A 71,430-nucleotide genomic window follows, 5' to 3' on the forward strand; every position below is an offset into this window, starting at 1 on the left:
GCTTGTTCATGAATTTCTTGAAATGTTTAATTGCTTTAACTTCCATGGATTGTGAGTAGTCTAATTTTCTAGGGTTTGGGTATAACCTCAATGTAGTCACTAATTACTTGTTGCATGTAATAATTGGGTAATTATTGGGTGTTAATTAGTTGAGCTTAAGTGGTTTAATTGCGTAGTTCTTGTATATGGCCATTGCTAGAACTATTTATCCAAGCTTTCTCAACGAAGGATCGAGAGATGAACTTGAGTTAGCTCCTTTATGCTTAATTGCCTTGAAATGCCATGAGAATAGGAATTTCCGGTCAAGGGAATGTTTATGTCATCGTGATTATGCTTTAACACTTGTTTAAAGCTTTGTAACAACGAGAGTAGGTTGTATTCATGATTCAAGAAATCCCTCTAGCTTAAGAGAGTAGTTGGGTGCCTTAGATGACTTCCCCTAATTTATCCCCTTAATTTACCTTGATTGTTGCATGCTAATCGTGATTTGTGATGAAGTTGAGTGGTATAACCTGAGCCTTAGATTCCTCTAAATATTGTTAATCTCCTCTTAGCTTTAGTTGAATTGAATTAGTAGAAGTTACTCAAAACCAAACTGATTTCGACTTCATTTAGCTTTTTTAAACGGTAGTACCTCGGTGGTTGATTCAACGCCTCTCTTGGGTTCGACCCTTTCTTACCCTTGCTATTAGTTAGTGAGACCAAGATAGGAATTTATATTTTGGTAGGCTCGACGACGGCCTATCATATTTCACTCCCCCTCATACCGGGCTGCTTCATTCCTCTTGAGGGTGATCGGGTTATATGGGTTTATCTAAGGTATGAAGGGGTCTTCAAATTTTGTAAGCTGTGTGGGTGTGCTGGCCACCCTACGGCTAGATGCTCGTTGTACCCTACGACAGCTAGAAGAAGGGTCAGGAGCAGACTCGATGAAGTTGAGGTAGACGGTATAAGGGTATTGTATGGCCCGTCTGAATATCCTTTTTACACTAACTATATTTATGGTTTACCGGACATTTACAGATTTCGCAATACTAACGCAGATCTGAGGCGACTAGAGGAACCGAAAGATAATACAATCTATCAAAGAGTTCTGAATGATTATATGGAATTTGTTGATGGTAGATTTCACGAGAATCCACCTTACTCCCCGGACAGCGACAATAGTGAACACTTTCACACCGGGGAGGAGGACTTTTCTAAGGATTCGGAATTAGCAGAGATGGAGAGTGCACCGGCTCAAATGGATCTCACACTTTCACCTGGCAAAAGACTTAGGCTGGGAAACGATCCATATGCAGAATTTAATTCAAATAGGGTGTCAAACCCTAATCATAGTCGGCTACAATCTCAAGGGGGAGGGGATTTTCTTCCACCCCTACTCGACCTATTTTTAAGGAATCCACTTATGAGGTGGGGGAATCCTCTGCTGCTCAACAGAGGCCCATGCTCGAAGGATCCACCTTTGAAATAGGCAAAGCATTAGCAGGCCATCAAGGACAACAACAAGGCAGAGGCCCAGGAGCACTATTTCATACCCTGGGCATCTCTAAATGGGCTGCTTCACCTATTGCTTTTGGCACCAACAACTCTAGCTTTATGGGTAATAGAATTCAAGCCCAACCGCTGACCTCTTTGCCGCAACCTGGGATGTTTAATACTTCACTAATGGCGACAACCAGGGTGGAATCTGAGCATCTAAATGACGAAGAATATGCGTGTGTGATTGAAGCAAGTACTATCCTCACTCTGGGAATCAGGAATGCAAGAAACAATGATTTACGAAGGATTGCACATGGGAGGAGGGCCTCCACTCCACCATTCCTAAGGCTCACTGATTCTGATCTTGGGGGGATGCCGAACCTCCCTTTCACTGAGTTCGACCCTCCTAATACCCCGGTATCTCCTTTTAGTTCTTTTTACTTTACCGAGTTATTTAATTATGATGATAGTGCTAATGCAAGGCAGAGAATAAAGGATGCAACAAAGCACAACCCGCATTCTTGTGACGGTGACTCGGTCAGGCAAAGTGAAACGGACTATAGTTGGGTGGAAAGGAGGAGACTTAAGAGGCTGCATAGATGGTCGGAGAAGGGAGGGTTCAACATTTGGTTAAAAGATAAAAATGGCGACAATAGGTTTGCTTCGAAGGCCATTTCTGACCCTAATATGGCAAGGGAATTTGGAATTGAGATTGATGAGGATCTAGCAAGAAGGGCTTAGCTAAAGAGGCCGCAAGAACTGTCATCTTCCTCCTCCGAATCTTGCAAGAGACAAAAGAGTGAAGAGGTTACTTCAACGCTAAGGGTAATTCAAGATGACATGGATATTGACTTACAAGTGACTATCTTAGAGTCGGTGGAACCTGCGATTAAGGGTGAGGTGGCTGCCTTAGAACAGCCCCCAAGGGGTTTATGAATATCGTTGCTTGGAATTGCAGGGGCTTGAATGATCCACACTCCCTTGCAATCCCATATCTAGTGTGGATCTACCGACCGAAACTTCGTATGTTTATGTTTGTATCGGAAACTAAAATGGCTTATAGTAATGCCGCTCATAAATTAGATTTTCTAAGACCAACTTCAGTTTTTGGGTATGATTCGGATGGTAGTAGGGGCGGTCTTTTAGTTCTAAGTTGGTGTAATGATGTAGTGGAATGCTTGTACTCGTCAAAGAATTTCATCCTTTGTAAATTCTCTAAGATTAATGGAAATTCTAAGCATGTGCTTTTCCTTTACGATGAGCCTCAGGTGGAAAATAGGAGAGCAGTATGGGAAGTTCTACAACTTCTTTTGGACGAATACAAAAATGTCCTTATTATTGGTGATTTCAACCAAATTGAAGTGGGAATGATAAACTTGGAGGTGCAAGTATTATTAAAGGAAGTGATGCTTTTCTTGATTGGAGACTAAGTAGTGATGTCATTGAGGCCGCGATTTTCTTGGAGCAACAAGAGAAAACAATAGGAACTCATTCTAGAAAGACTTGACCGAGCCTATATTACCGGGGAATGGTTCAATCACACCCCGGAAGGAAGAGTTGTTCATGAGCCCATCATATGCTCCGATCATGCTGCAATCATTTTCTATTCAACTCCTACTTCTAAAAGGTCAAACAGGCCTTACCAAATTGAAAATTGGTGCCTCTAGTTTCCGGCGGTAATAGCAATGGTTCATGATACCTGGAAGCTCAAAGTGCAAGGTTCATGTATGTTTCAGCTTACTAAAAAGTTAAGTGTGTTGAGAATTACTCTTCAAAGTTGCTATTTAAAAAACAAGAAGGTTTAGGGAATTAATTGGAGGAGTGTTTGTAAGGATCTGAGTATGGTGGGGTATAACATTGACTCAATACATAAAGGGGAGTACTATATCAATCAAATTCATTCTCTTATTCCGGAGTGCAAGCTCAACTTTGAGTATTGGAAACAAAGAATGAAATCCAATTGGATCAAGTTCGATGATTGCCCCACTCATTTGATGTATAGGAGGGCGAAACAAAAACAAATGCACAAGGAAATTCTGAGTTGAAGAACAAATGAAGAGGTATGGGTCAAAGGGCAAGATGAAGTGGAGGATGTAGTAAATTCGATCAAAGAAATTTTCAATCCAACCGTTGGGATCAATCATGAGGAGAACATTGATTACTGCTTTGACAATTGCATATTCAAGAAATAAGTAGGGAGGATCGTGAATGGTTTGACAGACCCTTCACTACTCAAGAAATTAGGAAAGCTATGTTTAATATGCAGAGTTCGAAATCGTCGGGATCAGATGGATTCACTGCTGATTTTTTTCCATATTTATTGGAAGGAAGTGAGCCAACTGGTTGTCGATAGTGTCCAACAGTTCCTCGTTTATGGTAATATGCTGAAAGAGTGGAACCAAACGCTTCTTGTTCTCATCTCGAAAGTTAAGGTACCAGAAATTGCTAGTCACTTCAGACCTATAAGCCTCTGCAACACAGTCTACAAATGTATTTCTAAGTGCCTGGTCAACCGTTTGAAAATGGTGCTCCCTGGAATCATTTATGATTACCAACATGCCTTTATCCCGGGTAGATATATGGAGGACAATATTCTTTTGAGCCATGAGCTCATGCATCTCATAAATTTTAAAAAGAGTTCGAACTTCACAGCGGTCAAAATAGACATGTCTAAAGCCTATGACAGGGTAAACTGGGTCTTTCTTACAAAGGTTCTTCAGATGTACGGGTTCTCAAACCATTGGATAAGGTTGATCTCTCAATGTGTTTCAACAGTGAGTTACAAAACAGTCATCAACAGGCACACTTCGAATCCGTTCTCCCCCAAGTGTGGGCTAAGACAAGGGGACCCCCTTTCCCCTTATCTTTTTCTCTTTTGTATGGATATTTTATCTAGAATGCTAACCCTTACTGAAGATATAAACCAATTAAAGGGCTTGAAGGTTTCTAGGAGATCCCCGGCCATCTCCCACCTTTTCTTTGTTGATGATGCTATGCTTTTCTTCAAGGTTACCAAGGAATCTTGTTTGTGTGTGAGTGACATTCTTCAAAGGTTTGGTAACGCCTCGGGGCAAAGGTTAAACCTTCAAAAATCCTTTATTAAGTTCTCTCTGGGTGTGCAAGAGGGGGTTAGATGCTCTCTAAAAGGATCTTGTTTATGTCTGAGAAGTCAAACTTGGGTATGCACTTGGGTGCTCCGATAGATATCCAGGGTAAAAAAGAGTTATATTTCTAATACCTTACTGATAAAGTGACAAGGAAAATGATCTCCTGGGCCTCGTTGCATTTATCCCAAGCAGCGAAACTGGTTCTCATCAACACAGTCTTGGTTAGTATATCGGCTCATGTCATGAAATGTCTTAAGCTTCCCAAAGTATAGCAAACAAAATTGATTGTCTTAATCTAAGTTTTGGTGGGCGAATAATGGTAAGAAGGGTATGCATTGGGTTAAAAAGGAAGTAATCCAACTCCCGAAAAGCATGGGGGGGGGGGCTAGGCATTCGTTGCACTTCAAAACTTAACGAAGCTTTTCTCTTTAAACAAGCATCAAGGATGCATCTTAACCCCCAGATCCTCATCTCAAGAGTGCATACTAGCTTCCAACCATGTGGAATTTGCAACATCTCAAGGCCTGTTAAGAGGGTGGGAAACCCCTCTATGGGAAAGTCAGGATTACAAAAAGTGGTTGCTTCTTTCAAGGAGGGGTTTGCTTGGAAGGTTGGCAATGGGGAAAACATAAAGGTCATTAGCATGCCTTGGGTTAGGGGGATAATCCCAGTTGCAAACTCAAACCAGACACTTGGGGCATCCATGAGATGGATAGTGAGCGACTTCATAAATAGGGATAATGTCTCTTGGGATCCTGGTAAGGTTAGACAATGTTTCGATTAGAATAGTTCCAAAAATATCCTCTCTATGGAACTACCGTCAGAACCGAAGGAAGATTATTTATATTGGATTTACCACCCGTCCGGGAGATACAGTATAAAAACTAGCTATTACTTTCTCTCTAAAGACCAAATGATAAACAATTATTCCTTTTCCACAAAGGATGAAGGCTTTGCAAAACTCATTTTGAGATTGAACATCCAGCCAAAATGGAAGATCTTCCTATGAAAACTCCTTCATGATGGCATAGCGGTAAAGGTAAACCTGGATAATAGAGGCATATCAATCAATGCAATCTGTGATTTTTGTTGTTTCGATTTGGAAGACAGTCAACATCTGTTCCATTTCTATTCTCTAGCAAAGGCAGTCTGGGATAGCAGTCCCATGACCATTTGCTGTGATATTACTGGACTCCCTTCTCTTCGAAGTTGGATCCAGCACTTTATCCTGCTCTTCTATAGTGAGGATGGTAGACATAGTACACGTATCACCAAGTTTATTGCAACTCTGTGGGGTTTGTGGACGGCAAGGAATGCAAGGGTTTTTAAGGGAGTTGTTGTAACCACGGCAACAACTACAGCACTAGTTAACATAGCACTTAAGGAACATGAGGTGTTCACTGAAGGGGTAGGGGGTCTGGGCCCAAGTATGATAAAAGAAAGTACTAAGCCCACCCTGCCGCCTAGCTTCAACCATGTACACTTAGGGGTACGGAAAACCAGCTTTGCTAACTTCATTTTTCATGTTAATGGCTCTTGGGATAAGGCGTCCACGAGGGCGTGTATCGGCTGGGCTATCACTAGGCCCGACCAATCTTACATCTTCGATGAGGGAGGCAAATATGGGACGGCATCCTCGGCTTTACAATGTGAGGCTTGGGCATGCCTAGAAGCGTTAAAATGGGTTGAAACACAAGGAAAGGAGGAAGTACTCATCCTTTCCGACTCTGCGTAAGGGAATGAAATTTCGATTGCTTGGATGCTTGAGGAGATTAAGACATTGGGCATTAGATTCAAGAAATGTTCTATTATTAAGGTCAAGAGGGAACGGGTGCAACGGGCCAACGATATAGCAAAGAAGTGTCGTTGCACTCTCTCTAATTTAGTGCTTTAGTTGTGCTGTTGTTAATTTGCTATTGTCAAAAAAAAAAAAAAAAATCAACTTCTGATCTCCGTTCTTAACTTTTTTTTAATCACGTTTAGATTCTAACTCGTCTGATTTTTACAATAAAATAGTGTTTTTCGTGTGTAAAAGACGTTTTAATCTAAACACACTACCTTTGGTAGTGAACACCACCCTCACGTGGCCAAATTCAGCTTCTAAATATGGTTTTCGAGCAGTTTTTGATTTTTAACGAAGGTTTAATGTTTAAAATAAATTTTCAGATTATTAAAGTTTTAATCTTGGGTTTAAATTGTATTTATTTCATGTGTTTCAAGTCTCTAGTTCATTAAACAAAGGTTGTGGTTATTTTATGATTATAAAGTTTGGAACTTTAAAATTTTATTGCAAGAATAAATTTTCAGATTTTTGGTTATTGTTTTAGGAGTCTTTAATTACATTGAATTGAGGAATTTTTGGGTTTAAAGTCTACTAACTTTCTATATAATGTATGCAGTGATAAAGATTTCTATAATTTCAAGATTTCATGTGTAAAATAAATTTTCAGATTTTTATAAAGCTCTAAACTAGCTGTAATTTCATGAATAAGTTTGTATTTTAAGGTTTTTATGTAGGAAACTTAAAGAACTATACATAAGATTTTAATTCTAGTAAAAGGGAAGGTTTAAAAGTGTTGTTTAATTGAATTTTAAAGGTTTTAAAGTAAGTTAGTATTGCTGTAAATTATATTGCTTGGGTATTGATTGAATTATTATTGTTTGGTTTAGGAGAGGACTTTGTAGAAGGCGATTTCTAGTTCCTAAAGTGGCCAACCAACTCGTTTACTCAAGGTACGTAAAAGGATACGAAAACCTTGACTTTAAAAGCATGTTTAAGGACTTGGAAAAAATTAGAATCATGTTAGGAAAACGTGTAGATTGGTTGAAATTGTTTGGTAGTGAGTTTGATTGATGATTAATGTGATGATTGGTTTGATTTATGTATGAGAAATGCGTATCGATTTTCTTGTAAGTGTTATTTATGCAATAACTTGCAAGACGAGTTTAGAGGCAAAGGTACATGAATATATGAAATAAATAATTTTAATACTCGTTCATGTTTATTGAAATGGAATGAGTTAAGGGAGAATTAAAGTCTTATAAGACGAGGTTGATGATTTCACGTGCCTTATGCACCTAAGGTGTTTATACACCGAGGTAGTTAAGGGATTTAATTGTTTGTCACTAATAAATCAAGAATTGAATTGGAAATTTGAATTGCTTGAATGATTGATGCATGATTGGTTGTATCATTTTGCATTAGAGTCATCACCAAGCTTAAACTGGTAAATCACGTAACATGCAAGAAGGATGAGCAATAAAACTCTGGATTTGTGCACATCTAGAGTAATGACAAACAAGGGTTGGGGTACACAGGGTATTAGCTGTGCACTTTTCTAGAGATCGTCTGATCTACGAGTCTCTTGTTTTCAAATACTCTTTAAAATTATAAGGAGTTAGATGAGATCTCATATTAGCTATGGCCACGGAGTCGTGCCCGTCTGCCATTGGATGTTTATTGATGTTTCCGAAAGGAGGCATGGGGTTTTTCTTTTATTGATGTTCCAAAACGGAGCATGGGGAGACCTTAACATTATGAGAGAAATAATCACGACTTTTAATATTCAACTCTTGACAAACCGCATTAATATTATGAGAGAAATAATCACGACTTTTATCCTCACTGACTTTAACACCTTTTCATAATTGCCGCTTGTTCCGTAATTACTTCGCAAATTAGTATCAAATCATTTGCGAAGGCCAAATTAGAAATAGCAGGCCCACCAACACTAGCCCTAAACAATTTCCATGCTCCAAGACGACACTCACGATCTATAAGATGAGCTTGTCGTTCCATACATCTCACAAATATATATGGTGATAACGGGTTTTCTTGTCTAAGTCCTCGGGAGGGAGTGAAAGATTCTATCGGTTCTCCATTCCATAAGATGCTCAACTTCGCAGATTCAATAGACATCATAACCAAATCTACGATGTTTTGTGTTAATCAAAGCTCCAATAAAGACTCTCTAATTAAGGTCCATTTAAGCCTATCATAGCCTTTTTCGAAATCAATTTTAACTACCATGAACACTACTTTCCCTTGCTTTCGCCTCATAGTATAGAGTATCTCTTGGACAATGATAATATATCGGTGAGTTGCCTTCGAGGAACAAAGCTGCATTGAGTTGAAGATATGAGGTGTGGAAGCACGGGCTTAAGTCTATTCACCAAGACCTTAGTCACGATCTTATAAGAAATGTTACAAAGGCTGATGGGCCTAAACTGGCTGGCCTCTTGAGGAACTTCTGATTTGTAACACTTGGGTTAATAAGAGACCAGAACTTTTGGTAGAAAATGGGCTGGAATCCATCTGGGCCCGAGGCCTTGTACGGATCCATTCCCTTGATTGCAGCTAGGACTTCACAAGGCGTAAAAGGCCGGGTTAGAGTATCTCTTTCCTCTTGGCCCATATGAGGGAAATAATCTTTGAGCATTTGAGATTGAGCCGGCCCAATACTATCTTTAGAGAATAATTGATGCCAATTGTAAGGAGGGTAGCCCGTTGTTGGGGATCCCACTTCCTCTATGTCCATGACCCTCTAAAAGCCTAGGACTTTACACTTTTTTAAGGTGTGTTAGGATTTGAATTCCTGACTGTTTGGGAAACCTTGAATTAGAATTGATTTCATCATTACTTTTTTTTATAAGTAACCAATATAGAGTCGTCAATGAGTTTTAGGAAAACTCATAAACCTCGTTCATACCTTTCTCCCAAGTAGTGTTCAAGAGATAATTAGCATGAATCATAAGTTCACCCATGCCCAAATTGGTCTACTAAACCAGAAATGAGTTTGGGACGAGGGTACTAGAAAAACGTTCTATTTGAGAATCGCAATCCTAGCCCTAGTGCGACCTTTACTAGCTCTTCCTTTTTCACAATTTCATTACCAAATAATATATGCAACGCGATTCCTAAAAACTAAGTTAGTTGATTTTATTTACAAGCATTAATCACAAAAAGTCTACATTACAACGAATGTCGTTATTCTTTTTTAATTCAAATTCGTGAAAGAACAATGATAAACAAGATTCGCCTTGACTTAAGTGATAAAAAATCAATTAATTTATTCAATTCTAGTCTTGTTTAATGAAAGAATACTCTGTCAAATTAATTAATTAAATGTTTATTTAATGTGATCAAACAACACTAATTAATTAACTTAATTGATTTTAGACAAGAAAAGTAAAGTGATTTATCTAAGCGCTCAGGAACTACCACTTTTCCTTGCTAGATCTTCGTTTAGATTGCAAATGGACACTATCTTTTTGGGGAACCTCCACCGTAAGAACAAAAGAATTAAAAGGGTGAGTGTTTAGGACAAGAGGGTTGATTATTGCATAAGTTCACAAAGATGTTACTGCTGACTTTTAGGTTATTTTTCTATGTGTTTAAAGCTAATCTTGAATCTCTATTTATAGGGAACGGTTGATATTAGGGTTTAAGATATTTTGCCGCAGCAGGTGGCGCGCGCAACGGCTTCCGCACGCAAGTGAATGGGCAGTGCTTGTAATACCCCGTATTTTGAGCTAATATCTTTCACGAGTAATTTTCCCCTAGTAACTTATTTTCCGATAAATTATTATCTTTGATTACGAAAATAAATATACGTATATATATGTATTTTATCATATCTTGTTAGTATATTAGTATTAATTAAGAATAATTTGTATAGTATGTATGTGGTTAATTAGTGTATGATTAGTATGTTATTAGAGGTACAATGTTGTCTTATTATTTTCATTTTTGGACCAACTCTCATTTCTTGAAACCCAAGTGGTGCGTGAACTTGATGGATGGGAATTTGATAATGTGAAGATTTTAGGAGATAATTATTGGTTTGTGTCTAACCCTTGGATGTCTTAACCCCCACTTTATTGCACTAATTACCCTATTAATTTTCATTCACTTCCTATTCTTGTAAGCTGTCCAAGTTCCCTCCATTCAACTTCTTACTTCATCTATATTAGGAGTAGTATGTTTGTCAGTTTTGGCTTCCCAACTCCTCTTATTTTTCCTCACAAAACTCCATTCAAAATTCACCTATTATACTCAAGGGAAGGAGATTAAAGGGGGGAGCATTGTTCTTTGGTCTTACTTGTATAACTTCTACTTTACAATAAGGTAACTAGCATAATCCCTTGAGCAAAGAATTTCATAATTATAGGTGTAAGATTACGAGTTAGAGTGTGCTAAGTTTTACTTTGCTAATTATAATCATACACTTTACTAGTCCTATCATATATGATGTATATATGTGGTGGTTTAGGTGGTTTCGTATAATGGATTTTGCGTGGGTATGGTTTTACAGATTGGCATTATATTATAAATCTAGCAATTGTAATTATTCATGGGATTGGTGATTAATTTAGGAACTTGTTGGTCTATATACTTTAACTCATCTCACCTATTATCATGCCAAGTTGTGAGTGTATTATGTAACGTAGTCCCGATTGCTAGCCACGTATAACTAATTATTAAGCAAACTATTTAGTTGAATGCATGAAACATACTCTCTTGAATTTTGTCATTCTCCTAGAAACTAGGTAAGTAATGAACTGAAATGTTACTACCATTAGTATGATTTGTTTTCTAGTGGAACTATTTTATAATTATGGATGTTAGGAAGAGAATCTTTCTAGTATGATTAATAGTGTGATAATAACTAGTTAAATTTTAGTATTGGAGATTATTATGCCTGCATAATAGTTGATTGGACTACATTGATATGATCTTGTTAGTGATTTTATGTCAGATGGCCAAAGGAATTGAATTAATTTAGCTCTTCGTGTTAAATTAGTGGATATATTTCTCATGTACTGTGAAGTATTGATGTAGGATGATTAGCTAAACTAAACGCATGATTTTGTGATTTTATAAACTTGTATGTTGTTGAGTGAAATATAATGATCTATTATGTAACCACCTTGTTTACATCGTTAGCATGTTAAGATGTGTGGATGGGTTGACTTGGTGTGGTTTTAGATTAGTATCACTTATAAATGATTGTTATTATTTTGGTTGATGAGTATGAGTGTAAGGTGGTTTTGGGCTTCTCTATTACTTTTGGATGATTCTTTAATGAAGTATTTTATTATTAATGTTCTTAAATAATTGAGTGTAAGAAGCCATTGGGCTGCAAGATTCAATGGTTAGAACATGGCAACTACTTGGGTTGCGGGATTCAAGTAGTATCACCTAGGTTGATTGTTGTCGTCCGAAACTACTCAGGCTGCGGAATTCGAGTAGGAAAACCGAGAGTTTGGCCATTCTTAGACATAGACGGCTGCGGGATCATCTGGAGGTTCACCCTGACAAACCTTAGGATGTGGGCTGCGGGATCCACTAGCGTTCATTTCTACCTCAATTTATTTTATTTGAATAATCACTTTAAATTTTATTTCTATGATTTGAGCTATTTTAAATTATGAAGTAAAAGAGTGAAGTCTTAAATATTTATTCATGTTATTTCTCTTAGAAGGTTAAATTTGTTCTGTTGTGAATTGCCTTGTTTCTTGGTTGCATTCTAACGACGTAGTCTTTCATGTATACTATGTGATTCTATGTTTTTGGGAGGATTGCTAGTTACTCCCCACTGATTGTGGAATTTTTGTTGTTGTTACAGATGCCGAGTGACTGTAGAATTATCACCATCTGGGCTTGGTCAGTGAGGATTGGCTTTAGGACCTACCCCTTATGTTGGCTATCATAGACTCCTATGAGGACAGTGTTAGACAGACCTTCTATGTTATAGTGTATCTCTAAACTACTTTTGTTACTTTGGTTTGATTTGATGGAGGTGGTTTACTACCAATACCCCCACCCTAACCGAACCCAGTACCCCACCTTAACCCACCCAAATCCACATCTACCACCCAAACACACCCAAACCAAACCCAAATCTACAACCTTAACCAAACAACCACCCAAAAATTAACAAAAAAAAAAAACAATCAAAACCACCACTACTGCCGAAAACCTTACAACCCAAAAATTAACAAACAAAAAACAAAAAAAAAATAAATAAAAATCAAGAAAACATACCTTAACACCGAAATTGGATGTTAATTTCTCATCGAATTTGGTTTAATACGGCCAAATTCGATCATGAAACCTCTAGATCTAGAGGTTTCATAGTCGAATTTGACCTGAATAACCAAGGAGCGTAGGTTGCGTAGTGGTGGTGGTGTTGGTTGCGCAGTGGCGTGGGTTTTGTTGTAAGTGTGAGAAGGAGAAGGAGAAGGAGAAGAGAAGTGAGAAGGAGAATAGAAATGACGAGAATGGCGGAGGAGAGAGAAGGAGGGAGGAGAGATAAGGAAGGAGGGGGGAGTTCAGAGAGAAGAGGAAAAAGGAGAGGAGAGAGAAAGAGAAGAGAGGTGGTTTTCATAGAGAAGAGGAAAGAGGCGAGAGAAAAATATAATAAGGAAACTGCTACTTGAAGTAGCGGTTTTTAATCAGTACACCGCTACTTAGCGGTTTAATAATAAATCGATTTTAAAAATAATTTCCACCAAATCGGTGACGTGGACGATAGATTGGGAATAAAAAAAAAAAAAAAAAATTGGCTGTATTTTGGAAATTAGAGAATTTTCCAACATTATTTAGGAAAAGCACTCTTTTTTTTTTTGATAAATAGGAAAAGCACTCTTATGTCTCTTTTAGTTTCTTTTTTTTTAAAAAAAAAAAACATCTCTATTAGTTTTCTTAAAATACATGTCATTACATTAGATAATGTTGCAAAGGAAAAATATAGGGAGTGTAGTGAATAACTAATTATTTTGAAATTTGAACCCTCTCGCCCAAATTTGGCCATTTATCGATCAACGGCCAAAAACTCTCCTGCAAATTAAACAAAGACCCGAGTATATAATTCAGAGGCAATTTCTATAAACCCTAATTTCCAATTTGGGCTGCGAACTTGATTTCCTGGGTACTGTTATGCGATTTCAATCCGAGGAACCCGTTAACTCGTAGCGGCAATTAGCAATTCTGCTCTTAGATTGTGGTATGTAAATTTTTGCTTTTAATTTGTTCAGCATTTCCCAGATTTCTGATTTTGCAAATGAAATAAGAATTATATTGTATTCTATGATTAATAGTCAATATGATTGTGATTCTATTTGATTTCCATAAGAAATCAAGCTTGTAGGGGAGTTCATATCTGATTTAACCCGAATTGTAATTTGATTTTTGAATTTGGATTGCGACTGAGAATTGTAGTTACCTTATATATTAGTAACCAATTCTTATTGATGTTTACGAAGTATATCATGATCAAAGAATTGGAACTTATTAAATGCTTGAACAGCAATTGGAAAATTCATATGATTATTTGTTGTGTTTGGGAATTTTACTTTATTGTTCCATTAATTTTCGGTTTCTTTGTCCAACCAAACTATTTAGAGGTATATGGTTTGTATATCTTAGCTTGGGATATTGAAGTTCCTCATTAGATTGGCAACTTCTCGATTTATACATGTGAATGTGAGTGTTTCCGTGGTAAATGCAAAGCTTATCGAATTTCACCAAGCTGTGGCTTTGCGGTTGGATGCAGCAATTGAATAAATCATGTTAAGAATAGCTGTATCAGAAAGAAATGAATTACTGGACAGAAGTGAAAGGGAAAAGAAATTGTGTTATCTCAATTGAATGTATGTTTTTGTAACTAAGGCTTACAGGCTTAGATGGTTTAAATACATGAAGAAGTCCCTTTTGAGAGGAAGTGTGAAAATAATCGTACTGCATTATTCCGAAAAATAGGCAAACCTATGAAGTTAGCACACCTACCACCCTACTGGTTATTAAGGTAATCGCCCCTGATTGTTGTTCTTAGTACTGTATTTTCCATGTTGCAGATCTGTAAACAAGACTTTCTTTCAAATGTGTCTAGGCATTTAGTGGTATTACTAAGAATACTAACCCATTCAGATGACATATACTCCGTAGAAACATTTCTTTGATTGCCCAACTCTGCCTTACCAGCTATGTTACAAACGATAACATTGATCCTTGAGGAGTTTAGATTTATAATATTGACAGCTTTAGCTCTAAACATAGAGATTGTTTCTGAGGGATAAGTGCTTTGAAACATTTAGATTAAAATTAGTATAGCATACGCAAGCACTATATATTGTGGCTAAACAAATTTAGTATATAGTATTAGTGTGACAGTGGTAAAAATTGTGCTATATCAATCTTGATATCATGGTGGATTGGGTATGGGATTGCAACTCTCTACCTAGTTTTAAATTTATGACAAAAACGTACCACTTTCATTTATAATTTACTTTTTTCTGGTTTGCGGAAGATTGGTGAATTAAATAAATCTAATGGAAAGTTGCAAACATATGCAACTCTTTATTCTATTTGGTTTGTTAGAAACATTATTCAACAGGGACAGCAGGATTGTTCCAAAATTCATTTTACTTTTGTGAATGTTACTTCGTAGTACTCCGTATTATAGATGAGAGTAGAACCATTTATCACCTCATGTTATCACAAGATTCTTTGATATAGTTCCTTTTTTTGGAAGCTGGTAAAGGGCCTAATTGAGTGGATTGTTCCAAAATTCATTTAACTTTTGTGAATGTTACGTCGTAGTACTCCGTATTATAGATGAGAGTAGAACCATTTATTACCTCATGTTATCACAAGATTCTTTGATATAGTTCCTTTTTTCGGAAGCTGGTAAAGGGCCCTAATTGAGTACTGTATGTCCTACTATTCCCACTTTTACCTGTACTTCTAAATACACAGCATGCTTTAAAGTTTACACAAAGTTGATATGATATTGTGGAAGGATTTCAAGCTAGAAGAAGTATTGAGTATGAGATACATCTCTCTAAGTTCATGAAATTTCACTTTGCTATAAAATGATTTACAAAGTATTAATTTATATATGATTCTAAAGGTCGTCCGGTGTTTCTTGCCTTTGATTCTTTTGTTTGAAATTCATCAAGCATTTGTTGGATTAATAACCATGTTGTTTTAGTGCCAGCTAATATATCTCCCTGGTTATATCTTGGATTTGGTCATTAAATTTTCTGCTATGCAGTCGCTGGCTGGTTTATGATGCTGAAAATGTTGACTAACCGCTATATACCAAAATCTGGTGTTTTGCATTGTTCAGCTTGGAGCTGACTTCTGCTACAACCCTCCAGTGCCTTCTAATCATTGATCACTTGACAAGATGACATGCGTTATTTTAAAGGCAGTCTTTCCTCTACTTGATGGTGTAGACCTTGCTTCTTGTATGTTAGTTTGCAAGCAGTGGAGAGACATTGCGCAAGATGATTATCTTTGGAAATGTTTATGTGCTAATAGATGGCCTTCTCTATGTAAAAGACCTTCACCATCAACAGTTACGTACTATAAACTCTATGGGACCTTTTACAAGCGCCGGCGCCACCAGGCTCTTCCTCCTTCAAGATTGTCATTCAATGACTTGGACTTCTACATTGACATTTGGGCCGAAGGCCAGTCAATATTTTCAGAAGCCGTCTCAGGCCTAGTTTTGCATGGAGGCATAAAAACTCTGCCTACTGGAATTTCTAGCATCCTTAGGTGCCGTCTAGAAGGCCCCGATTACAAGATGATGTTGCCTGTGGAACCCAGGTTTTCTGTGCCTTTGGGGCGGAAAGTGAGTGTCTCCGTGTTGGTTGGACGTAGGGATTCCAGCAAATTTGCTTGTATAATTAATAAAGCAATGTTTGATGATATTAATTGGACATCTTTTCGGGCCCTTGCATTTGATTATCTTGACTTTTCCCCTATACACCCCTTCATATCTGGTATTCGAGCATGGATTTCGTTGTTATTTGCTGATGCTGAGAATGATACGGTGGCAAATGTTTTTGGCATTGAAATGGACTTTTGTGATGCTGCAAATAATGAGACTGAAGTTCTTTGGTTACTCGACATGCTAGATTGGAAGTGATTGATGTCAGTTCCTACTTTACCTGTGTAATGGTATAAAATAAATACATCAATCTCTGTAGAGTGTTTGTTTCTAGCTGTTTCACTTTTAGCTTAAATGTCTTCATCCGTAGTTGTGCAGTTATCATCGAGCTTTCAGGCTAGCTGTCTTGTCTGTGCCTTTTTTCATTGTAAAGTTTCTTGAACTCGATACGAAGATTCTTTTGGATTGAATAAATATTTCATCTTATTCTTTGTTCAGTTAATGTTGATTTGATTTGAACTTAAATCGCGACAGGTAGCTAACTAGCATTGTATTGTAGCTCTTGCAAAATGGAGATGGGCATATTTTGCTTCTCGGGAGCATGGTGCACGCTGTAGTGCTGGGTGAGACTCATCTGATTTTAAATGTCATTTCTCAGCAAGAGTTAAATACTAATGCATTTAAATTCAGATGAGTCCATTATGTTTTATGCAATATGATTTTTAAATTATTAATGTTGCAAATAATAGTCCAGGTAAGACTACAGATTATGTTCAACAGTTCAAGGCTTGGTGGGAAAGACTTAATGTGCTTTCCAAGCACCAAGGACGCCTGCAAAGTTAAGGTCGCCTCTGGTGTAGTTCCCGTTCACTCAGCAACTACATGTTCACTACAGCTTTCACTGGCAGAGTGATGCGTGCTCTGCTGGATACTGCTGATCGACTGAACACTATTGATGTTGATGATTCAGAAAAACTTAATATGATCAATTAACAACATAAGGATGAGATTCTTTCTATTTACAAGATGAATTTGTATTGGGTGCCTATATATAATATTGTGAGGTCCCAACGGCAATCAGGATTCAGGAAGTAACCAGCAACAAATTTGTATTTTGACTTTTTCATATTTTTGACTTACAGAAAACACAGAAACCAAAAAAAAGAACATAAACAAAAAGATCAAAATCTTATCTGCTTGCTTTACAATTTTTAGTAACAATTCTTCGGTAATTTCCTGTTTCGCATGTCAAATTACCATCCAGATCTAAACCTAAGATGGCTCTTCATCATCAATTCATCATAGATTGCACGCATGCACTTGTTGGCTTGTTGCTGGTCGAAGATCACTGATCGTTTCCTACAGAGAATGATTCTAGTCGAGGCTCTGTCAGATCCACAATCTCATCATCATCGACATTGGTACTATGACTCCCACTTGATGTCAAATATAGCAGACTATTGACATACTGAACTGAAGATAGATTTACTGATTTCGCAACACTATCAGCCAAGAGGTTGCGGTCAATGTCAGATGATAATGAACATCGAGATGACCATCGACTTGGACACATTTGTTTGAGCTCCTCAGAGTCTACAAGAACCTCAACTTGACTGGTAGACTTTTCCATGCATGGTTGTTCACTTTTCATGCTGTTAGAGGACAAGTTCTACAAAAGAAGAGATAAGCAACTTTAAGCAACTGAGAATGTGTATTACCAAAGCAATGAAATAAAAACTTGAAATATGTATTAAAATAAAATTTGATCTTTAAACTACCAACTTTGAAGAATAAAGTTGTGAATTAAGCAAGTCATTACAAGTGGAAAAGTGGATATAGATCTGCTATTTCTCCAAAGATTTGTAAATGCGACAGAGTTAGCTTAATTTTCAGTGAAAAAACACAAAGGAATTTGGTTGATCAACCTGTAGCAATCTGCATCTTTTTTTGGGGGGAACTGTAAAGAGAATCATACAGGTCAATTGGTGTAAACGAGATTTGATGTCACCAACTAAGCTAGTTGGCATCCATTACAATCTACAACATAATTAGGACTAAAGCCTGAAAGGATCTAAAGAACTGGTTGTAGCCCTTCATTGGTAATTGGGTATCTTGTGGGTAGGAAAGGGAAACTGGAAAGATAGTTAAGAAATGACTTATATGAATCTGGACCATCAACTTGCTAACACATTTCATTTGGATCTCTTGAAACACAAAGGATGTTCAAGAGTCTCTACCTGGAACAGGTTTGTGGGAAACCTTCTTCGCCGTGACACATTTGGAACAAGTGTTGAGAGGACCTGAACAACTTCACTCATGCCCGGTCGGCATTCAGGATCCAAAAGCAAGCACTCCTTTGCTAAATAGGCCATTATTTGCATCTCTTCTTCAGGAAAATTACCCTTTAGATTTGGGTCAGGCAATTCTGATATTACACGCCTGCTATCTTGTAGTCGAGGAGCAGCCTAAAGCAAGAGCAACCGCAGAGGCATTACTCACAAATTAGATTTCAGACATTGCATTTTTCAGCTTTTGAACTTTTCAATTTGGTACAAGTGCCAACTAGCAAGAAAGGGGAAATTAGACCTTAATCTTATAACATTAATTCTTTGCAAGAACAAAATAAGATTTCAACTGAATCACTAAATTAAAACTTAAGAAGGCAAATCAAAGGTCAATTCACATTCACCATTATCTAGCCATAAATGCAGGAATGAAGAGAAGATTACATACCCATATGACTAGGCTTTCATCTCCTTTATCAGATACGTTGAATATTGGAGTTCGGCCAGTTATCAACTCAAGAAGAACAACTCCAAAACTGAATACATCTGATTTCAATGTACCTTTTCCAACAATTGCATATTCTGGTGCAAAGTAGCCAAAGGTTCCTTGTATTCTTTCAGGAGAAGAAGAACAACTGAGGAAACCATCCGTGCTTAAGCATTTTGCCATACCAAGATCAGTCACCTGCATATATAAAATTAGCATGTTTGTCACATACTAGCATCACAAGGTTCTGAAAACTTGGACTTTTGTTCATTGCTTCATCAATAACTACAAAAGTCATCCGAAGATTAAAAATCCAAAAACTACTCTAATGTCTAATCAATTGGTTGTCTGGTATAAAATCATCCTCTTTGTTTTCTTTTTTTTAGCCAAGTCATCTAAGACTAAAGATATTTTTTGACAAAACCCTTATGAAGAAAGAACTGCCACGAAATCGCTAATAGTTGAATTCTCTACACAATTTTACATTACTGGTGCATGTAAAAATGAAATAACACTGGTATGATTCTTACTTTTGCTTTCCAATTTTCATCCAGAAGAATATTAGTGGACTTGACATCTCTATGCAAAATTCTTGGAGCAGCTGCATCATGAAGATACTCCAGTCCTCTGGCAGCTCCTAGGGCAATTGCAACACGGGTATCCCAATCCAAATGCTTTTGTCCATCCAGACAATCTCTGAGGTTACCATTTGGCAAATTCTCAAAAATGAGTAGCCTCTCAACCTGTTTGCCCAAGGATATAGAGCAATAACCTAGTAAAGGCACAATATGGCAATGGTGCAGTCTTGATATAATCTCAACCTGCAAAAGTATATTCTAATTAGACGATTCCAAGACCAGCACAAGCAGTCCAATATGTGTCCAAAATTGCTTTTTTTTTTGTGTTAGCCTTCCCCCATTGGACCAGGCATTCAGAAGACTGCAAAATCAGGTATGCTTATACCTCCTTAAAGAATTCAAAATCAGAATCTAGTCCCTTAGAAGCTTTAAATCGTTTCACAGCTATAGTTCTACCATCTTTAAGATGACCACGATATACATAGCTGCATCCCCCAACTCCAATCAAATTATCATGAGAAAATTTGTTTGTTGCATGTTCCAACTCTGAATATGTAAAATGGGTGACTGTGCCATGAATTATTTTCATTTTTCTTCTGAATAAAAGGGAACCAATGCAACCTGTGAAAAAGAGCACAAAACAAAGTGATCACGATTTATATAAAGTTTAAGGGCAATTGCTAAAACTAATTTCCCACAAATTTGAAATTGCTTGAGAATATTTTGTTCCAAACCAGTTTACCTGTAAATGGACTTTCCATAAGACCCACATTGCTTCTGGCTGGAGACTGGGAAGGAAACTTCTGTTTTATCAGGTCAGTAGTGCTTTCGAGGCTAGATCCTCTGTCAGACAAGGTATTTTGTTGTTCACACTTGTCTCTTGGGTAAAAAAACCAGGTGAGGGATACAATTAATGCAAGTGTAATGAGCACCAAGCATACAAAGAGAATAATTACTACTCGGTTAGACACGTGTTTGCTCGGAGCCTGAGAAGCTGTAAAAGATCCTGTTAAAATAAGGAAAAAGAATAAATTTAGAACAAGAAAGAATTAACCTTTTTCTAGCGACCTGGGCATTAGCCATCACATTAAGCATAAAAGTAAACATGATACAGGCTAGCTTAGAAACACATGTGTCAAGTTGAAAATTCAATCATTCAAAAAAAAGAAACAAAAAAAAAAATCTCATTCTTGCTTTTTAAACATGCATAAAGCATCTCTAATTCATATACGCGCTCATCTTAATGCTAGGTCAACCACTTCTTGATATATGTACTTTGATATTTAGAATTGGCACTGTCATTATATCACCAGACAAAAAATAAACACATGCACACTGCTTTCCAACAAACTCCAAAAGATGCTACACCCAATACCATCAAAGTAAATAAAATCATGAAAAAGGTAGAATAGTCTGAAAATTATCACCAACTGAGCTCATAGACGTGAGGCAAGGTCAGTTATACAACAAGGGTAATCAGAAGTTTAGAAATTAAACTCAATTTTGTAGCTTCCAGTCATCTAGAAATTCACCCATCTTTTTAAAGGTGAGAGGATATAGTATTACATAAAGCCAAATTAGTTATGCTTGCAGGGATTACCTTCATGTAAGATCTTTCTCCCTGTAATTATGAATACATGTGTAGGTTGTTGCAGATGATGGAAACAATCAATCAATCAATCAAAGCTTAATCCCATAAGTGGGGTCGGCAGATGATGGAAACAACGAGGGGGAAAAAAATAGTGACCTCAAAACAAAGCTAAAAAGACTCAGTGGTGTACCATATATGATTTTGTATTATAATGACCTTGATTATATACTCTATAAAGTGGCTTTTGCTTCTTTCACCAACTAGAGAGTGGAATCTTAATGCAGTGGGTTATATCTTTTGTTGGTTCAGTGATTGGGCAGATTCTTGATCATTTTTTTAGTATCCAAGCCATGCTACAAGAGCTTGAAATTTCGATGTATTATTGTTACATTTGATAAGCTTACAACATATACAGTCCAAATAACAAGCTGATGTAGCTTCTTAAAATAAATTCAAAAGGTTAGAGAATTACCAGAGGTGCAATCACATCCTGTAAAGCAGTTACTGTTCTGACCATCTGCTGCCAAAGTAGGCAATCCACCACTATTACAGACACAAGTCCAAGTGTTTTCAGTTGATCCAAAATTCACTACACCAAGAAGAAATACAAAAATAAAAAATACAAGGATGAGCAATTGATCTAATAATTCATGAGTACTAACAGAAATTCAAGAACCTAGTGGCTAAGGAAACAAAAGTTTATAGACAACAAAAATATAAACTTTGTATACAATAATATATTCTTTTAAAAATATCTTTTGTGGAATGTTGGTTTATCTTCTCTCCATCTAACATATACAACCAGCAATAGCATAAGGTGGTAACTTACCAGGAAGGCAATCACACGATGTGGAGCAATTAGCTGCATTAATGGACTTTTGGGTTTCTTGATAAGCAGAACATGTGCAGGTCCACCTAGTTCCAGATGAATTTGACACCTGTTCTGCACCCAGATAGAAAAGATAAATCAGGTTCGCTTCATATGCTCATATTCTGAACCTGGTTCACCCTTACCGGCAAGTTTGATCGAAACCAGCCAGAACAACAGCTGGACCAGATGGGACTCATGGAAGACTCTAAACAGTACAAAAAAGAGATCAATTCAGTAAATTTTAAGAAATTGCCTCAGGCATATGGGCATAAACAACACTATGAAGCCCCTTATCTATGTGCTTAAAAATGACTAGGCCATGCAACACCCACAAGGCCACAATCCTATTGCATATGCCAATTGGTAAAATAACCAGATATTTTACTCATCAAAAAGGATGGATTATTTTGACATATCAAACAAATAGGCGGCACATTTCAATTATGACCCACCACCCTCAAAAAAAGGGCCAATAATGCGATCAGAATAATTAATCATTACGTAACATATAAGTACATATACTCGTAGGTCTTAGATGTACAAGTATATTTGGGTTCAGTGAGGTAAGAAGATTGAGTCAGGGACTGCTCATATATTACCATTAAAAAGCACAGCAGAAATATTTCAGAACATCAAGTTCAAATATAATATCAAATGCCCCGAAGTTGCATACCATAGTTAAATGACATTGTAAGAAAAGAAAAATCTCATTGATAACAGATAAACTCAAGACTGTTTAGTTTCAAGGTACTCACCACATGTTGTCTGCTGAATGCAGATTAAGAACAAAACAGATGTAATAGCGACTTGCAGCTGGATCTTCATTGATTCCTATAATATAGTTGAACATCAGAAGAAGAAAAAAGAAATCATCAAACAGACATGTTAAATGTACATTACAATGTAACTTTAATAGTAACAGTAGCAATGTCCCTATCAGACAGCAAACAAGCAAAGCATCAAACATAACAGAAGATGTGCTTTGCTTTTTATCAAGTTTCTGAGACAATAAAAACAAAATAGTAGATTAGCAAATGAAGAATGTAAGAGTGAGACCATCCTCTATACAGTTTCAAATTAAAAAAAACATGGTTACTAACGAAAGAAAGGCATCTTTAATATGCAATAACTTACATGTAGAAAATACAAATTGAACATGAACAGAACATAAAAAGGTTCAGTATGATTCGCTCTAAACAATGAGAACCCATAAACACCCATTTATATGCTTAAATCGAAGAGGGAGGCCTTGTGCATACCTTCACATACAGTATGGCTGGAATTTCATGTCCATAATTTGAATATCAAATCCTCCAACTACCGAATCTGTCACTGAAATGTTATAGGAATCAGCTATATGATTGAGTACAAAATAATCAGCCAAAAGGATGGCCCAATGGAGGAGCTTGATTCACAACTACAATGCTTTCATCTTAGCCAATAAGATTGATCAAATTCATTATACTCAGCCAAATTAATTCCTTCTAACCTTTGTTTCATATTCCTATCAGATTCATAGGTGCAAGTAAAAAAATAAAAAATAAAAAATCTGAAGTCCTCCTAAGTGTATAAACATATGGTCAAACAAAATTCAGGTTTGGCCAACAATCCCTCTAGAAACTCATTTTTTTTCAAGGAATTGCCATCCACAAAAAGAAACTTTTCACTATTTAGAAGATTCTCAAAAATACGCTATACACTTATACACTTAAATCTCCAATACCGATAAATTTCTTCCAAAAAAATGCAGTACAAATTTAAGTACTTCTATTAATCTATAGCATATGGCCAACTATCTGACCTATCTCAATTGGTTTAATACCAAGATATCTGGAACAGATAAAGAATCAAAGCAAGATTGAATAATTCTCTGCACATTCTAATACTCGTCCATTCAGGAACAAGCATATGAAAGAAACTGGCCGACATTGTCCACAGTACCTGAATATATAACCTTCAGAGACTTCTTTATACTTTTGTGCAAGCTATTTTTGAATACAGAATTGTAACTAGTCGTCTAGCAGCAATGTATCACTATCTTCAGACAACAAAATTCCCATATAACACTAAATGAAACCCATTTGTAGTTGACTCCTACTGAGATTTAGTATGAAGGAGCTCGGGACAGAACAAGCCAATTTGGTCTTCCACAACAAAGCAATAGAGATGGAACTTCCACGAAACGACTGTTAGCAGATTACAAGGTGCATGTTAAAACTCAAAACCCGAATCAACAATGGGGTTACCAGAAAACAGAAGCAGAAGACATAGCCAAACTAAGGCAAAGCATATATGTAGAAGAAAAATAAACAACGTGGATTAACAATAATAAAACCAAACCAATCATTCCAGATATTGCCAAAGCTAATCTTTTACACAGTAGAAAGCGACCACTCAACCATTCCAAGAAAATCAATTATAAATAATTAATTAATATTAAATTTATGTTATTATTGTGCTCCCCATGATTTGAGCTAACTCTCCAAAACTCCTGTAAAGCATATACAGTAATATATGCTTAAATTGTGTACCCACATCAAACAGATCGTCAACTTTCATTAATTAATTTTTCATGCAGTATTTAAATTCAGAAAATGTTATGCATTGATTAAGAAACTAATATTATAAAAACCATTAAGTATTGAATTAATATCTTTTTTTAGGGAAATTGAATTAATATTGTTAACAATGGATGCGTAATTTTGTCTTAAAAATCTCTAAATTAAAATTATATGGACTCTTTAAGATGTCAAGATCATACACGGGCCCTCGATCTTAACCACTAGGCTAGCATTACACATACTCTGAGAGTCAAAACAGATGCGTGATTTCACGATTTGTTATAGATTCCAAACTTAATAAGGGTTATGTTTAGCAAAACCCTTACGATTTTGCGAATCGAAAGAGAGAGAAAAATGGTGCACGGTTGTTGATCATTTGCTTTGAAGAATAAAAGTAGTACTGCTTGGCTTTGAAGTTCAAAGACAAAATCTACAGGCGCTAAAGTCATGAAACATAGACGTGTGTATGATAATGATTCCTCAACATCTTATACAATAAAATTAATAGTTAATGATCTTATTTAATCAAATCACCATTTTGAACTGTTCCACCAGCTCAGTGTCTGAATTACCGACACTAAATATACAAATTTTAAATTTTAAGTAACATAAAAATATTATTTAAAAAAAAAAAAAAGTACTGCATTTTCAAGGCGTACTCCAAATCTTTACAATTAAGTCAACGAAATCTGGAATTCATATAGTACTTCGAACGAGATACAATAATATAAGTACCATATGAGCTACTTAAAATTACAGTACTACTTTTCCACTATTCTATTCAAAATTTTGTTATGTTTTTATTACGATCACAATCTCATTATACACTAATATACGGAGTATACTACTTCACTATTCTATTGAATATGTATCATATTATAGGAGTTATCTATATAGATATAAATTTGTAACTGTATAATGTAAATAAATTACATTCAATAGTTCGAATTTTGTAAATAACCAAAAAAAAAAAAAAAAAAAAAAAAAAAGAAAGAAAAGAAAAAAGAAAAGTTGAAATCGAAAAGTTAAAGAATACCTGAGCAACTGAGCTAGTAGTTCTTCAATTCTGATATTAAAGCACACTTAGCGGATCAAAGTAATAATGAAAGTTGAGCTTAGTATGAACGCCATTAAAATGAGCTGAAAGCTTGAGTAGGAGGAGAGAGAAACAGCGAATTTTTACTCTATACTAGAATTGTTGTTTGTGTGTTAATAGAATTGCAGAAAATGGTACGAGCCTCCAAGTGTGTGAGTGAGGGTGAGGTGGGAAGAGTGCAAAAGTGGTGAAAAATGATACGGCGTTAAAGATAGGACACACACTACGTTGCTAGCCAACGGTTCACTCGAGGGGTCCTACTCGTCATCGTTCCTGGATTTGCATTGAAAACTGAATTAAATGCAATTGTTTTCGCGATTTTCAGGGTATCAGTCCACGCTTTTATTTGCTACCAGAATTTATGACACATGTGACATTCTTGTGATTCTTAGATGGATACCCCGATGCGCTCGTGTTAAAGATGGCACCGACTCAGGCTAGACCATGGTTGCTAGCTACTGACATGAGATGTGCGCGTGTTTGAGGTCCGAGTTTGAAAATTTGAAACTCGGCTTGAACTTGAAAACTTGAATACCAACTCGAGCTCAGCTCAGTTTGTACTCAACTTAATACACATATTTAACTATTCAAGTATAAACAAATAAATAGGGGAAAGAACTTCCCGTCGGATTAGAACTTCCAGTCCCTCATATGTTGTGTAGAGGACTTACATAACTGCACATTATTGCATACTGGATCCTAAAACTCCATGAAGCTTTGAGTTCGATACAATTTTGTATTTTTATTTATTCTATTTATTAAAATGAAATATATTGTATTAAATTAAGTGATCAACCAAATTGAATTACCCTGTACAATTATACATATCCTTCAAGACTAATACAACTTACAAACACTATCTAGCATGTAGCTTTGCACCAAAAACAATTTTGGTATAGCTGTAAAGCCTGTAATATTATGCAAATCAAAAATTAAGATAAAAGTTGAACGGCTGCAATGGAAGGGATCTTTTCGCGTAATTTCTGTGTCACAGCCACTCGAACAGTCATCACTCCGGCAGCTGGACCTGTGATTTTGACTTTCACTATTGGCTCTTCAATCCCAACAAGCTCCAAAGTTCCGCCAGCAGCTCCTATAAGGTACGGCCTTATTTCTTCAAGGACCTGCAATAAAAATAATAACTTATGTGGATTTCACCAATGCATATATCAAGTGTAGCCAGCACTGTCAAACATATTACAGTAATTAGAATTATAACTCAGATGATTTTCTTCAAGAACTCAACACAGTACCCCACCACCTCACAATCTTGCATTTTATCATCCACAGGACATTTGGTATGTCGCTTTGGTACTCAGAGGGGGACAAGCGTGAAGTGGTAAGTTTGGATGGAAAGGAATTGACCATGAGTGAATGTTTTAAGTATCTTGGATCGATCATCCACAAAAATGAGGACATTGATCAAGAAGTGGCCTACAGGATTAAGTCAGGGTGGCTTAAATGGAGAGCGGCCACAGGAGTGCTATGTGACCGAAGCATTCCCTTACAGTTAAAGGGAAAATTCTACAGGACTGCCATAAGACCAATGTTGCTCTATGGTACAAAATGTTGGGCTTCTAAGAAGGAGCACATTAAAAAAATAGAGGTTACGAAAATGCGCATGTTAAGGTGGATGTGTGGGAACACTCTAAGAGATAGGATCAGAAATGAGGTTATTCGCAAGAAAGTAGGCGTGGCAGGCATTGCAGACAAAATAAGGGAAAATTGCTTGCGTTGTTTTGAGCATGTAAGACGGAAACCCGAGGGTGCACCGGTTCGAAGAGTGGGACCATGGAGGGGTTAAACGAGGGAGAGGGGGACCAAAAATGACTTAGTTGGAAGGAGCTAGGAAGGATATGAAGTATATAGATTTACATGAGGATGAAGCATTGGATCGTAATGGATGGAGGAGAAAGATTTTTGTGGAGGACCACACGGAATAATCAAATTAGGTTCATGTAGCCGACCCCACTTATGGGATTAAGGCTTTGATTGATTGATTGAAGGACATTATGTAAATGGGAATGAGAATAGAAATTTGACAATAAGCGAGTAAATATGAAAGTAGGAATCAGTAATTAGAGATCCACTCCATAATAATCTATGACACAAATAGTTTAAAATTAGTATGAGTACATAAATTTCCGAAACTTCCTCCATAACTATCCTCCATTTTCATTTAAAATATTGGCCACAATGCTCATTCCATTACTTAGCTTTATTCCCTTCCTTTATTACATAGTGCTAGCCCTCCCCAAAAAACCACAATTCCCAATCCAAACCTCCTCAAGTGATCTCAATCCTATATAATAAAAACAAGAGGACTGTGGGAATCAGCTTTGTTCATATTCCAAAACCATTAATCCATCTAAACACCCCACCAGTGTAAAGTATATGTAGAAAATAGTCATTCCATTGTACAAACTAATAGTGAAATAGATTTTTTGATTAAAACCTGGCAAAGCCACTCAACTCTACGTACCCCAGGATGGATGGACTATTGTACACTGTCTAACACTATGTTTGGATAACAATAGTGAAGGAAAAGGGAGAGGAGGAAAAAGAGGGATGGAAAAGGGAGGTGAGGGTAGGGAGAAGGTGACACTCTATTTTCCTTCCAAAAATGGAGGGATTTGTTTTATTAAAAGGGGAAGAAAAATGGATCCTTCCAATTCCCTCCCCTTCCCTCCTAACATTAAATATCCAAACAAAGGAGGATGCATCCCTCCCTTTCTCTTCTCTTACTTTCCCTCCATTTCTCTCTAAATAAACATAGTGCAAGTGTTTGCTTTTAAGATTTTTGCGTCAATAACCAAACACTTTCCCAATTCATCAATCCGAAAAAATCACCCCCGACAATGAACAAACTTTGGGAGCAATTCTATGGGTGCAAATAACACAAACCTATTTGATCAAGAAGAGGCATTAGCTTAGACAAGCTACGTGCCTATGATATCTACAAGGGATCAAAGTTGATCAGAAATACAAATTCTTAATAAGATATAGAATCTGTGTGATTCCCGATTTCCAGCATGACAGGTTAGAGCTACCAAGCCTAAGCGCAGTATGAGCCTATTCATTGGTGATGTAAAATTTGCTTATATTCCTAATAGGAGAGCCCAGTGGTACATTATATTCCACTCAAAGCATCTACTTTACTGTCTCCTTGTGATGGAAAAAAAGATGCTGATTCTGTAAACACCTCAACAAGCACTAATGCATCAGTTTTGTGTATGGAATAAAAACCAGAACTAACTTCTATCCCAAAGAACAACAGAACCACATCAAATCTGGTAATTGAAAACAACGCCAGATTAATGAACATCATCTGAGAAAGGAAGCCAATCAAGCAGAAATCTGTCTACTACAACAGAAGCTACTGGTATTCAGGTTTTAGCCAGATATGGAGTAGATGTGCAAGTTCAAATTGCAAAACAACAGTAATATTGGCAAAGAGGTTAAGGGGTAAGACACCCGCAGACTGGGTTAAATATGCAATTTTAGTAATTGTGGTCTCCGTGATTCAAGTAACTTGCAAAATTCTACAAGTATTTGATACGAAAGCAGAAAAAGGAGGTTCCAGCATAAGGACACTAAAAGGTATGCTCTTAAATTTCCATCAAGTGTGCTAAGTGGTGCCTAGAGAATCTCTGGCTGCTGCCATCAAATCTAGGTCAAATCAATATTTTCTAAGTGTCTGATGCATCCAGCAAACCCATGACAGACATAAAGAGAGATCTGCCTGATAAACTGTCTCCTCTGTGCCACAATCATACAATCAGCTTTTTCTTCCCTACTGATCAAACTCTATAGTATACATGCTTGAACAAAATAGCATTGAACTATAACATTATATGGTGCAAAGTCATTCTCTTCACATACGGGACTATACAAAACATTATCAACCACTCAGAGGCAACAGAATTACATCGCATAGAAGTTAGATTTAAACCTTCTTAGTCCATAACACACTCGACAGACCACAGGTGCTATCACTGATACCCAAAGGAACAGAATAAGTTCACAATTGCACACAGGTGCTCTGTCAAACTTTGCATGCTTTTCTCTTTTTCTAGCTAGTTTCCATAGAATATTATATTATTAATTCATTATATCATCATAATTTCTTATCACCATTGGTAATTTCCTTTAGTCTTTCGTCCCTACTACCTAGATTAACACCAGAGAAAAGAGGTACAATTCTGATGTAAATTTCTCAGATAAACTAACTTATGCCGTTCAGATGTTTCTCAACTCTGAAGTCACTAAAGGATTTTAGTATAATTAATCCAATTAGTTGATGACAGATAAAAAGAAAAACAGGAAAAGAAAAAAAAAAGATTCCATCTTATGATTTAATTCCTTAATGACTAAACATGTAAACACACCTTTTCTATGTTGTCTTCATTTAGCTCAAGGCCAGTTTCTTCATCAGGAACTGCTTCCACTGCAACTATCTCAGGAATTTTTTCCATAAGGCGGCGCTCAATACCCAATTTCATGGTTGTTACAGAACTGGGGCAGGATCCACATGCTCCTTGCAATTTCAATCGAACTACATTTCCGTCAATTTCATGCACAGCAACATTACCACCATCAGCCATTAGATATGGCCGCACTTCATCTAGTACACTCTCAACATTTTCTTCAGTTAAAGGCAGCTCCAGAGCTGAATTAGGAGTGGTAACAGCTTTAACCACTGAAATGAAGAGAAAAAACAAAAGTGAGTCATAGAACGAGAACTTCATCATGATAGAGAACACAAAGAAATTATTAAAAAAATAAATAAATAAAAAGTAAGATATATAATTATTAAGACACTGGATTATTGCTATACAGGTTATATTACTAATAATTAAAAATAACTTCGAAGTGAAGGCTAAATCTAAGGACTAAGACACTACATCAACAATGACATATGATGCCAAACACATTTTTCAGATAAAATGATAAGTTCAGACAACATCCCTCCCCCCTTTCACCCATTCACAAGATGGTCAAACATCTAGGCAATTGACCTGTAGAAAAAATCCAGAAGCTGCTTGAAACGAATTTTACTTACTACCTCCGTTACATATTAGTTGCAACTTTTGCCAAAACGGGGTGCTACACATTAGTTGCAACTTTCCATTTTTTTCTTATTTCAGTAAGTTTTTTAAAATGAAAGTACAAAAATACCCTTACTAAAAAAACTCATAAACACAATTAACTGCCTAAATCAGATTTCATTAAACTCCTAATCTAACTTATTTCATCTAATTTAACTCATATCTAATTAAAACAATTCAATCCCACGAAATTGTCGGAACACCCAACACCCCTTTCTCAACTTTGTCGTCGCCGCCGCATCTAACCACCATCGTCAACGTCGTCGCTGCATCTACCACAACCGTCAACGTCTTCGCTGCTCATCACCATATTCAAAGTCGTGCTTCAGTGTTCCTTTCTCTCTCTCTCTCGTCTTTTTTTTTTCTTTTAATTGTTTAGATTTGATGGTTTGAGGGGTGAATGGGCTAGTTTGGGGTGGTTTCGGTGTGGTTCAAGGTGAGTAAGGGTAGGTTTGGGTTGGTTTAGGGTGAGTGTGGGTGGTTTATGGGGAGTGTTGGTGGTTTTGGGGTGGTTCGACTGAGAGGGATTTGGTTTCGATGTGGTTCGAGTTGAAAGGAGGTGGTTTCGGTGTGGTTCGAGATTTCGAGGTTGTTCGGGCTAAGAGGGGGTGGTTTTGGGGTTGTTCGAGGTGCGTGTGGGTGATTTTTGGGTGGTTCGGGCTGAGAGGGGGTGGTTCGGGCTGAGAGAGAGGGTGGTTTTAGGCTGCTAATGGGCGGTTTTGGGGCGGCTTCTGTTGGGCGACGGTTGCGGGGTGGCTGCTGTTGGTGGTGCCGGCGTGGTGGTATTCAATTTTGTGTGCCGGTTGTTGGTGGTGCCGGCGTGGTGGTATTCAATTTATTAATTACCTTCACTTTCTCTCTCCTACCCTTTAATTATCTATCCTTTAATTCATTAATCAGCTATTATGAAATTTTGTCTTAAAATTCGTGTCAAGGTGAAAGTTGCAACTAACTTGAAACGGAGGTAGTATAATATGGTTAGGGAATTAAACTAACATATCAAAACTCTTAAGTTACTGAGGTTTTCGAAGTCATCATCAATTTCATAAACTCACATCTGTAAGATAATGTATATAGGATTTGCCTTTTATAGGGTACAAAAGCAAACAAAGACAACCTAGGACTCCTAAGCATGATGAAAACAAATCAGCCTAAACTACTTCGACTCCCTTTTGTACATCAGGTGTTTCGTGTCGGATCCTTTGACACTTTGACACGAGACAACAACCAAATAGATAGTGGTCTATATGAGATTTTATAAAATCTAGAGTGTCAGAGGATCCAACACCATGTCGGACATAACACCCAAATCCGGGTCTGGGCAACATAGAATAAAAAACATGGGACTGTTTTTTAAACATTTTGGAAACCATCAAAATCCTAGCTAAATTAAACAACATTGAATTCTAACAAGAATAGGAAACAAATAACTGAAAGCAAATCCTAAATACAAGTACACAGATAGACTTTATTAGAATAGGAACCTAAATTACTGAACTTAAATACATCTGTTGGCTACAAGTAAAACCTCACTCTTTAGGGAAAAATGGCTGGAAAGTAAAAATTGGATATGCAGACAATGCAGCTTACTTTTTGCACATAGAACTAAAAGCATCATCAATCTTTCAACAACGTTAGTATTACAATATAGGGACAATATACTTACACGGCACATACTATAACATAATTTTTGTAGTTTTTATAATTGTTAACAGATGACAAGGGAACCTTACAGAAAATGTGAACAATATTACGTAAACACTGTTGCATATAGTAGATAATTTAAGATTCAAAAAATGTGTAATAGTTTAAGCTTTAAATGGAGAGATACTTTATCAAAAACCTAATCTTATCAGACTTGTTATTTTAAGCTCCAACACTTCACATTTTCTGAGGTCATATTAGCATATGTGATAAACTCAATGACATAACAATACTACAAAGACTAATAAGAAACCACAAAAGTAGCAACAAATTGAAAAATACCCACCTCGAGCTCTAGTCGAAGAGAGCGAATGGATACAACTTGAATGAGCAGAACCTCGTCTTGCACGATTAAAACCTTTACTCTGGGATCCAAATAAGTTCGAATTCTGTTGAAATTTTAATAATCCATGTCATAACTCAGTTGCAGATTCTAGCTATATCACAATAAAATCACAGGGAGGAAAAATAAGGACCTTGAACTGAAGAGGAAGGCACGCAGCCGCCGGTCGAGAGCACGAAGGTTCAAGGGTTTGTTGAACCTTGTAGCAACAAGATTGGCTCAACATAATGAAGTTTGATTGTTGGGAAATTTATAATGACTGTTTTTCAACCTGGGAATTGGAAATTGATGAATCCATAGCTCACCAAATCGCATAAACTAATCAAAACCCAATGTAATACAGAAATATAGACATCAAATAATACCCTAATCAAGAATTAAGTCTAAATCAGTGGATTTTTCCAGTAATTCAATTCATGGGTATGAAGCAATAGTTTCGAATTAACAATAATAACAGCATGAAATAAAAAGTTAACCTAGCAAAAACAAGTAAAAATTTGACGAAAACAAAAGGTATAATAAAATTCGAAAAAATTAGCAAATTAAAGAAATACCTAAAATACTTGCTTTGTTTTAATTGGGGATACTGTTCTTCTTCGCCTTCAATAAAGTTACAAAGATTAAAAATCAAAAAGGTTTGATATTTTCTGTATTCAGAAATTTGTGATATATGGGGTTTAAAGAGCAGCTGAATTACAGAAGGAGGAATTCAATCAGAAATTTTGAGTCGTAAAATGCTCTGTTTCTGGCACTTGTCCTCGAGTTGTTGCTCTACAAACTACGGAGTACTACATCCAAGAAATTTATTTTGTTTTGGGTTTTTCTTGGGGGTGTCCATTTGGTTTAAAAAAATTGGGCAAGATCCAATTCAATCCAGACCTTTATTTGGATTGGATTTTTATTATAAAATTAAGGCCCAGTTCTTCGTATAGCAGAGCAAGCAGGGATTAGTAGAGAGCACAGCATAGCGAAACACATTTCATTATTATTATTATTATTATTATTATTATTATTTTATTTAAAGTATTATTAATATTATTATCTCATTATTTTATTATTATTATTATCGCATTATTATTATTATTATTATCTCATTATTTTATTATTATTATTAACAAGTGCATACCATTGGTTTAGGTGAATGAAAACATAAATAGATGTGTACCATCTTTAACATATCTTAATATTAAAAGCTTCAAGATGGATTTGGTTGATTATTAATTAATCCAATTTCCTTTTCTATTAAAAAAAAAAAGGGTGACAGATTTTCAGATTGTTTTGAAGCTTTTTTATTCTTTTTATATCATTAGTTATTATTATAAAATAATATTATATACTTAGTATTATTATTAAATATTAAGAATTTTTTTATTACCTCGAAAAAAATATTAAGTGTTATTATTATGATCGTTAAATATTAGAAATTATTATTAATTATTAATTATTAATTATTATTATTATTATTAATTAATATTATTATATATTAATTATTTTTATTGTAAATTATTAATTATTATTATTATTATTAAATATTAATTATTATTATTATTATGATAATTAAATATTAATTATTATTATTATTAAATATTAATTATTATTGTTGTTATTATTAATTATTGTTATTATTGTTATTATTAATTATTATTTTTAAATAGAGCAGAGCAGATTTCAGCAGAGCAAAACAGGGCTCAACAGAGCAGAGCAGCTCAAAAGAACATGGTCTAAGACGATTAACACAAGCAATTAGTCATGTCTAGGAGTTCTTGACTTGGTTTTATGCCACAAAGTTAAGCGCTGACCGCTAACATTAATGAGGGAAAATATGTAATAACTTATTCAAAGTGGTCGTCAAATTTAGATTATTTATGTGATTAATTAATATAACGTAGTGTAATTTTAAGGCGTACAATTGTATGTGCATGATTGTTACACCCAAATTATCTAAATATTTGTTGACTTTTGTTGACTATATGACATGTTAGGGGAAGTTTGACCAAAGCTTAACTTAATCAAGGGTAGTCTGATTTACTAACGCTTAAAAAAAGCTCGTCTCTATGGTTACATGTATTATCATAAACTAATAAGCGCAATACATGGCCCAATCATTAAAAGACCCATATCTTAAAAGAAGCGTGGTCTTATCCAGTTAAAGTTATTTTGAAAGGAATACTTTGGCACCAAGAGGAGAAAACCATATAGCAATTAGAAGGGCATTAACGGAAGACAAAGGCCAGATTTCCAAGGAGTTTTTGTCTATAAATAGGTGAAGGATCACAAAGAAAAGACATCAGCGAATCAATCAACAAAAGCATTTCATTTACTTTACACTTTCTTTATTGCTTTCTTAGTTTTCCCTAAGGTTAGTAATCAAGCGATAGTTTAGGATTTACCTAGTATGTTTTGAAGATCGTTTGATCATTCCAATTGTTTGAACGTTGAGTTAATTTTCTCCTCTTGTAATACAATTGTAGCGTTGACTTTATCTTTTAATTAATGAAAAGCATTTGCATCCTTTGTCTATATTAATCTATTCATTTCTTTGGTTAATTCAATTCTTGCTCAACTTCTTCAAGGATTACATCTTTACTTATTTGTTGTTGTTACATTAACAAGTTATTAAAGTATAATTAGGAATAGTTAGGGCAACTCCTTAATATTCTAGAACTAGATAGAGTATTTGACTTGTTGGTAAAGAATAACATTTACTTCGACAATGATATTAAAAAAAATATCATAATTTCTATAGGTTAATAATCAAATCAAGTAGATGCCTATATGAGTTAACACTAACTCCCGAATAAGTTCATACCATCTCACTGAATCTTATATGGTCTAAAACCATATGTTTCATATGTGAGTCAGGGTTCTCATAGCTCCGTTGAAGGGGTTTAATTTTAGTAGCTAGATTAATGTCCTTTTTCATGGTTGCATGCAATTCATCCCTTATTCATGGGATCCATTAACTATTTAAGTCCTAAAAACTTGTTGGCGAATCCCTACTTTGTCGCCTCAATTTGTCTTTTTTTTTTTACCAATGTCATATTTAATTAATGCGTCATACATAGTCAAATGTGTAATACCTAAAATAGAAAGTGAGTAGAACCAAAAAAAAAAAAAAAAGAATGAAGGGAGTAGTTGATGAATTGAAACTCATTGTTTTTTTTTTGAAACATGAAACTCATTGATATTAGAGTTGTTCATGGACGGGACAGCCTGCTAAGCCCGCCCTACCCGGCATGCAAAACAGGCAGGCTTGGACAACAATTTTGAAAAAAAATTTGAATATGTGGATGGGCTAGGCCCGACCCGCTGATATAAATGGGCGGACATGGACAAGACAATTTATACCGCGGGCTAGCCCGTTCAGCCCGTTTATTACAAAAATGGTTAAATTATGTATGTATGTTTTAGAAAAAAAAATACAAAAAAAAGTATATAGGATTCTAAGCTTTTTATTGGCTACAATAACCATTTTTATCTTTTTTAAATGTTATTATCGGAGACTTATTATACTTCGTATAAGTTCTTTCATATTTTTCACTAACATATGTCACCATTTCAACTTTTTTTTTTTTTTTTAAGATTTGTGATCAAGAAAATTTTGAGACAACTTAATCGAAATAATTGTAACCTAAATAAATGATAAAAAGATTTATTAGTATTTTATAAAAACTAGAACGGAGTCCTACAAAAATAACAAAGATTTTAAGCCCGTTAGCCTGTGGACAAGCCCGACCCGTTTCTCGCCCAAGCATGTAAATGATCACCTCTAATTGATATATATGTGTGTGTGTGATTGATCCCCTAAAAAAAATGAGATTTATTGATATCAACTAATTAGCTTGGTAAAAAATAAATATAATTTTTTTAAAAAATTATAGACTGTAATAAAATTTAGATGATGTTTTATCTAATAAGGTGATTATAGCTTTTTTACCAAGCTGTGTGATTCTAAAGTTTAGAATTTAGGCTATGGATCTCTATAATCTAAGCCAAGGGAGTGAAAAATTGGTGTCTAACTTTTCGACATACATACAAACACGCAAAATTAGATTGGGTCTTTTAGGCTATGGTAGAATTTTTGCATTGGGTTTCAAGCATGTTAGGTCATCAAACACATTGTTTTTGGTTTGGGCTAGGCCAACATATCAAGCCATTGATGATATTTCGATATTTGCCTCTGAATATTTGAGTTAAATTTATATCTATCCTATACTCATAGACTTATATATCCCTCCATTAAGGGGATGTTTGGTTCATCAAATTGGAATGGATTGGTATGCAATCTCATACTAGAGAGGTGTGGACTCTAAAACCCATGCTAGTTTAAAATTGTTTGGTTTTATTGTTGAAATGGATTCTATACTTCATTAATAGAATGGATTGTGAATCTTAGGGGGAGAGGGAACCCCTTGGGTATGAGATTCCATTACTAAAACACTCAACCAAACAAAAAACTAGATGGAATGGATTCTAACTCCATTCCAATTCATTCCAAATGATCCAACCAAACGACCCATAAAAAGTTTGAGATAACTCTTATGAATAGTGTTTGGACAATTATACCCTCTAAAATGTTTATTTACTTATGTGCCATCATTAATGTTAATTGTTTTTTTTTAACTCTCAAGAATAGAGTACGGACATTAATACCCCTAAATTATATTTATTTACATAGTTTCCCTCATTAATGTTGCCAATATCTAAATTTGTGACATAAGGCCAAACCGAAAGAGCTCTCCAGATACGCCTAGCTATTGCGCGCGTTATCTGCCCTAATATATTCAAAATTGTTCGAACATTCTTATGGGTCACGTGGTACTCTCCACATTTAATAGTCTTTTATTTTATTTCATGCGTTTCCTTACCTTTTTAAAAGTATGAATAAGCTCTTATGAATAGTGTAGAGACTACTGTACCCCTAAAAATATTTATTTACGTATTTATGCCTTTAAAAGTATCACCACACTTTATGAATAGTGTTGAGATGATTATGTCCCTAAAATGTTTATTTATATATTTGCCCTCATTAATGTTAATTTTTTTTAAAACATTTAAGAATAGTGTATGGACATTTATACCCCTAAAAAAAATTGTTTACATATTTTTCCCTAATTAACATTACCAACAACTCCAAATCGAAAAAAGTTCCGGAGATGACAGACAATGACGCGCGCATTAGCCGCCCTAGTAAATATATAGTTTTTACAAAATTTGAACTAACAACTTCAAGATTTGTATAAAAAACACGAAATTGACATTTCACAAATCAATCCAAACACAACCTGTTTTTATTAATGGTCAAATTATACAATTATCTTATATTTTACATGATTTTGACAGATTTCATAAGTAACACAAAATGAACACAAAACCAAACACGAACACAACATAACACAACATGATTGTTTGCTAGTCTCTTGGCTCCCGAGTTCTATCCATAGTCCAACATACATAAGAATCCAAAACACATAGTCAGCATACTAAAAAAATAATTATATAATTAGTCATAGATAATCACACTATTAATTAATCAAATCAAAGATTACCCTAATAAACAAGTATTATTTGCGTTGGGGTTTGGGCCACTTCAATTATTCTCCAAACCCAATGTATTTGCTTTCCTTTAACTATTCAACCAAATGAAATAAATCCCATCACATCGTATTTCATACTTTATATTATAAAAATTTATACGAATACTCTTTCTCTTATTAAAGTCAAAACTTCAAATATTATTTATTTATAAATATTATTAATATTATTATTATTATTAACCTTCTCTCCTTTTCTCTATCTCCCTTTCATGGCCGCCAAACTCTATCCTCTCTTTCTCTATCTAAAAACCCTTCAATTTCTTTTCATGGCGTCTCTCTCTTTCACCTGATCTACATTTTCTCTCTCATCTTCTCGTCGTATTTCTGGGTTTTTTCGTCGCTTTTAGAAATGGTGGGAAGCAAATGGAGGAAGGCTAAATTAGCGTTGGGTTGCGTCCAACTTCCTCGCACCCTTGATGACGAGAATAATAGTAATTCGTCTTCTTCCGCCGCCGTACTCGCCGCCGTTAACGGTGGTCATCGCCGGCAATTCTCCGACGCCGTGGTTTCTCTCTCCTCTTCCACCGCCTCCGTTGCTGCCGATTGCCGCCCATCTTCTCCTATCACTCCTACTCCGTCCTCTTCCGGGCTTCGCTTCTCTCGCAGCTCCTCGAAATCTTCTAAGGTTCGATTTTTGTTCGTAAATAATTGTTATCGTAATTATTATTTTGATTGGTTATTTGTTTGGATTGAGTTTTTGTTGGTGTTTGTTTATTTTATGTGAAATTGTTCATCTGGGTTTCTGCTATAAAGGTTAATTTTTTTAAAATAATTAATGTTTTTTTTTTTCATGGGTGTTTATTGTTATTTTAATGTAATTTGTAAAATGCAATTGAATTTAATAAAAAGGGTAATAATGGGATATACTGTGAAGGAATCTGAATAGTGGGGGAAAGATGGGGCTTTATTGTCGTTGTTGCTGCTGCTGTTGTTGTTATCAAGTGGTAAGTGGATTGTGGGGAAAATAAAGTGGAGTGGGTGAGATTGTACAACTTTAGGGACCATCACTACTACCCCTTTGGTTCATTTGTAAAAGGAAAACCAATACTAGCTCCATCGGGCTGCTTCATTTGCTTTTTCACGGTCTGATGCAATGCGATGGGCTTACATGACCATACGTCCATACCCATTACTCCCTCCGTTTTTGTATAAATGCTATCACTTGTATCTACGGGTAGTTTAGTTTGACGAGATTTTATGGGTGTGGGCAAGTGGGGTAGGATAAATAGTATTATACGGAGTAATATAAAAGTGGGCAAGTGGACTATGAAAAATAGTATCATAATGCAGATAAACTTGTATTTTCTCTATGATGTAAATTTGGGACAAGAGTAGTATTATATCAATGACTGAATAAAACAAGTGATGCATTTATTTAGAATTACATGGATTAATTTCTTTCTTTTGTGCATTTAACAAAATTTAAGTTGCATATATTTCAAATTATACATTGCAACACATCTAACAAGATTGATAATACATCTAAGAAGTGGAACAGCTAATAAAAGAATAGAGGGAGTAAATTATTCGACTTTTATTTCCCTCAAGGGAAAGTGCTTTGCATGGTCAGCAGCTGTGGCCATTTTCACCCCATTTCTTCAATCTTTTTTTTTCTCCCTCCTTTTGATGAATTGCTTATTTAGATAAAAAGCCTGTTGACCGTTGATTGTGAGGTTTCTTTCAATGGGTATGAGCCTAAAACTCCTCAAAGTTGTCAAATGGGGTACTTAAGTTTATTTTTGATTAAAAAAAAATTAATGGAGGTAAAGAAGAAAACAGTAGTTTTCTTTTTCTTCATGATTTTCCACTTCTTTTGATGGGTGGGGCTCATCATCTCCCTAATGTTTGCCTTGAAAGCTTCATAATTATGACTGGTGAGAGTTGCTTGATCACTTTTGCTTTTGCAAAAAATAAAAATAAAAGTCTTCCCCACTTGGCATTGTTCTTTAGTTTTAATTATATTCTTCATCCTTTTGGCAGCCTAACATTGACTTTTTATTTTATGGTTTTCTTTTTTCTTTGTTAGACAATTAGATTCAACATGAAGGTATTTATTTGATTCTTCCTTGCAGAGTTCTACTTTGACATTTTTATCTGACTGGTTGTTGGTTCTTGACCAACTTTTTTTGTTGTTTATTCTCCCCTTTTCTTGATTTGAAGAGATAATTAATATTAGGGGAAGCAGATGTGGCTCATATTTTCATAAGATATTTTGTAATATATATATTGATGGGCTGATTTGTAATATGACCTAAGTTTTACATTAAAATCAATTTATTAACTTGAAGTTATTTGGCTCTGCCCTAAACTTTTAATTATTGAAAAATATTTTTTTTTTACTTTTCATTTGATTGAGAATAGAAATTCTGTAAATTTATTACCTGGTATTTCATTTAGAAAATGAAAGAAAATAAGAATAAAAAGAAAGACAAAACAAAAGACTTGAATATATTGGTCTATCCCCTTTTGAATTTTTTGCGGTCAGATTCAAATGTATTTTGGTTCAGCTGCTAAAAGTTGATTATTATCTTTATTAAATGTATTGATTATTAGGATATAATAGTCTTAGTCGTAATTCAGATTATTTGAAGCAGCTTTTTTTAAAATTATTTTTTGCATCATTTTCAATTTTCTAATTTATTTGGAGGTCCTTTTCTGTATAAATCTCATTATGACTTGTAACCAATGGTATATGTTGTTGGGCAATGTTGAAATTTCAATTCCTTCGTAATCATTAGTTGGCTTGTCTCCTTTTCAAAGTTAACAGGCTCGAATAGGTTTCCCAGATTTGGAATTTTGCTAGTAGTTTGCATTAATTGATTTTTGGGTCGTTTTCAAACACCTACAAATATAGTACGAAGTTGTGTACCCCATTAAATGTTGTGCCCTTTAGGATAAGGCGGTGGGATTGATTATTTTTGTAGTCATATTAATCTGTATCTCACATACATTGCATATTGGAAGGGAAATATCTTCTAATAACAATCATGTGTTTGGGTATTAATATGCATATTGGTTTGGGCCACTTAGCCAACAAGTGATATTTTTGAGATCTTTATACCCGCTGCATTGCTACATAGTAGAAAGGATACACCCATCCTTTTCGTATTAGTTGACTTCATATGAATTCTGTTTTCAAACTAAAATTATTGGTCTCTCTTCTATGTTATTGTAAAATTCTGTATAATTTTTTAACGATTAATCTAACAAGGTTTTATTTTTATTTTTATTTTTTATTTTTTATATTTTTATTTTTAATATAATTCATGAAGTTAATGGTTAAATGATAATTATATACTCAAGAAATCCATTGTACCCTATTAGCAATATTTTTGTCAGAGTTGATTAGTAGAATGTAATGTAAGTATCTTGTCTAATATTGCGTGCCTCTTTACTTGTAAACAGAATGATATTGTTTTCACGGGTCTGTAAGTTCTAATTTTTGTGGGATATACTGACCCCAAATGTCACCTGGCTGTGATATATATTAACCAAGCGCAATTTGTATTCTCCATTCCAGGGTTTTATGCATTTATGTCTTTTATTTTTCTTCTTCAGAGTTACTGTAAGTGGAATAGATTATCTTTCATTGTATAGCTAGAAATAAGTGACTAAATGATGCTGCGGCCAAATTGGGAAGAAGCTGAAGAACTGATGTTCAATCTCAAATGAATGTTAATGGCTCCAATTATTATAGTCATCTGTCTTTGGGTAATCTTGACATTACGTTATGAAATGGGAGTCCTAGATGACTGGAACATGCTTATGAAGTAATCAGTGGCCTTAATGCTTTTAAATTTTAATACTTGGATGTCAAAATTATTTAAAGCTTGCAGGAATTACTTAGGTGCGTGTTTCTTGCTCTTAGGCCTTTGTATGGAAACGTGTTGTCTAATAATTGATAATTTTGCCAATGCTTTTGCTATGAATAGAATTTGAAAAGGTGAAACAATGATGTCTGGCCTCAGCTGTGTAAGTAAGACTGTAAGAGTTTTTTATATTCTGGTGAAAATCTGTGGGGTTGAAGTGATAACGCAGGTCTTCTAGATTACATTTAGATTGCATAGATACTCCACTGGGAATTCTTGGGTATATTGAATGAGGGTGTCATAGATGTAAGCACCATTTTTGTTTGTTTGTTATTTTTAAAACTTTTACATGTCTTCCCATATCTTGCAACAGAAATGATTGAATTCAATTAATCATAATATAAAGACATAAGCTGGGTAGAAATATAGTACTCACAATGTTTTACTGGTTTTATCCTTTTTATAGATTTTTCTCCTCCCTTTACTGTATTTTTTTTTTTTTTGGGAATCTTTGCCCAAGATTATTTAAGCTTCTATCTAGAAGTTTTCTTCTTAACTTTTACTGTTTCATTACTGCAGAAGACCTGTGCAATATGCCTGAGCACTGTGATCCCAGGCCAGGGCCATGCTATTTTTACCGCTGAGTGCTCACACTCATTTCACTTTAACTGCATCACTTCTAATGTGAAGCATGGCAATCACATTTGCCCAATCTGCAGAGCAAAGTGGACAGAAATTCCTTCCCAAGGTCAGACTTCTGAAGCTCTCCATGGGAAGCTGAGAGCCAACTCAATCAATGGGAACAGAGACTATCCAGTGGTAGCTGCTCTGCAGCAGCTTCACCTTCCTCAACCAGATTTTAATCAGAACATCTCCCCCACGTACCGGGTTTCTGAACCTGCTATGTTTGATGATGATGACCTCATAGATGAACAACATACATTTAGGGAACAATTTGCTCATAATGCTTCTGATGACAGCTCTATGAGAAGGGTAGAGATTAAGACATGTCCTGAAGTTTCTTCCATTGCTAAGTTAGCATCTTATGATAATTTCTCAGTTTTGATACATCTGAAGGCTCCTGTTGCTGAAATAAGCTATTACGGTGCCAGCTTGCCATCTCAAAATTCTCGTGCTTCAGTTGATCTGGTTACTGTACTGGATGTGAGTGGCAGCATGGCAGGTACCAAGCTTGCATTACTTAAACGTGCCATGGGATTTGTGATACATCACCTTGGTCCTCATGATAGGCTCTCAGTTATAGTATTTTCCTCTTCAGCCCGGCGTCTTTTTCCCCTTAAAAGGATGACTGACAGTGGTAGAAATCAGGCTCTCCAAGCAGTCAATTCCCTTTCTTCTAATGGTGGAACTAATATTGCTGAAGGTCTCAAGAAGGGTGCTAAGGTTATGTTAGAGCGGAAGTGTAAAAACCCGGTTAGCAGTATGATCCTTTTATCTGATGGGCAGGATACATATACGGTCAATGCTCCTGCTGGTGCACAATCTAGGACAGACTACAAGTCGCTCCTTCCAAATTTTATCCAACAGAATTCAGGAACCAGCTTTCAGATACCAGTGCATACGTTTGGGTTTGGTTCAGATCATGATTCTGTTTCAATGCATTCCATCTCCGAGGGTTCTGGAGGCACATTCTCCTTTATAGAGACTGAGTGTGTGATTCAAGATGCTTTTGCCCAGTGCATGGGAGGTTTGCTGAGTGTGGTTGTACAAGAGCTAGAATTGAAACTTAACTGTGTATACCCTAATTTGAAGCTTGGGTCAATCAAAGCTGGAAGCTACCACACTCGACTGCTGGATGGTGCAAGAACAGGTTACATAAATGTTGGAGATTTGTATGCTGAAGAAGAAAGGGATTTTCTTGTGACTATGAATATTCCTCAGGCATCTGTAAGTGAGATGCCATTGCTGAAAGTTAGCTGCACTTATAAGGACCCAATCACAAAAGAGATGACACATATAGATGAAGTTGAAGGTGTCAAGATCAGTAGATCAGAGAGAGCAGAGCATGTAGAGGTTTCCATGGAGGTGGATAAGCAGCGTAACAGGCTAAAAGCAGCAGATGCTATGTCGGAGGCTAGATCTGCTGCTGAAAATAGTGATTTGGCCGGTGCAGTGTGTATCCTCGAGAGCTGTCGGCAAACATTGTCAGAAAGTGTATCAGCAAAAGACCCCTTGTGTGTGGGACTTTTAAATGAACTAAAGGAGATGAAGGAGAGGATGTCTACACGCCAGGTGTACGAGGCATCTGGAAGGGCATATGTTTTGTCTGGACTGAGTTCACATTCGTGGCAGAGGGCAACCGTAAGAGTCGATTCTACAAGCAGCACCAATCTTTCTCAAGCTTACCAAACCTCATTCATGGCTGATATGATCTCTCGCTCCCAGACAATGGTGATTCCTAACATGCCGCCTTCTCCTCCTGTGAGGCCTCCTCGATCACTCTCTGGGCGTCCAAGTCCTAGGTAATTTGCAATCTTAGTAAAATTTTGAGATTGCTCGTTCCAAAATATAATCTACATATTCTACCTTATTTTTTAAAAATTTAATCCTCTAGATTTTAGCTTTGTTTAGAAAGCCGGGGCGAGGATAGGGAGAGGAAGGTAATTTTGTAAATGACTAATAATAATGGGAGAAAGATAGTTTTGAAGAAAATTTTGGGTGGGAAGGGTATAGGTGGTATTTGGACTTTTTTTTTGGTTTTTTTTTTTCGTTAATCGGGTAAATTTTTGTTGGGTGTTTTTTGTACATAAGTGATAAAAGCGAGAAAGCAATGTGTTTCTCCATGGGAAGAATGGGTATAGCCTTGCAAGTGTAATTTGCTTTATTTTTTTTTTAAATATTGGAGACTTTAAATTCTTGGCAAAGTGAATTAAATTATTCACTCTTGATTCTTTCCTTATTGCCCATATTTTGCTCGATGCCTTGACTTGTCTATTATGTTTCTTTTTCCGAATAACACAACTTCAATCAATATTTATTGGTACACCCAGGTGTGTATAAAAATTTGCGCAAATTAGTAGAAATTGTGCATATAGGAGTTAACTCGTCTAAAAATATCACTGTCATGATCATTGCAAAATCATGTACGATACTCGTATATTGCTGTGTATGGTCATGTCCTAAAATCTTCAACATTTACCCTGTAATTTTCCCCGTCATGACTGCAGCCTGAGTGGCTATCGCCCAAAAATTATCATGAGAGCGCCACTATTAGTGGCGTTGATATGATGTTGCTGGAAGACAATTTCACAATTGTCCCATTTCAGGTATAAAATGTCTGATCTTCTCCTTCAACTATCTACATGGCTACATCTCTCACGTTTTCTATTGTTGATGTTATAGCTCGCCACCACCATCGAAGCTCTACGCACTCTACAACCGCCCCCAGTTCTTGTGCTGAACTAATTTTAGCAGAATACCAAAGAGTGACCTTGTTCTAAGGTGAGGGATATAATGACCTACCTCCACTTTTTAGCCTAATCCTACCTCTGTGATTTTATGGAGTAATAAAAATAGTGGTGCACTTGTGAGATTCTATTAGGATTCCCTCAGAAAAACAGCACCTCAATATTCCTCTTGCCTCGCACCACCACAAACGCATTTTAAGTAAAAATTATCTTGTCTCCCCTTAATCAAGAATCCTTTGCGGCCAGCCTGATAAAACCCACCATCATAAAGAGACATCTATCCTAAAAAAGTAATTTCATTTGTTTCTATTTACTTAAAACACACCTTTTTAAGCAAGTTATTTAAAGATAATAGAGAAGGTAAACAAACAATTTTTTTTTTTAATTAATAATCTAACCGCCGATGAGATGAAGGGGTTAAGTTGTTACTATTTTAATTATTTCAAACACTTTGATCATCTACCTTCGCTCCTCAATTGCATGCTGGAAAGACGTGTTGCAATTATTAAAATCATAGGAAGTATAACTTCGTGGGTTGTCTTAGCCGTTATTTAGTTTAAGCAGCTAATGTCATCAACAATCTAATTAGATAATCGTTAACAATATCTAAAAATAGATTTTCTGTAAATCACTACTCCGTACAAATCATTATTTGATGCTCTTCCATCACTTAACCTTTCTTATATGATTAGGCTTTGGGAGCAAGTTCATTTTGGTACCTATGCGTGTCCCTTTTGGAGGAATGGCACCAACACCCTTTACCAAATTCAACCTAAGCTAGCTATGATTAGCAAAAATTAGGCTTATAATTGGACTTTTCATGCTCACAATCGTCAATTGCAAGCCTAACATAGTAACATCTAATGACAACTCATGGCACACTTATAAAAACATTGGGACTTAGCAAGTTATCGTTTTTGACATGGATACGTGTCTAAATACAATAATAAGTTATTATACTCCGTATTCATATGTAAAATTTCATATTTTTGGTTCAAGATAAAGCAACAAGTAGTTATGCTCCGTATCAACACAAATAATTATGACAAAATGAAGCATACGTGCGAGTAACGTAGCATTTGCGAGTTGTTAAATGACTAATGGACATAGGGAGAATATAAAAACATGTGTATAAGGCACTTTTCAAATTGTTGGTAAAAAGTGGCTTTGTGGAGCATAATGCAAAAAGATGAGTATTATCCTCAATTTACTGTTTTAGAATATAATTGAAATGAACCTTAAAGAATATTGGTATATTACCGATCCCTTACAAAAATCCTCCCAACCCCCTTTGAAAAACATAAAAATAAAAGGTGAAGTTCAAATAAAAGAAAGGTTAAAAAAAAAAGAGTTGATGATTAGACAAGAGAATCCTTGGCTGCTTTGACCTTTTCATGACCTTCATTATCTTGTACACCCACATTCTTCACTGTTGATAGTGGCAAATTTTCTTTATCTTTTATCTGCAACATCAACATGCCATTCACAATGCCGTTAGTATTCCTTCCTCTCATTATGTCTTAGACTTGAAATGTATCGCCATTTTTCCAAATAATAATAATACAAAAATTGAATACATGAAATATAGAAAATAATTTTTAACTCTGACATTTACTTTACAACAAATGATTTTACTATGGAATACTTGTATTTGGTATTCTCTCCGCGCATGACTAAGAATCTTTCTAAAAGATTTTGACACGTATATTAAGAATTTTAGTAAAGTGAGTGAGAGAAAGAAATTTAAGATGAAGGTCTACTTCATATGTATTGAGTAAATTTTTATTTTTATTTTTTGATTTTACTACAACTAGAAGTAGTTTTGTGGATATCCTATAAAGAAATACATAATGAAATCAGCCCTCCTTATTCCATTTCAAAAAAAAAAAAAAAAAAAAAAGATTATTTGTTGACAGATTAAGTATTTTTTTTTTCAAATAGAAAGAATGCGGCCTTAGGGCTGTTCAAAATGTGGTCTAGACCTATCAAACTGGACCGTGAACAACCCTACACGACCTTAATTAACAGAAATTCCATCCAAATAAGCATTATTTTTGCATGTATTAACAGACTATGTTATTTAGTAAGTAGAAGGAAAAGAGAAAAATGGAAGAGCTAAAAATGCTGCCCAACTCAAAGGGAATAAGTTGTTTGGTTTAGGAAAGGGAATATAATTATATGACACTTGAAAAAGTAGGAAAATAAAAAGGTGAAAAGTAATACTAATCACAATTAAAAGGGAGGATCAAATTTTCAAAAAATTCAAATACAAAAGTTAAATCTTTTATAATTGTGAAAGTAGTATGAATTGAAAGAGGAATTACTTTGTTAGTAAAGTTGAAATAAAGCAAGAACATAAATAAAGATGAAAAAGGTTGATAAATTAACCTGGGAAGCTGTAGATAAATCCCCAACAGGAACTTTCTTTTTACTCTCATTGGTACAAAAATATGAGTAGAGTCCCATCCCAAATACAGCTATTGTTATTCCAATTATATTTCTCTCTGTAAATGGATCATGTAATAATGTATAACCAAACCCAAGTACTAAGCATGTCTTCAGATGTCCTAGTACTTGGTATGTTACTGGTGATGTCTTTCCTATCACCAGGAATGTGCTGAAGTTCACTGACACCGCGATCAGGCATGATAACACGATGAATCCCTGCTCATTTAAGTACATTTCATAAGGTCATATATATGTTAAGTAGATAAGATCATAGGACGAATGGATTTAAATGCTCTGTATTAGTAGTATGTGCTAAAGTTGGTACTGTTAGATTAACTGCTGGTCGCAATTTTCTGTGTTCAGATTATTTTGCACATACTGCTAATACTTCAATGTAAGGATACAACTTCGTGTTAGATTTATACACTTATAGCCACATTTAAGTAATGCATAAAACTCTGTATTAGCAGAATGTGCTCAAGTTTGTACTGTTAGATTAACTGCTGGTTGCTATTTTTTGTGTTCCGATTATTTGTACAGACTGCATTACTTCAGTCTGTACAAATATAGCTAGATTTAAGTGATGCATACACGATAAGAGGGACGGATGAAACTTCATTAAGTGGTAATTTTATTTTTAACTTACCAAGACTAGAAACTAAGCCAAATGGGACAGATGTCTTATGCAACCAGAGAAGGTGATCCAGGATCTGTGGTATGAGCTATTTCATAGAATCTCTTTTTCCATGCCGATCAAGACCAGCAGAAGGAAGCAGGAATGGTTTAAAGACTTGTTCAGTGTCTGATAGATAGCTTTTGCTTGGTGTTGTTTGTTTTGTTCTGTTTTTGTCCTGTTTTGTGGTCTTAGGGCTTGCCTAGCCCTTTGGTGTATGAATATTTTTTGGGTGATCAATAAATTTTTTTACCTTTTTTTTTTTTTTGAAAAAAAAAAATAAAAAAAAAAAACTTACCAAGACAAGAGGAGAGTACTTGAAGGCAAAAACACTTTGCTTGGTAAGGAACTTATCAACCATAGGACCAAAGACGAATAGGACAGCTGCTTGGAATGGTGCTGATTGATACAGCAGTTGTGTAGACGAAACATTAAGTCTTTTCTGTATGGTGTTAGTCAGCTAAATAATAATTTGGTTAAGGAATTCATGAATGATGTCATAAAATTATATAAGTCGATTTTCTGATTGCTGATTTCTTGGACAAACATAACATTATAAGTACTAATGAAAGGAACCAAGGCTAAATAGTGAATCAAGGATACAATCTGACCAACACACGTTGTGATTATGGCTAGAGCAGAAAGAACTGTGCCAACAAAATTGAGCTGCAGATCGGTGATAGAAGCAATCCCGACTCCCACCAGCAAGATGAACAGAGAAAACTTGATCTTTCGACTGTGAAGAGAACGCGTGTTTCATTAATAAAACCAGCAGTAAATATATATTTTCTATCATCTCTACTCTCTAGGCCTTGTCCTGAAATTTTTACTGAACTGAACGTTTTTTGTACAGATATTAAAACTAATTCTTACTAATCAAAAGCTATAAGCAGAGTATTCTGACTAATTTCTGAAGTAAATTCTTATATACTGTCAAGAGCACAACTTATTAATTTGTTTCAAAGATGCTATTGAATGGTGGTGGTGTAGTAGTAGTAGAGTATGAATGTAAAACCTGAAATGTTTGTTGAGGAAAATGGTTTCCAAGAGGACAGTAAAAGGTATGATGGCAAGCTTAGTCATTTGGTAGAATCCAATGGAGTTGAAGCCAAGGCTCAAGTTAAGAAGTCCAATGGAGACTCCATTTAGGATGCCAAACATAACTACAGTCTTCATGTCCACTGATTTCGTCTCGAAAAATTTGAGGCGTTGTGCCAAATGAAGGGTACAATATGTTACCATCAAGTGCCAACTTGTGAGTGTTGTCGCTGCAAATACGAACATACGTTCATGTACACACATGTTATTAAATCATGGAACTCGAGTTAAATTCAATTTCATTCTTTATACGAAGTATTGGCTTACCTATACAATACAATCTTATAAAATTGTACTCCATATAATGAAGTCTTTACGTGTCAGTTATTTTCTGATTGTTAACTACTTTATCTGTCATATAAAAAAAACTAATGATAAACTACCATTTTTGTTTCTAAATAATAGACCACATTTTAAAAGCTATATTCGTATTTCTTAAAATTGAAAGTTTGAAATTATTTATTGTTGGCTAATCATTGTTGTTGTTGGTTAAACTGTTGCCATGCTCAACCACCATAGCTGGTGAAGCCTATTATTCAAAGGTCAGCCACGCTTACAAAATTTTTCATGTGCAAACCAAACAATGATTTGTTTGAAAGCAAAGATTCATTGCTATAGACGTAGGGACAATTATGTTTCCTTTAGTAAGGTCAATTTATTAGTATTATTGGTTCAATCCAATGAATTAATATAGGTTTGAAATTGTTTTTTTTTTTTTGAACACTTAACATTAGAAAACAATGTAACATACACTACTGTTCTTTATGACTCCATCGAATTTTACTCCGTATTTGACTTACTTTAACAATATAACTTTACCGATGATAATATCAATAATACAAAGAGAGGGTAATATTTATAAAAAGTACAGTAATAAAAAGCAAAAGAAATAAAAATATAAGTCAACGGATAAAGCATAATCTTCTTTTTAAAAAAAGAGAAAAAGCTTAAGGTTAAAAAAAGAAGAGAAAAAAGACGTACCAAAGTGGAAGCCAAGATTACTCATCAAGGCTTTGTTGCAAATAACAATAGAAACTGATGATGCCACTGATAGAAACAATGCTCCTACCACTCCTACTTGGAACTCCCATTTTTCTCCCATTTTCCCACTCTTTCTTTATTCCTTATTTACCTGTTAATTAAACCAATAAATTCAATTTACTAAATTAAAGAAATCACGACGATCACACAACTTAATTAAACTATCAAAATGTAAATTAATTTTTTTTAAAGATAATATAAAGAATCATTAATAAGAAGTTTTCCTCATTCGGAGAATTCCTAATAATGTATCAATTGAATTGTCCAAAGTATATATATTGGTAGTATTGTGTAATGAAGATGACATACGTACATAGTAGAAAAAGAGAATGTGCGATAATGTAAGCGGAATGAGTTTTTATCTACAACAATTCAATATTTCAAATGTAGTGATTATAGTTAAGTTACAAAAATCAGGCTATTAACATTGCCTTTTTTTTTCCTTTAAATTTATTTAGCATGTACCAATGCAAGGTACAAAAACATGGATAAAATGATACCAAAACAGGTACGACGTACTGTGTACACCTAGCTACTTGATGAGCCCTCTTCTTTTATCGAATTGTCAGTGAATACATTGAACTCATAATCGTGCAGCGCATGTTGTGTGTAGTGTACATGCACCTACGTGTATCATATCATATCATATCAGCGCATGTTCTTTGATTAAGGAAGACTTTCAAATAGCTACGAAAAATAATATAATCATGGTAGTTATAACACAAACCTTCAACCAATCCTTTCTACTTGTATTTGTTTGACTAGCTATGAAATTCTGAAATTGTTGAATTGACCATCTATTTGATTTTTTTAGGATAGTATTGAATATTGAAATTAGTTGTTTAAAGGTACAGTAAAATCAAAATCCAGAAAGAATCGAAGCAAAAGCGCGTAGAATCGTACCAAGAGATCATATAGGAATATAGGATCACACATAATTGTGCAGGATTGTATGAAATCATATATATAGAATCAGAACATGATCAATTAGGATTGCACGACCTACTTTTTTCTAATAAAATGAACCCAATTGCAACCCATGCTATTTTAAAGCCCAAAAAAATACCAATTCAATTCAAACAATGAAATTTTATGACTTTTATGTGCACTACTTGATCTATATGGGGATGTAGAATATAATAATGACTTAAAAATTATTGTAACTATTGTAAAATTATCCCTAGAGTAAATAGGTGGGTAAGGAACAATAAAACTCATATAGTAAAGTTAATATAAAGTATAAACACTTATGCTTCTTTTTCTAATAGAGAAAAGGATCAGAGAATGAAGGAAGAGATGAGTTTATACGTACTTACCAAAGGGCGTGCAGGTGTAACAAAGACACTTTAATTTAAAAAGATTTATTTACAATTGTTTTTTTTCGCCGTAGTCATCCAAATTACCTCCACCAATGCTGTATTGAACGTGACCAATAAGCTAAAATTTGAATGTAGATCAAATCAAATGAAGAGATTTTCTTAATTGAACTGTCTCTAGCTTAAAAACCTTCTCTTCAAGTTTGTATGTGTGTGATAATGCTTTGAAATGAGAGAGAAAGAGAAGAATGAATAATAATGAGAAAGAAGTGTTAGGGAGATCATATACATGATTTATCTTGGGGTTGAAGGAAAGGTGGGTTGTTAGTCCTTCTAAACACATCGTTTTCAAGTGTATTTCTCTTGTTGTTATGTAGTATATATAACTAATTTACTAGTATAATACATTATTAATATTATAGTTATTAATATAGAATGTGAGCGACACCAAATTTGATTAAAATAAGTGAGCAAATTAAATTGTGCGGCCGTTGAATTACAAAAATATTGACTTTGAACCCAAGCAAGTACTCGTACGTCACTACGTCCATGTTTTATTATGGTGCATGGAATGTGTTTTATATGCCATAATAATTATTTTATTTTTTTTCAATTTTTATTAATATTTTTTTATGACCTAGCATGGTATATGCTACCCAATTATCTAGCTAAAATATCTCCAAAATCAATTAATCTATTAACTATTACTAAAATAAAACATTGTTGACATCATCTCTCCTCAAAACTGTATACGTATTGCTTTCTTATGAAATTTTTTCCCGCCTAAAACCATTGATGATGTCATTTTTTAGTGATTATTTTTTTTCCTTTTGTTTAATACTTTGTAAACAAGCTAATTAAGTTTTAATAAACAACTTTTAATCTAGAAAACCGAAGTATAGTAAATTGAATAGCAACCGTATTCCTCTCCTTCCAATGAATTTATGACAAAATTGAAAAGATTCATCGTATAGACGAATTCTATATTATAATTTTTTTATTAAAATCGTGCATCGCACGGGGATAATCTAGTTACTAAATATGATAGCGTAAATTTAAACTAGCAACTAACCTGACTAGCATGTCTAATTAGGTACTTCGTACCCCGTATTTTGTTTTATTATTATTATTATTATTATTATTATTAATTTTATTTTATTTTATTTTTTACTTATTATTATGATTAATAAAATATCAAAGCAAGTTTTCAAAAAAAAAAAAAAAAGCAAACATATATAATTTTCAATGTTATAATGGGTGGAGTTATTTGATACAGTATGTAAATCAATCTTGGGGACTTGGGTTTCCATCATGAACTTAAATTTTTGATTGAGTTGGTACTTTAATATATATGGTATCAGAGTTAACGTGACATAGAGGTTACGACTTCATCAAAAAGTAGAGATGTCTATACACATTTCTTTTAATAGTGAGGAGGACCCTAACCAGACCCCAGTCCTCACGGTTTTTTGGTCCAATATTTGCTAGTCAAACCCTTGCAAAAAGCGTAACAAATTTGAAGGTTGAGTTCATATGAAATTAATTAACCTCTATTAGCCTAATAAAAATAATTGGGTGAAAGTGTGAGAATGGAAGTCAATTTTTAGTTGGCATGTTAATTAATTAAAGGGCATTATAGTAAGAAAGATTAAACATGTAGTCCTCCTAATTCCTATAAAGATGCTTGGAACACAAGCTCGAGAAGGTAAGATGACCATTTCTAATGCCATCCAATATTGTTGTTGTATGTATCTGCTAAAATAAGCAACCAACATAAATAGTAGGCAACAAACTAATTTTAATTAATTGTTTAGTTTTGGTGGAATGTTCACCTTCAGTTTCACTCCAAACTATTAATTAGTCACCATGTGTTTTTTACTTCTTGATTTTGCTCCACATACACTTTCAAATATAGTCAGTCATTTACTTTATTTATATATATTCTTCTCAATAATTCTTATCGAATGTCTTAGGGGTTTTTAAGAGTTATAAAATTATAAAATTCCATGTACGTAGCGTATATCTTTCTTAAATTATTGATAAAAGGAATAAGCATGTACACACGTATTTATTTATGTGGGATCGAAAAAATAGTTAATCTTAACCATTTAACTTTTTTTTTAACAAATATACTACTTAAACAAAGTTTAATACATACCAGAAGAAGATACAAGATCGAAGATGTTGTTGTCAATAGAGTTTATGGAAACAGTCTCTGAGTCTCGTGTCGAAATACACATTATTTCTCGATATCCATAAACCCTAAAGTGTACAAATTAAAGAAATACACACACCTATCCTCATTGAAAACTGAGTGGATGCATAAACTTCCACTCTGTACAAAATAAAAACATATATACATGCATATTGTATGTCTTCATCTCCCTCTGTACAGGTCTCACGAGTAGGTGAGATGGGAATTCCTCTCGATAAATAAGAATGAATATTCAAACTTTTGTAGCAATTCCATTCAATTCATCGATAATATCCAGACTAAACTTTAGGCCTGATACCATGTAGAATTATGTATTGTGAATAAACTTTAACCTGCTTTCCATAAACTCATAATCAATCAATTTATAATACAACCAATGTAGTTTCCTACCCTATCTTAAACTCTAGAAAAACCTGGATAAACTAGGAAAAGATAAATCCTAATATTATCCAAATAACCCTAAAATACATCTTAATAACTTTCCATATTGATAAAACCTTCATACGGAGTAGCGCACAAGATTTATGAAATAGCCTATATAGGAAAGCTGCTTCATTTGTTCTATGCTGATAATAGAACAAAATAAAAAATCTTAATTGGGAAAGCAATTGATAAATGAGGAATTTCCATACATTTGAGAATTTGTGAAGCCATTGCTATTGGAACTGAGTTTAATAACAACTAACCATTATTTTTCAAAAGAAAAAAAAAAAAAACAAAAACCTAACCATTTAATTTTGCAATATTAGCTATGGGATTAGAATCATGGGTCTATTTTGCAATATTATCAAGCTAAGGGTGAACTGAAAGTCAGACGAAAATCATTTTCATGGATATTATTACTTGAAGAAGGATATAAAACACAACAATAAAGAAAAGTATGAAGAATGTTCGGTATACAACAATTGTACCTTAGCTGAAAGGAGATTTCTATTTGATTCAATTGTTAGATTTTTTGTTAGATTTAAATCTCTTTGTAAACGCTATAAGACTTTTAATCAAGGAATCAATCATAATTACCTTAAAGTTGCAAAAATATATCCCTACAATAAATCAAGTGAATGTTAGGCTGGCTAGTAAGCGGTAATGGTTCAAATAATGTATATATATGTACACCAATGTTTAACCGGGATATATTTGCACTACTACCTTGTAGAGCTAGCAAAATGTCCTGTCGTGCTGTGTTCGTGTTCAAATCAAAGTTAAATGGGCTATCCCTAGAAAACCTCAATACCAACCCACCCCAATTAATAAACGTGTCATGTCATATTGACATGTTTAATTAAATGGGTCGAAAATCCTTGACACTAACCCGCTATTTTCATGTCCAGTTTGTGTCATGTTGTCGTATTATATAAAAAAAAAGTTAACTTTGTACTCCCTCCATCCCCGAAAGAACGACCCTTTTGGGCTTATTTCGCGGGTATTAAGAAAGTGAAAAAGATAGTAGTAAAAGTACATTGGAAAGTGAAATTGACATGGGGTTTGCAAAAAAGTACAGAGAGAAAGTCATAAAAGTACATATAAAAACAAAATTTAAATGGGGAAGTTAACTTTGCACAAATATTATTGCAAATTGGAGAGTATTTTAATGCAAATGGGATGATCATTTTGGGACTAGATTTAGGCATAAGGGTCATTCTTTCGGGGACGGAGGGAGTACAAAATATATATCGTCAATTCCATAAATATTGGTTATTTTATTCTCAGGTTGGATAAGTAGTCATGTTAGTTATGTGTTGGGATCTCTACACTAACCTGACTTGTATAACTAAATATGTCATATCATATTGACCTGTTTAATTAATCATGCCGTAGGCCCTTAATACTAAACAAATTTTTCAGTTCGTGTCATGTTGTTGTGTCAGTGTCATTGCCAGCTCAACCACCACATAGTTGTGCAATACTTGTATTAAATAAGAGATAGAAATTTTTGCCATTACCTACCTTTTTGTAAACTTAGTCAACTAACAACCATTTACGTAGAGTATGTTATTCATTCAATTATTATCCAATAACTATCAAAATTTAAATATTTGCTTGTTCTCCCACATATGACCAATTCGATCATTATAATTCACAAATTAAACACTAAATATTCTTAACAAAACAACAAGCCATAAGGATTTGTTTTCAATTTACAACAAATCAAAAAAAGTTAATATGTAATTACATAAGATCGATCGAAAATCATTTTGAGCCTTGGTAGGATTTAGTATCATCATCAGGATTAACATCACAAGTAGGTGTGGTATAAAAAAAAGAACCAACATCATATTCGGTCTTATCCCTAAACATAACTGAAGGCTGTCTTAGTTTCACCCCTGTATTTCCTTGTCCAAAATCTGTTGGTATATTGCATGATTTATCTGGGCATGATACTAATCTCACTATACAATCTTTTGGGTTCAAATTCTTGCCATGTATTACCTTGACTACCACCATGTTGAACTTACCATACTTGTCCGTCGCGTCGCTGTTGTAAAATGCTAGTCCCTTGCCCTCATCTAAACATGTTATCGATACTCTAGCTCCTGTTGGAAGATTGAACTTCATGTTAATCATACAACCGATCGATGAATTTTTTATTTTTATTTTTTTCATGTAGTTATTGATTAAATGTCACCACTTAATTTAATTTGGGAAGAAAATAAGAACACATGTATTGTATCAATAAAATATAATAAGCATTTAATTAAACATGCAATAATACTTACCAACTACCATCATCTTCAAAATCAACTTTTTCGTTGATACTCAATATATATATATATATACTCATATACTATTAATCTACCACTAATTATTTTTACTGATATAAGTTCCATCTCAAAATAATACTCTTAATCTTTCTTATTTTGAATTGCTATGGACTAATGGACTAGAGGGGATGGATAGGATGACATATTTTGTACAATAATTGTATTATACTCCATAACATGTACCTTACTTAAATTTCGCCTTAATTTTATTTTAAATCAAAAAGAGAGTGATCACAGTGGTCGATATAGGACATATACATGATGTACAAAGTAATTATTTAAAATGAAGTGACGAGTACATGTTAACACAAACATAAAAATGTATAAGACGTACCTTCGATAGGTCTTCCACCTTCAGCCCATTCATTCCAATCCCCAGAACAATTTTGGCATTTAACTATGCCACCCACATGAAATTTCTCTGTTTCATCCGTAGTTGCTTCTATTGCTTTGAGGCTGCATCCCAACATTATCACCACCATCATCCACCCTACTACGCTCATCATCGACACCCTCGCCGCCATCTTTCTATCTCTCCCTTGACTTTTTTCGATGTATTGACTTAATGAAGATGGTTAATGATGGAGTGTCATACGAGCCTAATTGTATAAACATGACAAGTTTTATAGAATATGAGTGGAAGGGTAGACGTGCTTCCCATAACTCCATTACTATCTTCAAAACATTATTGTCAACCATTGCATGCCCGTTTATTATTCCATTTGATCGATGATTTATTTGGCTGATTCATTCTTCTATATATTAATATTGTTGGCTAGAAACATTTATTGATGATGACTTTGACTTTATTACATTTTATAATTGATGTGAATTGAATATTGTATCATTTGTTGGTTTACCTTTGATACTAGAAGCTCCCACAACAGTCAATCATGTATAGAGTTGTGAGATAGCCTACACTAAGGCAGTTTTTAAGGAGTTATGAAGGTGTTTATGTTGGAAGTTCTTGAAGTAAAAACAAAAAAATTTAATGGCTATTGGGATCCCATGATTTTAGCTTCCTCTTATTGCTGCTTTAATGGGTGTTTATCCATTAAATGGATCGGCCCAAATAGGCTTATTTGGACCCCAAACAGAATGCTTTTTTATTTGGAGCAAATTCATGTTGTGCACTCATTCCGTGTTGTAACAAGTGTTATACTTTGTCCGACACATAATTTTAGGCAATTTAATGAATTTAAATAAAATAAACCGGAAGACTTACCTAGGCCTAGCATAGACATTTACGACACCAAATTAAAATACTTAAAAAGTTCCATCTGTCTTCCTTGAGCATTCCCCATCCCCAGGTTGCTTAGAATCCTGCTACTTCAAAACCAAACATACTTGGCACTGTGGCAGTGGGCTATTTCAAAAACAGACATTTAATTACTACTAACTTCACCAATTTTACATTAATATTAACAGTATAATATATATATATATATATATATATATATATATATATATATTTTTTTTTTTTTTGACAAACGCAAAAGCAAACTAACAGAATTACAATAGAGAGAAAAGGTTGATCCTGCAATTCCTAGCTATATCGTTAGCTCTTTGGACCTGCTCTCTCGGGACTTTTAATATGGAGCATCACTGGAAAGTCGCACCTACCACCCTTATCTCCTTAATAAGCCACATTATCGACACCTCCTCACTTGTCTTATTAAGTAGGCTGTTCACCAAAGAGACATAATCGGACATAATAAGGATCCCAAACCTACCCTAAGATCGGGCCCACCTCATGGCTTCCAGACAAGCCCAAGCTTCACATTGGATAGCAGACGCAACAACTCCCTGTTTTCCTTCTTCCTCTAGCACATAACCATGCCTATTAGGCTTTACCGCCCATCCTATCCCTGCTCTCGTAGTATTCTTATCCCAGGAGCCATCAACTTCCACTACGAAGTTATCAAACCTATCCCCCTCCTTACCTAAGTGGACGTGAAAGAAACCCGGAGGTATTGCAGGATCCTCACCGTTCCTAACCTCTCCCCCATTTGCTATGTTGTCATGATTGAAGAAAGTTTCGTGATCCTGAAGTGCGAGGTTGATAAACTCTCTTACCCGACTAGAAGTCCCCTCTATCCCTTTGAAACATCTCTCGTTTCTAGCTTTCCATAGTCCCAGAGCGTTGCTATGAACCAAACGTTACGACTACCATACTTACCATCCTCGCTGTAAAAAAGCAGGATATAGTGTTGAATCCACCTTCTCAAAGAAGTGGAATCCGGAAAGTCAGGGCAAATATTCAGGGAGCCAGTCTCCCAAACCTCCTTTGCCTGAGTACAAAATCTGAAAAGGTGTTGGCCATCCTCTTCACCAACCTTACAAAGATCACACCCTGTATCAATAGGGACCCCCCTCCTAGCTAAATTAACTTTTACTGCAATACCATCATGGAAAATCCTCTACACAAAGTATTTCCACTTTGGGTGGATCTCCATTCTCCATACTACCTTTATAAAATCCTGGTCCCTTACCGAGAAACTCGCATTCTCTAACCCCAAGTCTTTTAATAAAAAGTAGTATCCTGTTTTAACTGTATACCTTCCTGACGGATGGTATTTCCAATAGGTGAAGTCATCCTCACGTGCATGTGGGAGTTCCATTGCTAGAATTGATTTTGCCCATTCCCACTCAAAACGCTCTCTAACCTTCCTTGCTTCCCAAGTATTGGTCTCACTGTCAATAAAATCACTCACTTTCCAATTCAAAGCTGACCTCAAAGTTTGACCAGACTTAACAACAAGAATTTCCCCGTTCACCCATGGCATACTGATTGCCGAGATACTGTTTCCATTCCCTACTTTCCAAGCGAACCCCTCCTTAAAGACTTCACTGACCTTTTGAATATTAGATCTCCCCATAGACGAATTCCCTTTCCTTATATAGGGTTTGGCGATATTGCATATACTACAGTCTTGGAAACTTTGATAGACTCTGGAGAGGAGCAGCTGGGGGTTGAGATGCATTCTAATGGCTTGTTTGAAGATGAGAGCATTGTTGAAATTTGAAGTTCCCCTAATTCCCAAACCACCCATGCTTTTGGGTAGTTGCGTGACCTTCCTGTTTACCCAATGCACCCCCTTTTGACCACTATTGGCCCACCAAAACCGCGATATTAGCGAATCTATCTTGTTAGCTATGCTTTGAGGAAGTTTAAGGCACTTCATGACATGAGCCGTCATGCTCATCAAAACTGCATTGATAAGAATTAACTTAGCTGGTTATGAGAGATGAAGAGACGCCCAGGAGATTATTTTCTCCGAAACCCGGTCCACTAAGAATTGAAAGTGGAGGCCCTTCTTCCCTTTGATATCTATTGGGGCTCCTAGATGGATTCCCATGTTGTCAGGCATTAATAGTGCCTGTTTTACAACCAATTTCTTTTCATCATCCAACCCCGGAGAGAATTTAATCACAGATTTTTGGAGATTCAATTGCTGACCAGAAACTTTTCCAAACCTCATAAGAATGTCAGAGATACAAGAGCATGATTCCTCATCTACCTTGCAAAAAAGCATAGCATCATCTGCAAAGAAGAGGTGTGAAATCGACAGTGATCGTCGAGAAACCTTCAAACCCTTTAATTGATTAATGTCATCTGCCAGCGTCAACATCCTTGAAAGGATATCCATACAGAAAATAAACAAGTACGGGGAGTGAGGATCCCCTTGCCTTAAGCCACATTTTGGAGCAAAATGACCTAACACCTTCCTATTAATAACTGCTTTAAAGCTTACCGTCGTGAAGCACTGAGAAAGCATCATGATCCAATGATTAGAGAAACCATAAGCCCGCAGAGTCTTCATTAGAAATAACCAGTCCACTTTATCATAAGCCTTGGACATATCAATTTTGACCGCTGTAAAGTTTGATCCCTTCTTTGAGTTAATCAAATGCATAAGCTCGTGACTCAGTATGATGTTGTCCTCCATGTACCTTCTAGGTATAAAATCATGCTGGTTTTCCGAGATAAGGCTTGAAAGAATCGGCTTTAGCCTATTAACCAGGCACTTCGAGATGCACTTATAAACCGTATTACAAAGACTAATAGGTCTAAAGTGGTTAGCCACCTCCGGAGCCCTCACCTTCGGAATTAACACAAGAAGGGACTGGTTCCATTCCTTGAGCATATAACAATATAATAAGGGGGGATTTTAGTGGCACAATAATCACCGATCTAGATAGTGCTATCACCCCACTATTCCCTAGTTGTGCCGAATCTTCTTGATTCCACTGAAAAAGTACAATCCGAATCCGATATGTAGTAATCTTTGTTGTATCGGGATGTATAGTCATAGTTATTGTATTGAGCGATAAGACTCCCATAATTCCATAAACCTTGGGATGAACATCATGTCCATTCTTTGGTATATATGAAACATCTATATTTGCTTGTACGACTTCTGAAAAGACGGTGTAATGGATAGCTGCAAAACACTTTTCACCTTGAACAACTGAACTAGTTGGTTGTCAAGGCATAAGGAGCCATAATCACAGATGATTCTAACGTAGTCTTATGACTTTTGACAGGGCCGTCCTAATGATTATGGAGGCCCTGTGCAGTTGAAATAAATAGGTTGTTGGGATTTGATCTCACGAGTCACGACCATCTCTTAGTGGATGAGCTCTTTACACCACTCAACTAAAGTTTAGCTATTGATATTTGTTCGCTGCAAATATTACGTAAAAATAGTTTCCGGATGAGCTCCTTACACCACTCAACCAAAGTTTAGCTATTGATGTTTGTTCGCTGCAAATATTATGTAAAAATAGTTTCCGGATGAGCTCCTTACACCACTCAACCAAAGTTTAGCTATTGATTTTTGTTCGCTGCAAATATTATGTAAAAATAGTTTCCGGATGAGCTCCTTACACCACTCAACCAAAGTTTAGCTATTGATATTTGTTTGCTGCAAATATTATGTAAAAATAGTTTACCTGAGGCCCCCAAACAAAGTTGGGCCCTGTGCTACTGCTCACCCTGCACCGGCTAAGGGTCGGACCTGACTTTTGACTACCATAGTTTTGTAAAATGGACGGTTGAGATTATTTGTTTTTTGATTTATTTTTAATTAGTAATTTTAATTAAAAATAATATATCTTTCAGAAATTATTTTTTAATATTTTTGAAATTTTGGAAATAAAAAATAAAATAATTAAAAAATATTTTTAATTAAAATTACTAATTAAAAATAAATCACAAAACAAATAATCTCAACCTTCCATTTTACAAAATTATGATGGTCAAAAAGTCATAAGACTACATTAGAATTTTCACATAATCACGAGATCTTCAATCCCATTCCACATAACCTCTAATGCAAAAACGATTTTCAACATCCTTAACGTCGATATTCATTTTCAAGGAATCACAATCGTCATAAACTCGAGAGCCATCTAGCATAGGTAGAGTTTTGCTATGTTTCGATAATACAAAGGCATCCTTTGCTTCTCTTTTGAAGACATCAAATGTACATGCAGAAGATGATACTTCAATAGAACCATAAACTTGCATAGCTTTAAACTCTTCTCGACCTATGAAAACAGTAAATATATATCTCTATTGAAGGAGATGCAAATGGTCTATTCTGATGTGCAAGCAAAAACCTGAAGAAACAGGCAAACCCATACTAAGAAGATAAATCGCAAAAAAATTCGTAAAACCATCCAATGGCACAAAAGCTCATTTACGTGATGCTATTATTTAAAACCGTTATCTTTTTATTTTTTATTTTTTATTTTTTATGAAGAACCATTAATTAAACAATCACTTCGTATGATCTTGAACCTATATATTGTTCCATGTATGCAGCTTTAACCAGGGCAGCCTTACCCGAGGCTAGCAAGGAGGTCATATCTGTAAAAATTCTTAATAAATCCTTTGACCTCCTTTTCTTTTTTTGTTAAATTTAAGAAATTGATTGATTCCTAAACGAGCAAGTCATTTAGTAACCAAAACAAGCAAAACCACTCTCAAGGGGCGCCTACATAAAAAGGGTCCTATAATAAAAAAGAAAAAAACACAACAAGGGTCCAAGTTAGAAGAAGCCAAATGCATTCAACAAATTTCCATAACTAAAAACAAGGAAGAATAAATTGCATATCAAGGGAGCCTGAGATTTGATGACGCTTTAGGAACACAAGCCTAAATAGTAAATACAGAAAGGCAGTGCAGGGAAATCAATATCAGATCCATGCATAGAAGTAAATAAGAAACAATAAATGACGAGCATTAAATTAGTGTGGTAGAGACGATACACCTCAATCATTTGCTCATCACTCTATTCTTTGGTAGTTTCTTGTGGAGACATTTCATCAGTAGATCGAGGACTAAAGGGGAGATTTATGCTAATAAGAGAAGAAAGTAGACAAATAAGATAAGAATCTTCTTGTCAAGAGGGAAAAAGGGAAAAAAGTATCTCGTCCTCATGCTCGATACCACACACTTCCTCAGTGCATCTTCCTCATGGCCTAGGTGAGTGCCATCCCATACGAACATTGATAAGAATGTCATCTACAATAAACTTAATCACCAGACACCAATCTAATTTCTACTCGCAATTCTACCGTTTATTTAAGAATCTTACGTACTCTTCTAAATTCCGATAAGTCCAGATCAAGAATAAGGGATGAATACGCTGGCACACCCACCCAACCTCTAGAAAGTGTAATGCCTCTCAATCTTTTTCTCGGACCAATATCCACTCGTTCAAATTCATTAGATTGCTTCTCAAAAAGAGTATACTCTTCTAATGCATGGCTCCCACAGATATTGCCAAACCGAGCGACAATTTTACCTTTGACATTAAGAGAAGGATGATTTTCTTCATCTAATTTATTACTTTGTTTAGGAATAAAAAGAAGTCTTACGTGACCATAAACAGCAAACGGCATAGAAATATAGCGCATTGCAAGGGCACCAAGCTCACTATGAACGAAAGTTTGACTTGTCCAAATTCAGTCACATTCTCGTTAAAAAAAAAGTGCTCATCAAATAGTTTCTTGTCTCCTGCACAAACATCCACTACAAGCCTAGTATTGGGGAATGACATGCAAATGTCCAAGACAAATAATCTGGACTAATGAGTGTTAAGGTGCCACTTGCTCCAAGAACTTCAGCATTGTATTAAAATTAAGCAAATAATATTAAAATTATTTATATATTAACAAATTACGTAAAATTATTTATAAACTATCAAATTACGTAAAACTACCTACATATTATATTGCTCATAGTTAACACATGTAATTATGTGTATGGATAAATTACTCAAAATTTTCAAACAAAAATTCTATATAAAACCAACCAGATATTGTATATTTAGAAATGAAGAAACAAAATTGATAAGAGATGTATACAATTCTAAGACTAAACAAAATAGAATATATGGGCAATGTACAATTCAAAGTTTTAGAAGTTTAATGAGTTTGATACAAGCTTCATAGCTTGAGCTCCGCCCTATATTGACAAAGTCGCCTCCACAAGAACCAACCTTTGACGTGATTGACATATGACAGAGAAATAAGCAATGTCATCAGGAAAGTTATAATAAAAGAGAATATAATGAAGCTTGCCATTGATAAAAAAAAAAATAATAGTAAAGAGATTATTACTTTAAATACTTGTTGAACAACATCAAGATGATTCTATTAAAAAATTATCCAGTTATAAACCTTTTCTACTTCATGCATAAAATGATGATATAAACCTTTTCTGAGTAACAATGCATAAACCAACAGTGATTGCAGGTTGCAGTGAGAAACTAGTACTTCATGCATAAAATATTTGACACAACATCCGACTCACAAAATTCAGTCCGAGTCCCAAATAGTCTATTCAGTAGCACAACATTCTAGAGAAAAATGTGTCATATGTTAGAAATTCATAACAGATTGAGGATTAACTAATAGGAAAAAAAAAAAGATAAATGGATAACAGAACATAGAGTTAGATATTCATAACAAATTGAGGATTATGCTAGAAGAACAAGAGAAAAAAGAACAAACTTAAATAAACGAACATAACAAAATATAGAGTAAAAAATTCAGAACCAGAAAGCTTGAAAACATTTATTATAGAGAATGACAAACCTCAATAAGCATTAAAGGAATCCAAAAAGCTTTGCAATTTCCCCTCAACTTTGGCTTCAAAGTCATTTAAACATTTAGCAAACAATTTGTTTTGAGTCTCTACATCTTCTAGCCGTCCTAATAGTGCTTCATTAGCTTTCTCAGCTTCTTTCAACTTCCTTTCAAGCTCCGATCAACTTTGTTGAGCTCCCGTAATGTCTTTTAGCCCGACACAGCCACCATAACTAGCCACATTTCCTTTGTTTTAACGTCCAAAACAAGATTCTATGACATCAAATATTTGCATCTCCGGAGTTTCTTCAATAGTCCTCTTATTCATCTCCTAATAGAAATCAATCTTATAATGTAAACAATTTATAAGTGTATGTATCTAGCATTTAGACTATAGTGTGTGTCTACTTACATGTTTTTTCTTGGGTTTTGGGCTTGTTTACAAAATTTCCAGATTTGTGAGTATCAAACCAAAACTTTTCTAAACTTGTAGGTTTGCCTGATTTTCCTCCCTATTGAAAAATGCACAAAGAAATCGATTTGAAAGTGTGATGAGCAAAAGAAACTCCTATAATATGAGGGAGAAATAAAAGAATTTGTGAGACAAAATCAGATACTGATTTACATCAGCATCAGTATGTCATGGACTAACAATAGAATGTTTACCAATGACATCTAATTCTGGTTAATGTTGTTTATCATGTCATACTTGATTTGTCGTAATGGCCTGCTTTCGGTACGTTGCGACATGGCTACTACACTTCTATTCTGAGAGTTCTGGCCTCCAACTTTCTGTGATATGATCAAGCATGCAATGAAAATAAGCATTAGAAAAGTAGGAAAAAAAAGAAGATAAAATACAACGTAAATTGGTGTAGCACAAGCCTATAGGTGCTGAGAAGATTGCTACATAGGATACTATTACACATGTTTTAATTAATATATACAAATGTAATATTCAAGTAGAAACTGATCATACAGAACTTGAAATTCTTGAATAAAAAGAAAATGAAGGCTTTACTGCATTTTACAATAGGTGGAAGGAAACTTCTGCCAAAATGATTGAAGTTCCAAGTGAGAAGAGTCTGTGAGAATGTTCATTAGAAATCTCCAAGAAAAGTATCAAAAGCATTTGAAGTATCAAACTTTGAACACTTTCAAGGCCATTTACAACATAGGCATCGATATTGAAGATGACCTTATAAATTCGAAAGCTGCTAACAATAGTAACAACATTGGTTGGAAAGGAAAGAAGAACGACCATCCTTCTTCTTCCAAAAACACCCACTTTAGTAACAATGTTAGCACCTTCAATTTAAATGATGTCTTAGCCATAGATTATCAAGGGCCAAGAAGACAACTAAAGAAAAAGTTCACCCTATTGGGATGAGCTATGACACGGCCTTTGATCGTCTCCATGCCAAGGGACTCATCACTCCTATTTGACCCATCCAAGATCCTGCACCTGAAAAGAGGTCACCTAGCTGGAATCCTAATACCCGTTGCAAGTATCATCAAGGTAGGGACCACACTACTGAGAGTTGTTGGAAGTTAAAGGAAGCTATCCAGTATTTGATCGATAACAACAACTTCTCGTGCCTCCTACCAGTAAAAAGCCAAGCATCAACTCTCACTTTCTGATGCATTGGCCATTTCCGAGGATCAAATCCTTTTGATCCATCACTTTTTATTAAGCCTATTGAAGAACAATAAGAGAACCGGATCAGGTCTCGCCCGACCGGTTCGATCCATTTTTCTTCGATTTTCTATTTTATTTGCTTCTCTCATATCCAAGCCCAATGCTACTCCAAATCTAGCTCCATAATGCTCCCAAATTGCTCCCGATCTATCCAAAATAATGAATTAAACCTGAAACACTAAACGAGAAATATTAGTAGCAAAAGGGCCTAAGGAGGCCTAAAATCACAACAAAATGCAAGAGATTAGAGGGGTAAATCATTATATATTTCAACACATCACCTACGGAAGTCTTTGTATGGTCTTAAACAAGCTCCGACGTATTAGTTCGCAAAAATGGTCACCGCATTAAAAGGGTACGGTTTTCTTCAGTTTTATTCTGATTATTCTCTTTTCACATACTCAAAAGATGCCATTCATATTAATGTTCTCGTTTATGTTGATGATCTTGTTAATTCTGGAAATAATTCCGTCACTCTCCGTACTTTCAAATCTTATCTGGGTGATTGTTTTAAGATGAAATATCTTGGCTCTCTGAAATATTTTCTGGGTTTGGAAGTTGGCCGATCTTCTTCGGGAATTTTCTTGTGCCAACGAAAATATACTTTGGATATAATTTCGGAAGTAGGATTGTTAGGTTCCAAACTTAGTCTTACTCCTGTTGAACAAAATCATAAACTTGCACTATCTACGGGTGAGTTACTTTGGGATCCTGAGGCACATCGCAGGTTGGTTGGCCATTTGTTGTATCTTGCGGTAAGTAGGCCAGATTTGGCTTATTCGGTAGTTCATGCACGAACCGCGCACGGATCATTGCGATGCTGCGTTGTTCGTGTAACCCGAGTCTAGCTTGGGGGAGCATTTGGGGTTGGTAGTTGTGTGTGCATTATATGGGCTCGATTTTGTGATCTTTGGAGTAGTGGTTGTGTTAGTTTTGGTTCTTTAGTTTGTAGTGTCATCATCAACTATGTATAGTATAAGTTATACTATACTTTAGGCTACAAAAACTTGATTTATATGCAAATCTTTTGCATACGTGGGCGGAGAGCGATCGGGTTCATTTTTAGCTCTCCCCAAAAGAGAGGAGTGCCACTAGTAAGAGTTCTTCGTTTGATTCCTAGTTCTTCCTACTTCTGATGGCTTGGTTCCACTTTGATGATCTATACTCTTGGATAGGCATTGGGTAACTTGGGAACTTTGGTTAGGGGATTAGTCACGAGTATCTATTGAAAGTGCATGAGATACTAAAGAGGGGGGGGGGGGTGAATTGAGTAAGTGATAAGCGTTGAAAACTTTTGAGTTTGAATCGTGAGACCAATAAGAGAACTGGCTCTTAAGCAGCGGAATAAAACAAACACAAGCGATTTAACAAGGTTCGACTTCTAATAAGTCTACGTCCTCCACTCACACTAATCTCTATTATTAATCAACTCAGAATAACAATGAGATTACACTCAATTGCTTGCACAACTCTGCACAAGACAATTCCCTAGCAACTAACTCTAGCCGCTACCCAACTACTAACTCTAGCAGTTCACTCAAGTGTTCCCAGAGAACACTTCCCCAACCACTTGTCAGTTACTAGTAGTTCAATACAAAATCACTCTTTCTCTTGTATGAATAGCCTAAGTGCTTAATGAGAGTATATGAAGATCACTCGATGGCTTTAAGGTTTTTCTTCTTTGATGCGTGAGAGAATATGCAGCTTTTTCAAAATATGTTCTCAGTATTTTTTCGTTCAAAAGCCTTGCTGAAATTATTGGTGTTAAGGTCCTTAAATAAGACTTGCCATATCTCAAGAATATTTCCCATATATTATATTTACCAGGATCATGGAAAATATAATATATCTGATTTTATTTTATTTTCTCTCAATAAAATAAAATCATTTCAGAATAATATTCTGATCTATGCAACATTTAAAGATCTCTAACATCTCGTATAAGATCAGCCGTACATTTTTCGAAAACATTTTTCTTCAAAAATAAACTTTCCAAAAAATAAGCTGCTCATAGGAAGTACCAGCAGTTTGGTTCCAATCTGTTCCCAGACTGGTCTTAGACATGTAGTATTTCCTAGTTTGCGTATGATAAGGAATTGTGATTCCTTATCATCCACAAACATATTTTATCCTCTCTTGCATCTTATATAAGTTTGTACAACCCTTAAACCATTATTACATCAAGACCTAATATTGTTACAATGTATGCAAAGTCTTCTTGTAATTGCTTCAAGACGTTCATCCTCTTTAATGCTTTAATGAGTCTTCGTCTTGTTCTACTTGAATAATCACTTGTCAACCTGTATGTAAGCACAACAGTAACAACATATAGCAATTCTAGATTATATTCAAGTATTGGTTTGTCATCATTCAAAACTTCTAATTCATATGGCTCAACAAATTCCCCCTTTTTGATGATGACAAACTTATATGAAATTCCCTCTGAAAATAACACTAGTTAATGAGAAACATTTAACTAGAATTCTTACAATTGACTGATGTAATATTAGATGGAGATGCACTTCATATTAGATGCATTTGTCATATCCTTAACTTGTGTGTGAAGGATGGAACACAAGCATTTGGTCCATTTTAAAATACTTGAATACCCCCATACCGATATTAATATTGCTCATCATTTAATGCAAGCTATTGATGCATATAATTTTAGGCCCAAAATCATGTCTATGACTTTTGATAATGCAACTTCTATGACATTTTGTGCAAATTTAGTTAAACCACAATTGACCGATGTAATATTAAATGCATTTGTCATATCCTTAACTTGTGTGTGAAGGATGGAACACAAGCATTTGGTCCATTTAATCACAAAATTAGGAATGCTATTATGTCTATTAACAGCTCTAACATGAGATTTCAGGAATGGAAAGCTTTTTGCAAGCAACAAAGGATAAAGGCTATCAAAATACCAACGGATTGTGTAACTAGGTGGAACTCCACCTATGAAATGTTGAGTAGGGCAATCGAGTACAAGGGTCCATTAACAATTTTTTATAATAAAAAATTTCCACAATTTGCTTTACTAGATGATGATTGGTCTAATTGTGAAAAATATATGCAGTTTTTACAATTATTATATAGTATGACACATTGTTTTTCTTCTGTTTATAATCCTTGTGCTCATTCTTTTCTTAGCAATGCATGTTTACTTGCACAACTTTTCAATGAACACCGGTAACAACACAATTATGATGGATATCTTCCATTAATGGAGGAAAAATGGCGTAAATATTACACTACTATTCCTATGATTTATATTTTTTGCTTCTATATTAGATCCAAGGCAAAAGTATGATGGCACATTTTTATTAATTGATATTTATTTTCAATGCATGAATTTTGAAGATGATGTTGAATCTTATAAAACTAATGTAACCAATCAATTTTTTTCCTTATATAGAGTTTATGAATCTAAATATGGAACCGTGACTCGATTGCTCCCTCTCAAACATCCAAAAATGTAAGTAAAAGGGCCAAAGGTTTATTTGCACAAGCTGCTAACATGATGTCTAAGTTTTCGGGTACTGAATCATCATCTAGGAGAACACAAAGCGATGTTTCGGAGTTGCAAATGTACTTAAGTTACGACTTCATGAAAGGCATGGATGACAAAGAGAAATACGGCCTCGGCATCCTTGATTGGTGGAAAGCACAAAGCACGAAACATCCAATTTTGGCAGCAATGGCTCGTGATATTTTTGCTATTCAAGTCTCCTCCGTTGCCTCCGAAAGAGATTTTAGTGCGTCGGGAAGGGTTTTAGACGATAGAAGAACAAGACTAAAACCCGAAACACTTGTAATGTGTGTTTGTTTCAAGGATTGGTTGGATGTCAAAACTCGCTGCCAAGATCGTACTTATACACAAAACGACGACGATGAAGGAACGTCGGGTTCTACTGGTTCTCAATCAATTCAATTGGACGATGAAGTTGAACAACAAGAAGAAGAAGACGAAGACGAAGAAGAACAAGAAGAATAATTAGATTATTACATACTATTAATTATAGCTAATTTTTGTATTATTGAACCCCGTATAATAAAATAAGTTATAAAGTTAAGTTATTCATCAATTATTGTATGATTTTTGTCATTATAAATTATTGTATTATCGATTTATCATACCGGCGTATAATAAAATTAAATAAGTTATTCATCAAATTTTGTGTTATCGCACTCGTATATTATTTTATTATTGTGTTATCGGATCGTAAATAAGTTATTCATCAATTAATAAAATAAATTAAATATACTCATTTTAAAAGGTTGTTCAAAAAAAATATCAATTAAAAACAAAATAAACAAAAAAAAACATTAATTCGGGCCGGCCCG

At 35.0% G+C, this 71,430-nt stretch overlaps 7 protein-coding genes across 14 annotated transcripts; 3 read left to right on the forward strand and 4 right to left on the reverse strand.

Moving 5' to 3' along the window:
* Window positions 1-13,279: 13,279 nt before the first annotated feature.
* Window positions 13,280-16,767, forward strand: LOC110699169 (F-box protein At5g39250-like). Its single transcript, XM_021876656.1, has 2 exons — window positions 13,280-13,597; window positions 15,722-16,767. Exon 2 carries the CDS (start codon window positions 15,782-15,784, stop codon window positions 16,526-16,528), a length of 747 nt encoding a protein of 248 aa, XP_021732348.1. The 5' UTR covers window positions 13,280-13,597; window positions 15,722-15,781; the 3' UTR covers window positions 16,529-16,767.
* A 468-nt stretch (window positions 16,768-17,235) lies between these two features.
* On the reverse strand, window positions 17,236-26,026 carry LOC110699168 (receptor-like serine/threonine-protein kinase NCRK). Of its 2 annotated transcripts, XM_021876654.1 has the most exons (12): window positions 25,680-26,026; window positions 24,024-24,268; window positions 23,342-23,414; window positions 22,838-22,913; window positions 22,041-22,154; window positions 21,684-21,800; window positions 20,363-20,626; window positions 20,006-20,241; window positions 19,573-19,863; window positions 19,004-19,240; window positions 18,508-18,735; window positions 17,236-17,939 (listed from the first exon to the last, which is right to left on the reverse strand). In XM_021876654.1, exons 4-12 carry the CDS (start codon window positions 22,905-22,907, stop codon window positions 17,616-17,618), a joined length of 1,881 nt encoding a protein of 626 aa, XP_021732346.1. In that variant the 5' UTR covers window positions 22,908-22,913; window positions 23,342-23,414; window positions 24,024-24,268; window positions 25,680-26,026; the 3' UTR covers window positions 17,236-17,615. The 2 variants fall into 2 exon arrangements, with proteins under 2 accessions (XP_021732346.1, XP_021732347.1); XM_021876655.1 differs by lacking the exon at window positions 24,024-24,268.
* A 491-nt stretch (window positions 26,027-26,517) lies between these two features.
* Window positions 26,518-33,669, reverse strand: LOC110699170 (nifU-like protein 2, chloroplastic). Of its 3 annotated transcripts, none has more exons than XM_021876659.1 (5): window positions 33,462-33,669; window positions 33,028-33,165; window positions 32,838-32,940; window positions 30,128-30,438; window positions 26,518-26,863 (listed from the first exon to the last, which is right to left on the reverse strand). In XM_021876659.1, exons 2-5 carry the CDS (start codon window positions 33,118-33,120, stop codon window positions 26,672-26,674), a joined length of 699 nt encoding a protein of 232 aa, XP_021732351.1. In that variant the 5' UTR covers window positions 33,121-33,165; window positions 33,462-33,669; the 3' UTR covers window positions 26,518-26,671. The 3 variants fall into 3 exon arrangements, with proteins under 3 accessions (XP_021732351.1, XP_021732350.1, XP_021732349.1); XM_021876658.1 differs by having other exon boundaries at window positions 33,028-33,194; window positions 33,449-33,669; XM_021876657.1 differs by having other exon boundaries at window positions 33,449-33,668.
* Window positions 33,670-38,651: 4,982 nt separating this feature from the next.
* On the forward strand, window positions 38,652-45,216 carry LOC110699172. The gene is made up of 2 exons (XM_021876660.1): window positions 38,652-39,116; window positions 42,880-45,216. Exons 1-2 carry the CDS (start codon window positions 38,841-38,843, stop codon window positions 44,785-44,787), a joined length of 2,184 nt encoding a protein of 727 aa, XP_021732352.1. The 5' UTR covers window positions 38,652-38,840; the 3' UTR covers window positions 44,788-45,216.
* A 1,706-nt stretch (window positions 45,217-46,922) lies between these two features.
* Window positions 46,923-52,570, reverse strand: LOC110699173 (UDP-xylose transporter 1-like). 5 transcript variants are annotated; one of them, XM_021876662.1, is made up of 8 exons: window positions 52,305-52,570; window positions 51,508-51,612; window positions 50,929-51,079; window positions 49,865-50,117; window positions 49,453-49,585; window positions 49,148-49,309; window positions 48,117-48,392; window positions 46,923-47,191 (listed from the first exon to the last, which is right to left on the reverse strand). In XM_021876662.1, the coding sequence occupies exons 3-8, from the start codon at window positions 51,047-51,049 to the stop codon at window positions 47,087-47,089; spliced, it is 1,050 nt and encodes a 349-aa protein (XP_021732354.1). In that variant the 5' UTR covers window positions 51,050-51,079; window positions 51,508-51,612; window positions 52,305-52,570; the 3' UTR covers window positions 46,923-47,086. The 5 variants fall into 5 exon arrangements, with proteins under 5 accessions (XP_021732354.1, XP_021732356.1, XP_021732358.1 ...); XM_021876664.1 differs by having other exon boundaries at window positions 51,489-51,612; XM_021876666.1 differs by having other exon boundaries at window positions 52,301-52,570.
* Window positions 52,571-56,564: 3,994 nt separating this feature from the next.
* On the reverse strand, window positions 56,565-57,994 carry LOC110699442 (non-classical arabinogalactan protein 30-like). Its single transcript, XM_021876951.1, has 2 exons — window positions 57,616-57,994; window positions 56,565-57,053 (listed from the first exon to the last, which is right to left on the reverse strand). The coding sequence occupies exons 1-2, from the start codon at window positions 57,803-57,805 to the stop codon at window positions 56,710-56,712; spliced, it is 534 nt and encodes a 177-aa protein (XP_021732643.1). The 5' UTR covers window positions 57,806-57,994; the 3' UTR covers window positions 56,565-56,709.
* Window positions 57,995-67,415: 9,421 nt separating this feature from the next.
* LOC110699395 (uncharacterized mitochondrial protein AtMg00810-like) lies at window positions 67,416-67,928 on the forward strand. The gene has a single exon (XM_021876916.1). The coding sequence runs from the start codon at window positions 67,416-67,418 to the stop codon at window positions 67,926-67,928; it is 513 nt and encodes a 170-aa protein (XP_021732608.1).
* Window positions 67,929-71,430: the final 3,502 nt, after the last annotated feature.

This window comes from Chenopodium quinoa, unplaced genomic scaffold (genome assembly GCF_001683475.1).
Source record: "Chenopodium quinoa cultivar QQ74 unplaced genomic scaffold, ASM168347v1, whole genome shotgun sequence".
Taxonomy (NCBI): domain Eukaryota; kingdom Viridiplantae; phylum Streptophyta; class Magnoliopsida; order Caryophyllales; family Amaranthaceae; genus Chenopodium; species Chenopodium quinoa.

Coding starts and splice junctions, on each gene's coding strand:
- LOC110699170 (XM_021876659.1), bottom strand. CDS start 33,120: ATGTTGAGCCAATCTTGTTGCTACAAGGTTCAACAAACCCTTGAACCT. Junction 32,941..33,027: donor GCCTTCCTCTTCAGTTCAAG/GTCCTTATTTTT, acceptor AAATTTCAACAG/AATTCGAACTTATTTGGATC. Junction 26,864..30,127: donor ATGAAGACAACATAGAAAAG/GTGTGTTTACAT, acceptor TTTTTATTGCAG/GTCCTTGAAGAAATAAGGCC.
- LOC110699168 (XM_021876655.1), bottom strand. CDS start 22,907: ATGAAGATCCAGCTGCAAGTCGCTATTACATCTGTTTTGTTCTTAATC. Junction 20,242..20,362: donor TATGGAAAGTCCATTTACAG/GTAAACTGGTTT, acceptor TCTTTTTCACAG/GTTGCATTGGTTCCCTTTTA. Junction 19,241..19,572: donor ATGAAAATTGGAAAGCAAAA/GTAAGAATCATA, acceptor TTATATATGCAG/GTGACTGATCTTGGTATGGC.
- LOC110699169 (XM_021876656.1), top strand. CDS start 15,782: ATGACATGCGTTATTTTAAAGGCAGTCTTTCCTCTACTTGATGGTGTA.
- LOC110699172 (XM_021876660.1), top strand. CDS start 38,841: ATGGTGGGAAGCAAATGGAGGAAGGCTAAATTAGCGTTGGGTTGCGTC. Junction 39,117..42,879: donor GCTCCTCGAAATCTTCTAAG/GTTCGATTTTTG, acceptor TCATTACTGCAG/AAGACCTGTGCAATATGCCT.
- LOC110699442 (XM_021876951.1), bottom strand. CDS start 57,805: ATGGCGGCGAGGGTGTCGATGATGAGCGTAGTAGGGTGGATGATGGTG. Junction 57,054..57,615: donor AGGTGGAAGACCTATCGAAG/GTACGTCTTATA, acceptor ATCTTCCAACAG/GAGCTAGAGTATCGATAACA.
- LOC110699395 (XM_021876916.1), top strand. CDS start 67,416: ATGGTCACCGCATTAAAAGGGTACGGTTTTCTTCAGTTTTATTCTGAT.
- LOC110699173 (XM_021876661.1), bottom strand. CDS start 51,049: ATGGGAGAAAAATGGGAGTTCCAAGTAGGAGTGGTAGGAGCATTGTTT. Junction 50,118..50,928: donor TAATCTTGGCTTCCACTTTG/GTACGTCTTTTT, acceptor TCGTATTTGCAG/CGACAACACTCACAAGTTGG. Junction 47,192..48,116: donor ATTTATCTACAGCTTCCCAG/GTTAATTTATCA, acceptor TTGATGTTGCAG/ATAAAAGATAAAGAAAATTT.